At 40.1% G+C, this 72,089-nt stretch overlaps 2 gene segments (V, D, J or C); both read right to left on the bottom strand.

The window, feature by feature from the left end:
- Positions 1 to 34,168: 34,168 nt before the first annotated feature.
- Positions 34,169 to 34,900, bottom strand: LOC123388328. The segment is given in 2 exon segments: positions 34,169 to 34,704; positions 34,829 to 34,900. Coding segments are annotated over 2 exon segments (525 nt in total).
- A 30,258-nt stretch (positions 34,901 to 65,158) lies between these two features.
- Positions 65,159 to 65,885, bottom strand: LOC123388334. The segment is given in 2 exon segments: positions 65,159 to 65,477; positions 65,710 to 65,885. Coding segments are annotated over 2 exon segments (363 nt in total).
- Positions 65,886 to 72,089: the final 6,204 nt, after the last annotated feature.

Here is a 72,089-nt window from a genome sequence, read left to right as displayed (position 1 = left end):
TTTCTTCTTAGCTTGTGATAAAACTTTAATTATAAATACTATGTTAAACTTGACCAAATCACTTTCTTGCATTTTATTTTATTTATTTTTTAAAATTTTATTTATTTATTTGACAGAGAGAGACACAGTGAGAAAGGGAACATAAGCAGGGGGAGTGGGAGAGGGAGAAGCAGGCTTCCCGCTGAGCAGGGAACTATATGTGGGGCTCAATCCCAGGACCCTGGGATCATGACCTGAGCTGAAGGCAGATGCTTACTGACTGAGCTACCCAGGCACTCCACTTTCTTGCATTTTAGTGAGAGAATTTTATAGTTAATATTTTTCTGTGCAGTACTTTGCACTGATATTAAACCCTCCTCATAATCCTGAAATAAATCTTAATCCATCATGGTGCACTGATAATACTTTTTAATACGCAATGTTGGTTTGGTAATATTTTTAGGAGTAGTCATTGCTTTTCATACGTAATATTGGTCTATAATTTTCATGTATCATCCATCTGTTTATTTTTGTCATGGTGATTCTCTTAGTCTCATAAAATGTGTTGAATAGTAGTCTTTTATTTTCATTTTTCTCAGTGTTCAGGTATGGAAATTATTGGTCTTGGGTTTGCTGTAACTTGCCTATGAAACCATATGCATGTACAGAGTTTTTAATTTCTTTAATTTACATTTAATTTCAAGTTTTCAATTTTTTCTTGTTAGTTTTGCTAGACTATAATTTTTAGAAAATTTTACATTTTGTTCAAATTTTCAAATTTATTTGTATGAATTTATCTCTTGCATTGTCTTATAATTATTTAAGTTTTTACTACATAGTTATAATCATCCTTCACACATTTTTCTGTTTTATTTATTTCCTTGACAAATCTTATCAGAGAATTATCCATTTTCTGATTCTTTTCAAAGAACCATTTTAAATCGATTCTTTCCTTTGCTTCTTTGTCTTTATTTCTTTAATTTCATCTCTTATTATTACTGTTTTCTTCCTACTACTTTTGTTGTATACTCATATTCTCTTTTAAAACTTTCTGATTGAATGTTTAGCTCTTACGTTCTGTCTTTCTGTTTTGATCTAGTTTTAAGGCTATAAAATTTTCTCTGTGTAGTGCTTAAGTACATCACATAAGTTTTAAAATGTGGATCTTTCATGACTGTTCAGTTGTAAATATTTTAACAATTCAATTATAATTTCTTTTTGATTCATAAATTATTTAGGAGTGCAATTTTTTTATTTGAACTTGGCCATTTATTAATAGTATCTAACTTCATTCACTGTACTAAAAGAACCTGATCTGTATGATATTGATTATTTAATACTTGTTAAGATTTGCTTTTTTGTGGTCAATTATTCTATTTCTTAAAGATAAATTTCTCGATGTAGAATTGTTGAGCAAAATAATTTTATATGTATTAACAAATTACCCTTATAAGGAATGTGTACATTAATATTTCTATAGTGTTTTCTAAGAGTTTCATGACAAAATTCATGACATGGGCCCTCCCAACTTCACAACTCACCATTACCTTGATATATCTTTACATTTAAACCACAAAACCTCTGTGGCCTTTATCCAGGTCATTTCTGAGAAATATTTCAGAGGACCTTGAGATCCTGGCTGCTGCAATTGTCATTACAGAAGAGTCAAGGATGACATGAGTACCAATGGGTACATGTAAAGTTTAGGTGACCTCCTCAAGACAAGGAACAACTTCTTCTGACTAAGTTACTCTTCTGAGAGCGGTTGTAATAAAGGATGAACTTGTTATTAAGTGAACAGTATCCAAAGAAATGATCATGAAATGGGGAAGGTTCTCACAATGAAGAGATTTACAAACCTGGGATAAGGTATAAGATAGGCCTTGGGAAAATTGCACTTGTAGGAGAAGGAAAGTGTTGCTCACAGAGTTTCCCAAAGTTATGGAGAATTCTAAAGAAATCCTCAATGACCTCAATATTATTCAGGCTTCTAATTTTCAGCCCTAGCCTTTTTTTGCCCTTCATTTGGCCTTGGGACTCTCAAGAGTCCCCAGAGAGTGTCTGCCTGTTCCATAGTTCGGGGAGTTGCGTTAGTGGACAGGACTGCCCCCTAGAGGCCAGACAGAGGAGCAGCCTCTTTAAAATGATCGAGGCCAGTGCTGCTCAAGGCAGGCTGCACATTATAATAAATTGAAGAGTTTTAACAAAAAGTGCTCAGTCCTGAGCTCTAGACCCCTGGGACTGTGAGGATGCATTCCAGTATCACCGTATTAAAGTTTGCACTTGAGTGAAAAAATAAGACGACAATGAAAGCGACTGCTCTGAAATAAATCTAAACATATACCGGAGCAGATGAAAGATGCTGGTAGGTGAAAAAAGGAGATATTTTACCTGTAGGCTTACCTTACCTCCAGTCGGGGGAGGTAATTCATTTTATAAAATCTAACACTGAGACCTGGAATTGGAGTGTGACAGATTTTTCGGTGTGTATTTGTGATGTTCAAACAAAGGTGCTCATTTTCACATATAAGCTGACTGCTGATTACCAAAGTTGGTCTCCTAATTCTTAGAACTTACTTTTCACTCAGCTTTCTCTGAGTTCTGGGTGGCTGGAATAGGGGCCAACAACTCCGAGCTATCAGCTAAACCTTCACCAAGGGCTTGGCCTCAGTGCCAGGACTAGCATTTTGAGAGTTACACTTCAACACCAGCACTAATTTAAATTGTATCTTTTTAAATCATAGATTCACACACACAAAAATTAGGGTTAAAGGGACTTTTGAGGCTACCCAGCCTAACTTCCTTATTTTAACAATATGGAAAAAGCCATTAGAACATTTTAGTTTGGGCAAACAAAGGTAAAGTATGACTACCAGACTTAAATATCTTCTTCTCAATGATTTCCTGATCCTCTCATACTCTGAACTAATGGGATACAAAAGCTCCGAAAATCCTCAGCTCACACTACCTGGGAATTCTTTCTATTTCTAGTCATAGCCATAGAATTTTTCTCCCACTGTCTCTCCCTAAAAGAAGCAAAGCACTGCTAGCCGTCTTATGGACTTTCCCTAAGTTGTTTCTGGGAGTTTCTATTTCTGGATGTAGAAACATGGTGGATGCTGAACAGTTGGAAATAGAGAGAGAGAAAAGAGAAATAGTCCTTGAAATACCTCTCAGGTATTCAGACTCTCAGGTCTGATGCTTCATGGGCTTTAAGTTATGAATTGACTTTCTGCAGGGTCCTGGCTTCCTGGTGTGCATCAGAAAGGGAAATGAGGCCATGTTTTTCTAGATACAGCTCTATCTGCCTTATATTAAGGGTTAGAAGAAATCTGGGCTTCCAGGATAAGGCTAGTGAAGTCTTAGAAGGAAGTGAAGACTATGTTATTGGGAACTGGAGGGGTGGAATCCTGTTAGGTGGTAGAAAGCTTTTTGAAATCACCTATAGTTTTGGGGGAGGCTGAATGTGGTTGTAGAGCTGGGGAGATTTCGACGCCAATGATGGAGGTACCACTGGATTTCTTCTTGCTGCTTATAATGAAATGAAGAGATGAGAGATCCATTGAGGAAAGAATTGTTAAACAAATAGGAACCAGGGCTGGATGAATATGAAAGTTCTCAGTCTTTTCAAATGGAAAAAGAGGCTACAATTAAGAGTGTGGCAAGAAGAAAACAGAACGTGACTGTATAAGTTTTCATTCAAACCTAGGAAAGACTGAAAGGTGAGAGTATTCAGTCACACGAGGAGCTCTTTCAAGAGGTTTGGATATGTCTTTCGACCAAACCATGGGACTTCTAGGAAGCTTAAGAGGATGGTCCCTCAGCTGTCTGAGCAGGAGCCACAGGTATAGGTTATCTGGAAAGGATCTGTGGGTGTGTATTTTTTTTCCTAAAGGCGTAAACATCATTGAAATTCACGGGAGACCCGTGAAGTTTTTGAGAAAATTATTTCAGCAGAAACACTACCAGCTTGGATAGAGAGGGACAAAGGACAAAAATAAAAGAAGGCTGTCAGACCCCTAAGACTCTACTGGCAGGAAGCAGGTTGATAAAACTGCTTAACTGCAAACATGCGTTACCTTTCGTCAAAGAGGGATGACTCAGGGTGGAACTTAAAAGCAGGAAGGCACAGTTGAGAGTTATTTCCAGGCCTCAAATCTAATCAAGGAGCTCTTAACATTTGCCCAGGTGGATTTCAGTCAGTCCTTTTTACCTTTCATTTTGCCCACTTTTGGACCCGAATGTCTATAGCTGTTATCCTATGCCTTCCTGGTTATGTCTGTTCTAACTTTGTTTTCTGAGTGTTGGGAGCAGACCACTTGTTTCACAGTTTGACAGATGGAGAGGAATTGTGCCCCACGAGCTGTTCTTAACAGATCACACCCAGGAGCTGCATTTGAACTCGTACGTAATTTAGATGATGAGATTTTTGTCTATGAGCTGATGTGGTATTGGATGGGACTCTTGAGATGTTTGGGGTGTGTGTGAATGTATTTTGCAAGTAGGAGGGATATAAACTTTGGGGGGTCAGATGGTGAACTGTGGTAGAGAGATAAATCCCCATCTCCTAGTGTCCACGCCCTTGGACATCCCCTCTCTTGAGTGTAGGAGGGACCTGTAACTAGCTTCTAACCGACACAATATGCAAAGATGATAGGCCATCCCTCTGTTTTTATGCTATATTAGAAGAGATTCTGTCTCAGCAGATTAGAATGAGAGACTCTCCTTACTGGTTTGATGACATAAGCAGCCATGTTGAAAACGCCCCGAGGAACTGCAGGAGACTGCTAGAAACTCTCGGCAGCCTCTAGGGAATAAGATGGGGGTGGCGGGTACCTTCAGGTGACAGCTGGCAGAAAAACTGGCTCCTCAGTCATGTAACTGCAAGGAAATCAATTGTGACCCCATCCTGAATGAGCATGCAGTGAATTCTTCCTTAGTCAAGCCTTTAGATGAAAAATGCATCCCAGCCAACACCTTGACTGCAGCCTTGTGATACCCCGTGCAGAGGCCCAGCGAGGCTGTGCCCAGACTCTTGACTCATGGGATTGTGAGATAATAAATGTGTGCTATTTTGGTTTGGATGTGGTATCACACATTTCCAAAAAGGTTGCATAAGAAAAGCAAGGTTGCCTAACTTCAGATCATGTCACACCACATTCGTTGCTGTCTTCCAATTGACTTCCATCAACCCTCCTAGAAAATTTAAAGAAAATACCCTGGGATTTTCAGATTTGCACCCTTAAGGTCCGTATAGATTTTGCTTTAAAAAAAAAAATTGGCAATTGCAGATGCAGATGATATCTTTTATGTTGGGGTTCTAACTCCAAGAACACAATAATGAGCTGCTGAGCTGAACAGGAACTTAGAACCTGGCTGGACATGAGAAGTTCAGTGTCTTAACTAGATATCCACCCATATGCATTCTGATCTCTGGCCAATTAGCACAGCTATCTAGAGTACCGTTATAAAGAGAACCCTGGTGGCCATGAAAATCAACGAAATTTTGCTCTGTTCTTCTGAGAATACAATTTTCCTGGATAGATACAGGGAAAACACATGCCATCTTATCTTAAGGAGCGTGACTTGGAAGTGTTGTGGATTGGCATCGATCTGAGTTACATTCCCTGTGGAGTAGTGTCATTCGCTAGACCGTGTGATCGATGTGCTCATACCTCTCTGTTGGGTGGAAACTCCTTTCCCCTTGTTCTGTGTTTGCCAGCAGTAGAATGTTCATTAGTGTAAAAATTCTAACTTTTCTCCACCCTTTCACTCACTGCTTCCCGAGGAGGGAAAAGCATTTCCTGATTACCCTATGTGAATTGCACTCTAATCTCCTCTCAGCCTCCTGTTTATTGCTTTCATAACACTCATCCCAATTTGCATATATATTTGTTTATGTATCTGTTTATCCTTTCTTTCCTGTTAGACAATATGGGGCCCGTTGTCGGGTATTGTCGGGCATTGTATCTTTGCCATCTAACACAGTGCCCGCAACCTGTCCCCTAACAAATGCAATCTAAAGCAACATGATTGTTCTGAAGTTTTAGAGCGGGCGAGGATGAGGGAAATGGTCTTCAGACAGGCATGCATCAGGGGTTCAGTATTAGAAAATAGGGGATTGAGAGTCCTTGAGACAAATGGAATGGCCTGAGTGTGGAAGTGGGAATGCACACTGTATTTTCAGGGAAAGCCTGCTACTCTTAGGAGGAATCTTGGGACAGTTCTGAGGAGAGAGACGGTCAAGAAGACTGGTCTGGCTGCACTGGGCAGAACCTTAGAGTTCTGGGCGTGCGTCAGGGGCCTGGGGGACTGCAGTAAAGCCAGCAGAGGGGAACAGCTGTCTTAATTGCTTGTCCCAGGCCCCTCTCCTTCCTGCATGATAGGGGAGAGGTAGAGATGAAGTCAGAAATATTCCATTTGAGATATGCAACCAGTGTGTCAGCTAGAGGCCTTGGCTTGGTTTCTGAGTTCCACAGGGAGACAAATCTCAGACAGCTGGCCATTTTAAAAAAAATGACTTGCTTTGTTTTGAGCAAATACTATTTTCATCTGCTGCCCAGTTATCTCAGGTACTGGATTCAGGGAGAAGAATGCTACCTAGAAGGAGGTCTGGGCACCATGACTGTCTCTTTTTTCTGGGCCCTGCTGTGGGAATGTTTTTCAAATATAATCAGCAGTTTCCTCCCCAGATACCAGAGGACCAAGTACTCACAATTCCTCTTTTCCAGGTGTGTGTGTGTGTGTGTGTGTGTGTGCGCGCGCGCGCATCTCCAGGCTCCTGCAGCCTGGAACTTTTTTTTTTTTTGCCACAACTCTGCTTTCTATGCACTCTCTGGAAGCACAGTAATATGGGTCCCTGGCCAGGCCTGTGAGCTGATGACGTTGACGAATTTAGCCTCTTCTTGGAAGTTCACTGAATAGCATCCATTTGTCGAACAATCATTCTAATTACACAGAAGAATAAGATAAATCTTCCACCTCTGGGAAGCTGTTTGTAACATTAGAATCTTAATCAATAACACAGATAGTGTTCTTCCAGACTAGAATCGAAGCTCCTCACCTGCACAGACATTGCTGTTGGAGTTGATGGCCCCTGGGGGCTCTCTGGGACCTATGGGTCAAAGAAGAGAACTGAGGACTCTCCTGGTGGGCTTCCTCGGGACTCTAGGGACTCCTAGGAACCAATGGTAGCATTGGTTCAATTTCCCATGCTTCCCTCAGAATAGCCCTCCAATAAATTCTGGTAACAACTACTTGGAGGTAGGGTATATTTCCCAGGGTAAGGGCATAGGCCTCTGTAAGACTGCATTCACCTCAGATACCAATTGCTAATTCTGGGTCCTCAGGCCGTCCTTGTTTCTAACCAGCTGGCTACAAATTCAGAGAGTCCCATAGCCCTTCAAGTTTGATAGTCCTAGAGAATCATTCACAGAATTCAGGAAAAGTGCTAAAGCTCCAATTGGGCTTATTATGGCAAAAGGATAAGAATCAGAATCAGCCAATGGGAGAGATGCATAGGGTGACATCTGGGAGGGCTCTGAACATGAAACTTCTGGTCATCTTCCCCCTGTGCAGACCTGGATTGTGTTATTTCTTCCTGACCACGATATGTGACATGCACAGGGAAGCTTCCGTGAGCCGTTAGTATCCAGAGGTTCAGAGTTTTTATTAGGACTTGATCATACATATTGCTCCTGTGGCTGACCTTTAGCCTTAGGACACATTTCCTGGAGGTTCTGGGTAATACCTTTAGTCTTTGGTTCCTGTGGAGGTCAAGAAACTCAAAAGATGTTGTTCCAAAGCCCTTATCATAAATCACTTTGTTAGACAGATGGTGGCCAAAGCCCTCAGGCAAACAAGGATACTCCCTATGAGGCAGAACATTCCACGGCCTTGAGATCACCTCCCAGGGGCTGAGGATAAAGACCAGACTTCTCTTTGGGCAAGTTAATTCTTCATTATAGAGGTCCCAAACCACTGGCAAATATAATCTCCCTGCATTCCCAAGGCTGCTGAGCCTGAGGTGTGACCCCGCCCCAGGCCTGGGCCCTCCTGGACTGGGAAGAGGAACAGCATCGGGTCTAGCTAGAGCAACTGGGTGTGTCTTCCACCCCTGACAGTATCCCTTCTGCTGGGGATACTGACCTGTCATATTCAGAGTCCCTGGAGCTATTTGGCGCTACTGTCCCAGAAGAGGAAGTGGGGTTTCTGGAAGGACAGGCTAACAGCGCATCTAGTCAAACCCTTGCCTGTTGATCTTGTTTCCTTGTTTCTGCTTTTACACCTCCAGACCCATCTCTAAAGTGACAGTCGCATATTCTCCAGGCCAAGGCTTGACTGTGCTGCACGGTGAGTGAGAACTGAGGTTCACTGATTCCACAAGTATGGGGTTCCCACCATGTTCAGATATTTGTACTAAGTGCTGGAGGTACTGTAAATAAGAGACACGTGATTGCTGATCTCACACAGCTTAGATCTGGTCTGGTAGGTGGATCCCCATCAGAAGTGATGTGTATGTTAGGATCTAATGATGGTTTTGAGTGCGTGGTGTGTGTGCGTTTGGTGGGAGGCAGGGAGTGGCAGGTGCTGGTTAGAGAGAGAAGGTACCAGGCAGAGGAAATAGATGCGAGAAGGGGCAGGGATCGTCTGTGGGCTTCTGGACTTACTTGTGTTTTGAGCTGCCCAAGCATGGGCTCTGCCAACACCCTGAAGGTCTGTTCCTTTCCAGTAGGGGTCTTGCTACAGAAGGCGCTTGAGGTGTGACCTGGCTCTTTTCTCACAGGCTGACTTAAGGCTACTCTCTGTTTTTAGATATGGACATCACTCCAGCTCTGAGCCCACAGCCACTCTGACTTAATTCCTTACCTACACAACCCCCTTTTAGAGGCTATCCCACACTGGCTTTCAGAAGGCTAATTATAGACAATAAAAATATGTCTACTATGTGAAGGTACTATCATTGGTACTATAAATGGTGCACCATTTTTATTTAGTAAATGTCTTGATTGAAAAGCCTCTTTTTGTTGGCTGAATTATTTTCTTATTATCTCATAGGTGTTGTATTTCATCCACAAACATGAGAGCTCAGCACGGTCCAGAACCTTGTTTTACCACCCAATTTCTTCTCTTCTTTTAGAAACAGATAAAAAGTAAGAGTGCTTAGAAAGTATTTCTTGAACATGGGGTTTTCTGCTACATTATAAATGGAGGTTAGAAAGAGGAAAAACAGGCAGGACATAGACTCTTCTCACACTTTCCCTCCCATTCTTCACATTCAACTAATAAATGCACTTCCCAGAAAGTTCTTAGGGAATAAACTATTCCCTAAGAGAATAGAAGCGACAAGAGCGCAACTTCTTCACCTGCTTGCTTTAAGTCGGTGAACCCGTGGTCTCTGCCTTGCCTTCTGTTTAATGGATGAATACTCCTTGCTCATCTTAAGGCTGACTCCTCCATTTATGCCTTGGACCCTGTCACCTTTGCCAACTCGAGGACTTTATAAGGTTAGGCTCTCCCTCTGCATTATCAATTTCTCCCTGATGGATCATTTCAGTCAGTGTATATCAATTCTGCCATCAATGTTTTCTCATACTCCCTCACCCCATAAAATATCTCCTGTTTGGCAGTTTTTAATTCAGTATCATGGTAGTTAAAAAAAAGGGGGGGTCCTTATATTTTCTCACCTATTTCTCTGTTGGGTCCCTCTTCTCCCTTTCCCAGGATTCTTTAAAAATATTTATAGTATGTTTTTTTAATTCTGACTTCAGAGGAATGCATATTCATTCAATATATTGGGAAAACACAGGAAAAAATATGAAGAAAATAAAAATCCCTTTCTAAATCAAACATGCAGAGATAAGCTTTGTTGACTTGTGTATTAGCTTTATATATGTGCATTTACAGAATTGTAACAATGTGGCATATTCAGTTGTATTTATTGTATTTTTTTCTTAATGGCTAGAGTATTTTCAGATTATTAATACGGCTTTAATGGCTGCATTTGGAGAGAAATTGGCATGATTTATTTAATCATTCCACAACTGGTAGATATTTATATTTTTCCAATTTTTGACATAGTAAAAAGTGTATGATGAAATACTTCTGTATAATTATTTATGCACATTTAGATTAATTCCTATGAATTAAATTTGCAGGAGTAGAATTAATGAGACAAGCACATAAACTCTCTCGCTTTCTCTCTCTCTGTCCCTTGCAGCAAAGCTCAGACTCCAAAGTACGTGTTTTTTCTACCACTGGACCTCTGTGTCTTCGATTAGAAGGCTTCAGGTTTTCCAAAGCTCTCCTTAGCCCTTCACTTCAACATTGGCCACCGTAACTTTTCTTAAAAATCTAAATCCTTAAATTGCAAAAACGATTTCATGCTGGCTGTTACCATCATATAACAGATGGGTGGGGAAAAAAAAAGAGCCTCTCCCAGTCCTCTTTCCTTCCCCATGCTCCTCCTCTCTTGCCAAGCATCCCTGAGGCAACCAGGAGTGCATGGCCACAGCGCCTTACTATATAGGTTCTACTGTATATAGGTTTTCTTTTGTTTTGCTCTTGCAGAAAACTGAATCTTACTATAAGCAATATTTGTCAGCTTTTCTTCTCCATTAAGCATATCATAAACATCTTCCCAGGCCAATGCATATCATTACAACATATTTTTTCTCATGGTGACTTAATAATCATGATATTCTAGATTAGTTGCTATTTCTGAGTCAGCAATGTAAGCGGAACTCAGCTGGGTACTTCTTTTAGTTTTAGTTGATCTCCTTCATACATCTGAAGTCCACTGTGATCAGCTGCAGGTCAGCTTTGCTGATCTTGGCTGGGCTCTCTCACATGTCCAGGGCCTCCGGGGTGTCTGGGCTGATGTGGCTGGGGTCCACATGGTCTCTCATCCTGCAGGAGGTTAGCTTGGGCTTATTCACACAGCAGTAACGGAAGACTCAAAAGATTGGGCAGGAGAGTCTCATGCAGGCAAGGTCTCATGAGGTGTAGGCTCAAAACTTGGACACTGTCACTTCTGCCACATTCTGTTGGCCAAAGCGAGTCATAAGTTTAGCCCAGACTCAAGGGATGAAGAAATAGCATCTACCTCTTCAAGGAAGAGCAGCCAGGTTGCAAAGACCGTGGGAGACACATGCAATTGTGCCCCTTTCTGCTATTTACCACATGTACACATTCCATCATTCAGCTTGCCAACCTAGTATTGATGAGTAGTCAGGTCACCAGTATTAATCTTCTTAAGGATTTTGATAAAAATTAGTGCCTAAGAAGCTTGCACTAGTTTACACATTAATCAGTAGTGTATGGGAATGTGTCTTACCACAACTTCACTATTCTAGGAAGGACCCATCTTCAAATTTGTAGTAAAAATATGCTACATCTCATTATTTGATTTTGTATTTTGTTCATTATCTTGGGGTTGAATTTATTTTCAAAATCTTATTAACCATTTTTATTGCTTCTTTTGTGAATTGCCTTTTCATGGCTTTTGTCCATGTTTCTACTGAGGTGTGAAATTTTATTTGTTCATAATTTTTTTTGTTTTGTTTTAGTACATAAGCCAATCTGTTATGAAAGGATGGGAACTCAGATTATGCAAGAAACCAGCAGGCCAGTTTTGTTTGTTACCCATTTTAAGGTACCAGAAGTTGAGTCCTTCTTAGACAGTGCCCTGGCTCTTTGAGTAGAATTTGCTCAAGTTATGCTGAGAACAAATTCCAGCAGAACTCTGCCATACCTGTCCTTCTCCAAAAAGACTTTCCTTTAGTTTACACGAATAACATTCAGATCGATTTTCTTCTTCATCTTGTTCTCTTTTAGGAAGTAGAAACCTATAAATTTTTTTTTAAAACAATGGAGTAGTTTAAAAATGCCAAGAAGCAGAGCCAAGATAGTTCATCTCTTCATGACATTTGAGGGAAGTAGATTCAATTCAATTAATTTATCAAGAATCGTCTATAAGCAAGACACAGTGCTCGATACTGCTGGTGTCGAAATATGAATTAGATAAAGTTACTGTTACGGAAAATTTGGATGCTAGTGTATAACTCCTATGTTAATGAGGAACTGTAAAGACTCAGAATCCGCATGTACACCAGGTATTACTGATGGACTGAGTATACTTTGAACACAGCACTGTCGTTCATTAGCAGCATCTTTAGTAGCTACCCTTTATTGAGTCCTTTCACTGTGCCACGGTCTGTGAAAAGTTTGTTTTATTTTCATTTTATTTTTAAAAACATTATTTGAGAGCAACAGAGCACAAGTGGGGTGAGGGGAAGAGGGAGAAGCAGGCTCTCCACTGAGCAGGGAGCCTGATGTGGGGCTTCATTCCAGGACTCTGGGATTGCCCTGTGTGGAAAGGCAGACACTTAACCGACTAAGCGACCCAGGTACCCCCCCCTTTTTTTTTTAAGATTTATTTATTTGTTTAGGGGATGTGGGGGGCAGAGGGAGAGAACTTCAAGCAGGCTCCATGCTTGGTGTGGAGCCCAACATGGGGCTTGATTCCACAACCTATAAGATCATGACCTAAGCTGAAATCACAAGTTGGATGCTTAACCGACTGAGCCATCCAGGTGCTACGACAATTTTGTTTTATACATACTTGTCCTTCTAGGTTAAACATTCACATGGATGTATTGTGATTAGTAAAAAACAAGCACATGGATTTAAAAGTATTAATGTATTCATAATATTATTTTTCAGTCAGTAGATATTGAAGATCTATTACTACCTGCAAAATTTTGGGATATAAAAAGGAGGTCTCCATGTTTAAAAAGGTGGAGACGTCCCCAACAATAAATGGGGCTTGGGACAGAACCTCTCTTACTGAGGATTGACATAAGAATAAAAGTGTGATTCACTGGGGGTAAGTTTCAGGAATTCAGACAGTGAAATGTTAAGTTTATTCTCTGTTTCTAGGCCCAGAACGTGAGGCTATCACATAGTCCTTGTTTTTTGCACCCGGTTTTAGTTCTCAGGCCTGGTAGGAAGAGCAGGCTTCCCACTGAGAGACCATGGGTCTTTTCTGGAGGCTGCTTTGGGGTATCTGGTGCCTCACTCAGTTCGTGTGGGCTCTTCTGGACATTAATTATCAGAGTTTAGCGAGGGTTGGGTAGGAGTTAAGAGCCAAGCCAAAACTGAGTGTGAGAGGCAGGAGCACATCTGGCTGTCTGCTAATTGCCTAGTTTCAATGGGAAAAAAAGCCCTGGTCATTAGCATTGGCTCTCCCTCTTTTCCTCCCTCCCCTTTGCTCTCCCAAGCCTTAGACTCCAGGCCATAGGAAACCAGTCAAACCGTCCTGGGCCTAGCAGTTCTTGATCCCTTAGTCCTCAGCCACATCTTCCATATTTCCTCATCCTGGTGGAGTCAGAGAGTTTAGGAAAAGGACACATTACATTATTTCACACAGTGAAAGACAAGAAAGGAACAGTGTTGACTTTTCTTCCTCATCACTTTCACACTCTCAGAGTACCTAAGGGTTCCTTGTGGAAGCCACGATAAATATGACTTTTGGAAAACATGCTTCATGTAACTATTGAAAATGAACAAGGATATTTTTTCCCTTCGTTATGGGTTTTCAAGTGTGTTTGAAGTTGAGAAAACACTGAATAAATCTGAAAGCGAGTTGAATGCTGTCAGACAGAAGATAATTGTCATCTCAAAAAAAGAAATTGCAATGTGATTTTAAAGTAAATCTGTTAGAATCATCTTATTTTTTAAAATTTATTTTTACAGTGAGAAATGCCTTTAGCTATGTTACAAAATTTAGGTGAATCTGCTCAGTCCTTCTATATTGATTGAATAAATTAGACCTAAATCAGCAATGCTACATTTAGTGCTTACTAATCACCAGCCATGAATCAGAACAGCCTCCCATGGTAAACATAGTTTACAATTACAATAGTCAGTGTTTTCTAACATCTCACAAGTGAGGTTTCTGTAACATTCCTAGTAACAGCTCTTAGAAACATTAGGATAGTGTTTTCAATATTATAGGAAAAGCTCTTAATTCTTTATAGGAAAGTTTTTTGCTCTTTTCGATGAACAGATAAGCAAAGCCCTTATAAAGTACAAAGCATGAATCTTACATTCTACAGTCACTGGCATATAACTATACATTAACTGTTTCTCTTATCTACCTACATGCAAATAATAATTAGCATTGATTGAACACTTACGACGTGCCAGGCTCTAGCAACCCTATGAGGTACCTATTATTTACTATCCCAATTTTTCCAAAAGACTGAAGCAAGAAGTGGAGTAATTTGTTCAAGGTCAGAACTGAAAAATGAAAGATCTGAATGCAGATTGTCTGTACCTGGAGCCTGTGCTTTTTATCTCTCTCCTATACTATAAATTTCTTTCACAAAACAAAGGTTTATTGTTAACCCAGAGTTTTTCAGTCTCAAAAGTCTTGGTGTCAATAACTTCTTGACATTTCTGTCAAATTAATATTTCTTTCTTTCTTCTTTCAAGAATATAATTTTTAAAAAAAGTATTGAGTTTTAACTTGGCTTTTAATAGGGGTCGAATCAAGGATGATTTGGGCTCATAAAAATTCATTTCCACAAAGAGCTGCTGGGAGAAAGTATACATCTGTTCACTGAGACATTATTTCAAAACTTCCAGAATATGTGCAGGCTGGGTCTTTTCAGCACTTTACTAAAACATAACTCAGTGTGATGAGATCAACAAGGAACTTACATTTTAGTAGGTGACAACAGGGAATAAAAAAAGACACCATTTTCCTATTAAGCCATTCTGTACTTGAGCTTGGTGACACCTGCTGATTGATGATCTCCTGCTGGCGTGGCCTAGTCAACAAAAGGACAAACACAGATGTGTACAAACAACGTGGGGAATGGAGACGTCCATTCTCCTTATGAAATAATGCAATTTTGGGGTTAGATTTATGATGTTTTTAATTGGCAATGGTGGCTCCTATGAGGTTTCTACGAAGGTGGAGAATGAGTGTTTACTAGGCCTTGAAAGTCAATTGTTCAGAAATTCCAAAACATATGCCGGTCAATGGGTTTGCTGTCAGAACAGAGAAGATGGATAGAGAGGAGGACATTTCTTTAGAGAGCATTGTGCAGTCCTAGGCTTTGAGTGCCCTTAAGGGAGCCCAATTTGCAAGGCTGGTATTTACTCTTTCATTTGGCTTATTTGTGGCATTTACATAGTAATGTTTTCAGTTTAACTTGGGAATGTTATTTTAAATCCTATACATGCTGCATATAAAAGTGTCCAAATGAATTATCTTATGTGTTTACTGTTTTTCAATGTTTGTTTATGTGCCTTTTTGAAAAGACTGCTTGCCAATCACCACCTTCATTCTTTTCATTGTCAGCAGGATCCCCTAACAGGGAATATGTCTTTCCCTGGTGCCTCTAGTAACAAATTCTCATATTTCACGGTGATACCAAATTCCATACTAACCCAAACTATTTCTTTTAGTAAGTATTCAAGATACTGGTTTTTCAGCTGTAGTGTTTTGGTTTCTTGGCCTTAGAAAGAGTATATGAACTTTGGTGGGCCCAAGGGGGGAAGTAATACACTTGAAAGCCATTTGTCATTTGTGTAGGAACAGAGAAGACATTGAATATGGCTGATCTGATGAATAGATATGCTGTGACTAAACATTTTGCCATCCACTCAGATGTACAAAACAGGACAGCTTTATTTTCTCTAACAACTGAATTTCTAATTCCAGCAACCACTTGCCTGGTATCAAAAAACCCGAGTTAAGCAAATAGAAGGTTTTCACAATTAAATCATAATTTTTGAAATCCGTTGGGGATTTTCTCCATCAGTTCGAGTCGCCCCCTAGCTCTCACCTTCTGGGAATGACAGAAGTTCTAGAGGGCTTAAATGTCCCTGGCATTGCTTGGGGGCACCGGGCCCCCATTGGCACGTTCTAGGGTGCAGTACGTTGGGTCATCTGTCCAGATGTTTGAGTAAGTTTCTGGTTGTTGATCCACATGGTGTGTGTCCTTTTTATCATAAAATTGAGGCCACTCCAGATTCAACTGAGAGGCTCTCTCAGTTAATTCCCATGCATTTTGTGTGCATGTGAAAATTTATCTGCAGTGACATCAGCCTAGCAGAAGCAGGCTGTCTTGGGCTCTCTGACCCCATCAGCACTGATGAAGTTTAGAATACAAGTGAGGTTCAGTGGGGTGGGTTCACGAGCAGATGACAAGAAAGAATTCTTGAGCCATCTTTAGTGCAAAATGGTGGTTTATTAAAGCACGGGGACTGAACCTATGGGCTGAAAGAGCTGCTGCCTCTGGGTTGTGAGGGGTGGGAGATTATGTACGGTGGGTTTGGGGGAGGTAAGGAAAAGGGGAGGTTTCAATAGAACTTTCATATGCTGAAGAGGACCTACAAGATACTGGATACCAGAGGCCTTCCATTGTGAATGTCATCTTTCCCTTCTTAGCAAGGTATTAACATTTAGATAGTTGGGAAATTCCTGGGGTGCCTGGGTGGCTCAGTGGGTTAAAGCCTCTGCTTTCAGCTCAGGTCATGATCCCAGGGTTCTGGGATTGAGCCCCATATCGGGCTCTCTTCTCTGCAGGGAGCTTGCTTCCCTTCCTCTCTGCCTGCCTCTCTGCCTACTTGTGATCTCTGTCTGTCAAATAAATAATAATAATAAAAAGAAAGTTGGGAGATTCCTAAAGAATGTCACACATATCCCACCCAGGAGTGGGGGTGGGGGAAGGTTGCAAGGGTGTCAGCTTTTGTTTGTCCTCAGCCAGTCTTCTGTTCCCTTATCAGGCACTATTACCCAGTCGTCTCTGGAAACTTGCAAGGATATGTCACCGAGGCTTTCTGACAGGAAATAGTTATAAATCTTTTACTCTCACATTTTACAAACTACTTTGGGACTTCATGATTGATCCTTCTACCCCATAAGGGTAGGCCACAAAGATTGTCACCAAAGTCTTACTTTCTTGCTTTTGTGTCCATCACCCCTAGTAATTGCCACAGAGCAAAAAAATGCATTAAATCTAGGGCTGCATTAATTGGTCTTTGTATCAACCTAGATTCTTAGAGATCTTTCTAAGTCACAGGTTTTTTTTTTTAAACTCCAAATACATAACCATAACTCAACCCCCTTTCTTTCATTGTACTGTTTCTAGAGAAAGTTTCCAAATTTTATTTTGAAGTTTGAAAGCAAAGATTTTTATTCTTTTTTCTTTTGTGTTCATTGTGTTCTCCCTCCTCCAGTACGGGATGTCAGGATTTCCTGCCTAACACAAAAGGGATCACGGGCAAAAGGGGATTATCAGAAATAAAATACACATCTGCTCATATAAAAATCTTACTTTGTCACAAAAATGATTAAGATTGGGAATTAAGATAACCAGTTTACTGACACCTTTCTACAAAATCAGAGAAAATATAAGTTACTACCTACTAAGAAACCATATGGGGGCCCTGGTGAGAACATGAGTTAAGGAGTCAGATGGTTTGGATTCAAATCCTGGGAGTATTTAAACCAGGGCAAATTATTAAGCCTCCTTGTGCCACCCTATCTATAAACAGGGCTGATAACTTGGGTTGTTCTAAGAATTAAATTAGTTAATATATGTAGAACATTCAGAACAGAAACTTTCAATAGTAAGCACTTAACAAATACTAATTATTATTATTAGATGTTGCCAGCTCCTGTGTTGAGAACATTTAAAATAATTATCTCATATACATTTCTGTTCCAAATAACACGCATGGACCTTTACTTCCCTTTCCAGTTGCTTTGCGCATATTGTCAACTTTCAACTTTTTTTCCCCACTCTCTTGATTTAATTGATAAGTTGCTAGGAATCACCCAGATACACCTTATTTTATCCACATGGAATTTCTTCATGCAAAACATAGCCACTCAGATTTGGTCACATTGTGAGGTTGAGGGCATAAACCTCTGGGACTGACAGTTCTACGCAGAACTTGTGACCCCAACTGCAAGGAATTAAGGATCAACTATATAGCTAAAGGAAAGCGTCTACAAAATGTCCTTCCTTCTGACAACTACAAACTTAGGAGTTTCCAAAAACCACTTTAGGTTCCAGAATTCACTAGAAAGACTCACAGAACTCTTTGAAATGTATTATACTCATGGTTACTTTTATTACCAAAAAAGAATATTTGAAACATCCAAGGTAAAATGTGCATAAGAAAGTCTGGGAGAATGGGAGAATTCCAAATTCAAAGTTTCCATTCTCCTTAGAGGCAGGTTACACTCTCAGCATTGATATGTGACAAATATTCACTGAGTATGCCAACTCAGGAGGCTTCCTTGAGCTTTGGTATCCCAAATTTTTATTGGGACCTCATTATGTAGGTGTGATTGATTGATTGCCTATGTGATTGAACTCAGTCAAGGTTAATTAACACCATATAACCCAAAGCCTCCACCATAAGTGATATGGTCAGTCTTTCTGGTGCATGGTCAACCCCCTAACCTGAGACTGCTGGGTGCAGCCAATCCCATGCAGAATTGTCCTGTTAGCAGCAATTATCAGGTGGGATCCGAGAGGCCCACCATCTACAACAAAGATACTCCTATTGATGAGGGAGCAGAAGGCTGGCTGAGGACAAAGCAAAAGGCTGACATCTTGCAATCTTCCCCCACCCTCCATTCCTGGGTGGGACATATGTGACATTCTTTAGGAATCTCCCAACTATCTTAATGTTAGTAGATTGCTAAGATTATTGGAAAACCAACCTTGACAGCTGACAAGGCCTCAGGTATCCAGTACTTTGTAGGTCCTCTTTAGCATATGAAAGTTCTATTGAAGCCTCTGTTTCCCTTCCTCCCCCCAACTCCATGGTACATAACCTGCCATCCCTCACAACCCCGGGACAGCATCTCTGCCCGCAGGTTCTGTCCCTGTGCTTTAATAAATCACCTTTTTGCACCAGAGATGTCTTAAGAAGACTTTCTTAGCCATCAGCTGGGGACCTCACCCCACTGAACCTCACCTATATTCTAGAACTTCATCACTATGATTCAGGAAAATCCAAGGTTTTATGAGTTACATCCCAGGAGCTGGGACAAAGTCCAGTCTTCAGGCAAAGTTAAATCCCTTAACTGCACTTAGTGGAAAAGTAAAATCTCGCTGTCAGTAATCCAAGTTTTCTCTCTCAGGGCCTGGCCCACTGAGGGGGTCTCACCTCAACCTGGTTCAAGTTTGGAAATGGGTAGTCTAACTTTGTTACTGTGTCCTCTCTCCATACAAACATACTCTCTGTGGTTTTCCACGTCGACATTTATTTGTGAACGAATTCTCCTTAAAGTCTTTATTTTTTGTCTTCACTCATAGTGAACTATTGCTTCACTCTCAGAAACACTGTTCTGTGTGCTTCCAATCCTCTTTGGGCATTTGAGTATTTGAGTTAATGGATGTGTCACTGGGAGCATCCACACTTACACAGCAGTCCAGGGCAGAGTAAGACAGATGCCTGATGGATCAGATTCATTCCTTCATCAACCACCCCATTCCTCTGTGGCAGGCACTATTCTGAACACGGAGCATTCAGCAGAACTGAGAGGTTAATGGGAAAGACAGATATTTGTTACACAGATAATCACAGAAATACACAGAAATTATGATAAGACCTATAAAGTCAAACCTGGGTTACTATTTCATAGAAATTACAGGGTTCTTTGAAAGAATAAGATGGAAGTAACAAATTTAGATTGGGGGCAGGAAAGTGCTCATTGAGGAAGTGACATTTAATTCCAGATTTAAAGAATGGGTACAGATTAGCTAAATGACTGGAAACTGATTTGATAGGAGCTGGTAAGAAAGGCATGAGGTAAGATTTAAATTTAGTCTCGGAACCGCCTCCCCACTCCCACCAAATGAGGAAAATATTCCTTAATTAAACTTGAAATTCAAAGATCCTTTGTATCCGAGGTCCTGACTGACTCTGGGGGGTCAGAAAGAAATCGAGTGACGCTATTTAGTGAAGTCATGAAGAAACACTACAAGAAGAGAAGGCTTTGGGAAGTTTTCCGTTCATGTCATTTCCACGTCTGTAGCATTGAAGTCTCTTTGTAATGTTCAGGAGGTTAGTTCTTGTGGAATCTAGCTCCTGAGATCTACTGTGCATTCATTCCATGACATGTCCTGGGCCAGCCATCAAAATCGACTTTGTTCTCACGCATAGCCACAGTTCTGCCTGCGAAAGGAACCGGAAATCCTTATTCCTTGTTGGGATAAGCCAAATGTGCCCCAGTGAAAGGGTGAAGCATCTCTCATACTCAGCTTGAAGTATATTAGAATGAAAGCCATGATGGGCCACTGTGAGAGGTCTATGTGATAAATGACAAGAAAGAAAGAGTAATTTGCTTTACTTTGTCTAAGCAGCTAGGAATTTGGGGAGGGATATTAGATGACTCACAGAATCATCATGCAAGCTGGAGAAACACTCTGGGCCTGACTTCTAGGAGCAGTGGCCAAAGCCATTCATCCAACTAGCCCGGTAAGGAGGTCACTGCTACCCACCCCCCTCCTCACCACCAGCAAGAAAAGGGATATCCCTGCTTAGACTATCCTTCATATGGCTCATCTCTCAATTAAAGGCTTAGGTCCAAACCCCAGTTGCAAGGGATCCTGGGAAATCTAGTTATTAAAAACATTTCTACCTTGGGCAGAATTCACAGTATGTGGAACTGTCAATGTGGGGATCATGTTTGAGTCTTTTTGGAAGCCATTACTGGTGGTCATTCTTCAAAGTAAAAAAGAATACCCAAAGAGATAAAACAACAAAGAGGATTAAAGGAATAAAAGGAAGATTCTAAAGAATTAGAAATTCTCAATCTCACTAGATAAAGAATGAGAGAAATTATAGAAAGTATTTAGTCATTTAATAATGTCACAATAGATAGTGTAATGAACTTGATCATAAAAAACTGAGTAAAGCTGAGGTTTTAAGGTGATTTGAGTATAAGGACTTTACATCATACAAAGCCACATTGTTATAAATATCAGCATGGTTCGAATTTATCCTTACCAGAAACCATGTGTAAATGAACTTAGGGGTTAGAAATAAAAAGTGGTTTTTAAAGACAAGTGTACTATTGATATCAGAAAAAAACAGGCTTACTAATGACTGTTTTTGTTAATGCCATCCTTGGGTATCATTTATTTTTTATTTTTTTAATATTTTATTTATTTACTTGAGATAGACAGCATGAGCAGAGAGAGGGAGATGTGCCCTCTTCCTGCTGAGCAAAGAGCCTGATGTGGGGCTCAATCCCAGGACCCTGGGATCATGACCTGAGCCAAAGGGAGACGCTTAACAACTGAGCCACCCTCCTTCTCTTCTGAGCCCCTCTCCTTCTCTTTTAAATGAAGTTCTCGTAATCATTTTAGAAACATAAATCTTTGTACATGATCTAGCTTATTAATGCTAATATCTTTTGATAAAAGAAGAGTGTTCATTATTATTCTAGTTTTCCAGGTGATGAAAGAACAGGAACTGAAGATGTGGTTTCTCTAAAGTTATGCTCCCAGGTTACTGGGACCAGGATTTCAGTGCTTTGCCTCCTAAACCTTGCAAAGAGGTTTTTTCAATAGGAGCCTAGAAATAACTATTCTATTTACTTATTCCTAAAACGACTAATTGTGCTCCTTCTAGATATCAAACAGCTAGTTACAGGAGAAACATCTGTGAGCTAGAAACTCAAGGCTCTGTCCTTACTTAAATTCTCCCTGGGGCAAAAAGACAATCAGCAAGTCAGCAAACAAAGAGGCAACACAGGGTGGTGTAAAAGAAAAATCAGAAGGAACAAGTCAGTCACTGGAAAGCAATGTAATGTGATTCCACACAATTGCTTTTTTTTTTTTTTTTCCCTTTGGCAAAGTAAAGTGCTAATCACTCTGTGGATATGTAAGTGAACAAAACATAACCCTGCCACAAGAAACTTTCATTACCAAAACAGATGACAAAGCCGGGTGGGTCAATGAGAACCTTCCTCCTCTGGGCACTCTGTTAAGCACTTGGGACAGAGTAATGACAATGACATGTGATTCCTGCCCTCATGGAATTTGTAATTTTTCAATTCCAGGAACAGCCTGATTCATGAAAATGAGGCTTAAGGTAAGACACACTGGGCTAGACTGAGTTCCCTCAAAGAGTGTTCTGGTGTTCCCTTGCAGTTCCCACACCTACAAGTATCTACTGATTTACTGACTGAGGACCAGATACAGGAGAGAAAAAGTTAACCAAGACAGCTTTTTGATGGACCAGTTTCCACCAGCTCATTCATCTGCCTACAAGAGGATATTGATTTCTATCAGAAATTATTGGATACAACTGTTAGTTTCTACATCTTTACACCTGAGACTCTGTGCTTGTATCTTCCATACAGTCATCACTGAAGATGCTGAGGAAATTGAGACCCAGAAGTCTGTCTCTGTGGATGATCTTGTCAATTCTGTGAGGCAACTTTCATCTGTGTTTGTGTTTTCTCTTTATTGTTACTTGTAGGTTTATTAGATGGAAAGAATCTTTTGGTTCTAGAGAAGGACCAATGGGCTGTCAAACAGATAAGAATAGGTTTTTCACTTTATCTCTCCATCTTCCCTCTTCCATCTCTTCCATCCTCTTCCATCTTCCCTCTGTCTCACTGTGTAATTCCACATAGACCTTCTGACTTCATCACTCTACTTTCTTTCACAAAGTGATTTAGGTGTATCCAGTCCTTAAAGCTGGGAACAAGTATCATGACATGGAGGCTGCTGAGATAGCACACAGGCCAGCATCTACGGCTTTTGAAGGGGAAGAGGCACTCCTGAGAGCAGATGGGAAGGGGCTCATGTCTTCCTGCTTTGTGTCCCTTCCATGGGAGAAAAAGCAGTATCTTAGTCTTTGTTTCCTTAAGAGTAGAGCTGGAGACCAAGGTTTATGTGCAGGGCATCTATTTGGGAAGTGATCTCTGGGAGCAGGAGTGAAGGATAAAGGAAGTGGAACTGGACAGTGGGGAAAGACCACACCTTCAGTGGAGCTGGCTACCATTGTTACACCAGTGTTTGATCCTGTCGGGACCTTCTAAAGAGCCTTACAGAATGTGCCACAGACTTTTCCATCTGTGGAGGTGGGGGTTGGGGTGAAAGCAAAACCATGTATTTGTTGGTTTTTCCTCATTGTTCAAAAGCAGTCTCGAAAGCATTCATTCCCCTGTGCTTCTAGGTTGTGTGATAAGGGTGTCCAGCAGGTTCCTAAGATATCCTACACCTTGATGTCAGAGAAGTCGCCGGTCAGGAAATAAGAGAAATATCTCTCTGGCCAGCTGAGGTGAGGCACTGACATGCTGTGCATACATCCAGCCAGAAGAAGCTTGCAGAAACCTGGTTGTCACATAAGTGACAACAGAAAAGATGGGGCTGATGGGCTATGAAGTTATATACAGGAGGATATGATTTAAGCCACTTTTTCTTTTTCCCAAAGTATTTGCTCCTATATGGTCCCAAACCATGGGCCCTAGCTGTTAGTTATTTTCCTGCAGTCTAGGTCTAGGAACCATTTTTGGTTCTTCAACTTCAGCTTTAATTATCCACTCCCCAAGACATCATTGACAAAATCTCACTGCTTCTGCTTTCTACCACTTCAACTTCAATAAAACCTAAGGTGTTCTCAAAGTTTGTTCACACCTCATGGAATTTCAACATTGGTTCCTCACCAGGAAATGGGGACTTGAAATTAGAATTGACTTGGTATGGCTATATAATAAGGCTTTGGAAATGGAGCCGGGCCTGAGGCCAGTAGAGATTGTTGTGCTTTTGGAGAGCTCTGTTGGGTCTCACGGAGAAATAGAAGAGAAGGAAAGAGGGAAGAAAAAAAGATAAAGAAGAAAGAAAGCATTGTTAGAGTCTGGTGGTACGTGGTAAAAGGACGTTGATGGATTCCTCTAGGTTGCCATTGATACTCTTGCTCCTACTGGGGTCCTATTTTGGAAGTTGTCTGCTTGTTTAAAGTTGATTCTCTTGTGTCTTTTCCCCCAGTTGGCTTCCCCAGAGCATGGTATCAGGGCAATCTTTGTGACTTACTGCCTTTGTCTGAACAACTTGCTATAAAACTCCCTCTTCCCCAGCAGAAATATGTGTAAGATTCATTACCTTAAGACCTCACTGAAGAGATTTAAACATTTTATTGGTAGTTGAAATAGTGGAAGATTTAAACAAATGAAATGAAAATATGTCTGATGGATGACAGTTGACTATCTGTCCTTGACATGGAAACGGGTTTTAGAAGATGAGTCTGCATCTTTCTTTAACAGGAAAAGGGAGCAATGTTTCACAACTCAAGAAGACCTGCCAAGTTTGAAAAGGAAGTGGAGTCAATGAATGTCAATTAATGTACCAGGGCAGAACAAGAGTGATAGCTAAAACCATTCCTGGAAACAAAAAAATAATATTGCACCTGGAAACCAAATGACCTCTGTAAGCGGTATGTAAGGCAGGATTAAAAAAAACCTTTAGAGCTGAAGATCTGGGCTTGTTCCCATTGACTAGCCTGTGCCCATGGATGGAGTTGTACTTCAGTCAGTAGACTTTAACCTCTAATTCTTCCAGTGTCTAATCTTTTGAAATACAAATGTTTCATGCTCTTGTGATTGAGTTCAGAGCAGCCAGGGAAGAATTAGGGACACCTGGAATCATGTAATTCATGGGATTGCTGGATGGGAAAGTCTTTTTTCTGATCTTTCTGACCTTGTTCAGTTGTCCCTTTTCTCCTTCACTGATCTATACGTTCCTTCAGGGATAGATCAGCTTTGTTAATAAGATCTCCACAAAGAAAGGACCATAAAACTAAGAAAATGTATATTGTCTTTCACAGGAACAGAAAATGTCCATGATCTCCAGAACGCTAGTATGGAATAGTGCCCTGTGACTTTTTTTTTTCTCCAATACTATAAATCTCTTTGGAAGATGCTTTTATTTATTGCCTGACAGGACCCATTTATCTCAGGTATAGTCTGAATAAATGGAGTTGCAACATTTGTGCATTCTTTTTCCTTGTCTCCTGAGTTTAGATCTTCAGCAAATAACTCCTTTGTCTTTCCTTTCCTTTAAGGGGATAATGCTATCTATATGCTTTCACAAACTCTACAACCATCCTGCCTAAATGAAAAACATTGCTCGTTCATTTGTGCTTTGAGTTTTATTCCAAGTTCTAGGGATCACAGAATCTTTGGTCTCATCCTTAGTTGATGTATTTTTAAGTGCTTCACACTTGAGGACAAATGTAGCATTTCAGGCTGGGAGAAGTTGTTAGGCATCATCTAGAATTTCCCATCATATCATAGACTGTGGTGTTGGGGTGTGTGTGTAATGTATGAAGTCTCTGACTCATGACTAAAAGACAAATTTAAGGGTCATTCTGTACATTCTGCAGCTTCCAAGCAGTGATGTTCCTAAACTTTATAATGACAAGACAATCTTATAAATGAGTTTTTATATTCTCTGATAGCCCAATTTTTCTGTGTGAGAGTACATTGTGACTTCTAGGAGAGGGACAAAATAAAGATACTTCATTCATAAAACTTATTTTTTGATCAGAACCTTTAAAAAAATCAGAACAGAGAGGGAATTTAATTCTCATATCATTGAATCTCACATATACATGTACACAAACACGTTGTAAGTCATCACAAGTGTCTGTTTTGAAAGAATACTTGTTTTTTTTTTTTTTTAAAGATTTTATTTTATTTGTGAGAGAGAGAGAGCATGAAAGGAGAGAGGTCAGTGGGAGAAGCAGACTCCCTGCTGAGCAGGGAGCCCAATGTGGGACTCGATCCCGGGATTCCAGGATCATGACCTGAGCTGAAGGCAGTTGTCTAACCAACTGAGCCACCCAGGCGCCCCTGAAAGAATACTTTTTTTAAAAAAGCATCTAATTTAACAGTAATCAAATCCAAGCCTGGACAGACAGAAGTCAGTGGGAAGGACACGAACTGAAATTCGTGGGTACACACCCATGCTAAAGATTTTAAGGGGCTTGTTCGGGCTTGTGGGCTATGCTCTTAGGGTGAACAATGGCTGGTTGATTTAGTCTTTGTATCGAAAAATTCTTGAAGGTGCCATCACATAGAATAAAGCATGAGTGCTACCCTCCAAGCAGTGCAATGGGGAGGTCTTGAGGGTAGAGTCTTGGGACTCTGGGGTTCTTGTGTCACCTGTGTGACAGACAGCGAGGTGGCTATTATTGCTTAAATCATGATTTCTTTACAGATCTTTCCTTTCAACTGCAGGGATTTCAAATACGGTAAATATAATTCTGAAGTGCTACCTTGAATTCAGTTAGACAAAGAGAGGAATGTCATGAGATTTTTGGAAAATGATTGAAAATTCTCCTTTCCCCTCAGTACTTCACTTTGGCTGACACAATGTTAGACTTTCCACAGTCATCGTTTAGTTTTTCATACATTTGTTACCCTATCAGAGATTCAGGTACTGCCTTAATAAGGAATGTAACCAGGCCAGATGCTAATTCAACTCAAAAGTCTCAAACCTGAGTTGCTCAAACCTCAGGGCTGATGCAGAAAAATACATTTAAATTGGAAGGAAAAATGTTAGGCAATCCCCCAGAGGTCACTTTTCTGCAAGTGAATCATTTGTATTTATTTAGTGATTTAATCCTGAATATCCACAGTTTTATAAATTTGAGATGAGTTTCTATCACTAGCAACAATAAAGTAGCACCTTAAAATAGCTCTACCTTCTGAAAGCAAACTCTGTTGTCTACTGTTTTAGAAACGAAACAACCAACAGAACAACAAATTGCTCCCTCACCTCTGGTTCCTCCTCAGCTAGTGTTCCACTTCTCTGTTCCTTTCCCAATAAAATTTCTGAAATGAACTATTTTTTTTCCTGCTTTTATTTCTTTGTCTCTCATTAACTCCTCAACCAATTTCAGTTCATCTGCATTTCCACCACCCACTGAAACTCTTCTTAAATGCACTAGAAACTTCCTGCAGCAAAGCTAATGGTCACCTTTCCACAGTTGCCGTACTCAACCTCTTGGTAGACCAGTACCCCTTCACAGGCCCTTTTCTTGACTCTTCTGGCCTTTTGGCTTTCCCCTGCCTCCTTCTAGGCCCCTGTGCTGCTTTCTTTCTTCTCTGCTCACCTTCTTCTGGAGTGTCCAAGTCTGAGCCAAGCTCTCATCCCTTCACTATATTTTCTCCCTAGCAAAACTATCTTCCCATGCCCTTTGGCCTTAAATGCCACCCACGTGTCAATGACAAGCTTTATTTCTATCCCTTTATTAGTCTCCAGACTAATTTATCTAACTTCTCTAGGACATCTTTACTTGGGTTTCTAATGGGCATCATAAACCCAGTATGGCTAAAACACAAATTTTGATTTCTCTTGGAAACTTTCCTATTCCAGGCTGTATCAAGATGTACTCAGTTTCTTAGGCCATGTAGCAAGAAGTCATCTTGGTCTGGTCCTTTTCCTCTGCCCTACTCCTCATTTAATTCATGAGCAAATTCTGTTAATTTCACTGTCAATTATATCTTATATTTGAATGTTTTTTTCATATCCATTGTTCCATTCTAGTCTAAACACCATCACTTTTGCATGGATTACTTCAGCAATCTACTCAATGTTCTTGTTTTTTGTTTGTTTGTTTTCCTTTTTTTTTTTTTTTCCCTCCTCACCTCTCTCCTCATCTACTTTCCAAACTGGAGCCAAATAATGTTGTCTAAAAAAATAAATCAAAAGTAAATATCACTGGCTTATTTGTAATTCCCCAGTGGCTCCTCAGTATACCTGGTATAAATCCCAAATCCAAATTACCATGGTTTTTGTAAGGCCCCACAATACCTCTAGGAATCATTTTGTACTTGTCTCATTCACTGTGCTTTGGCTTCTCCCTTATTATTCCTCTTTCTGGAATATACTGACCCTTTCCACATTTTAAGGCTTTATATTTTCTTGCCCTGTGCCTAAAATGCTTTCTTTCTATATCTTAGCATAACCTGGTCTTTATTTTCCTTTGAGTTTCAGCCCAAATATCAGCTCAGAGTATTTTTTCCCTTGTCCCCTTGATGCAAGTGTCCCCCACTCTCAGTCCATTATTTCAGCTTCTTTTATCTTCCTCTGAATATTTATAGTATCTGATTTACCTTGTTTATTTCTTCACTAGAATATTGATTCCATGTGAGTAGATTTTTTTCATTTATTATGTTCACTGCTATACCCTCAGGACTTAGAACACACTTGGTAAATAGTAGGTGCTCAACAAATATAAGTGGAATAATTGAACTTATTTGTTTATTTCTGTATTTTTATGTCTCTGTGTACCATATATTGATATAGGCTTCATGATAAGAAGGACTTTGCTTGTTTTGTTCATTGGTGTGTACCCAGTGTCTTGAATAATGTCTGGCCCTTCAGGGTCCCACAATAAATATTTATTAAGTTAACAAATGAATAAAACAGCATGATTAATGTACCCAGCATCTCTGAGAAAACAGCACGTTCCCACTCCCATTTGGGAAAGATGGTACAACATCACTTTTCTTGGCTTTTTAATGAAGAGAACTCTCCTTTAATGTTGAGGAAATATTTTATTCTTATCAATTTTTTATTGATGTGATAGACTCAGAAAAGCAAGCTGTGCCTGTCTATTGCCCTCGGTGATAGTCTCATCCAGGGCAAATATGGACATATATGAAGTGAACATAACTCGGGATGAACAGTAAGTAGTACCAGTTACAAATTCCTCTGCGGCAACCACAGTGTCTTAGGCATATTATACGCATGGAGCTTAGAAATGCTTTCTACCCAGTTACTCATATATATTTGCTAAATTGGAATTTTGGAATATCAGGGAGAAAATACAGAATCCTAAACTTGTACAGAGAGAATAAAAAGGTCATAAAAGAATGATTCAAAATGGTACTACCCTTCTAAACAGCAATCCTGGATATTAGGAAGTTGGGGAATTACACCTTCAAAATACTGAGGGAGAAATGAGTGCTCTCCACATTTTTTTCTCAAAAAAAAAAAAAAAGAAAGAAAGAAAAAAAACCAATAAAAATACTTTGCTGCCCCAATACTGGAAATGTTGAGGGCATTTCAACTTTTAATTTTATATTCAGTGAAAATAGCAATCAAGCATGAAGGTAGAATAAAGGTATTTTCAAATATGCAAAGACTGACTGAAAAAAAAATCTTATGTATGCTTTATTACAGAAGTTTTGGAGAATATGTTTTAGTAAAACAAAGACTAAACCAAGAAATAAAGATGTTTGAAATTCAAGATGCAAGATAGCAAAAACTGTAAAATGTCCTAGAATAACATTTGTGCACCAGGACTTAAGAACAATCAATTTGCACAGGCCAAAGGATAGAGGTCCTGGAGCAGGGAATCTCTAGGGTAAAAAGGAAAAAAATGGATAATCACCTTGATGTGCTTAGGGGAAATGATTAACAAGTTTTTAGAACTCTGCTATAGAACTCAGGAAAACAAAAACAAAAGTGAGGATATGGATATAGAATAAATGAAAAAACGAGGCAATTATTAACTAAAAACAAATGGTACCAGAAAGGAAATGTAATCATAATACTCACTTTGGCTGGAGAGTGACAATATTTACATGGTCATAATCATATACGTCTGACTATTGATTTAATTCCATACTGTGATATAACTATGTTCAGAAGGTGAGAGTGTGGTGTGTGACCATAGAAAGAGTAAATAGATAAAGTTTAATATTGATAAATCAAGGGTAAACATATAATTTAGAACTTGCTAAAACAGCATTGGTTTGGAAACGGGGAGCAGAGCATGGCATTGCTGTTTTGGGGGAGCCTGAGGGAACAGACATTTTTAACACTAATGACTTTTTAGATATGTGCAGATAGTTCTTGAACAACAACCACAAAAGAACCCTTTTGATTTTAAAAGAAAAAGACCTCGTTATAAGTTAATATGTGCAATTCATTTTGCTGACTAACAAGAACCAAGTGAACAGTAATACTTCTGTTTCAACATAAGAACTCCCACGGGGTGGGGAATAATAATGGAAGAAATCTTTGGTGAATGAAAAGTAGAGACCCAGTGATTGAGACCCACTGGGTTTGATATTTTGTTTCACGAATTGCTGGAAAGGCAAATCTCTATGAGGGACCCCAGGTGTGAGAATTAGAACTGCATTTTCTCCAAAGGAAGTCCCTGAGCTTTGCTAAAAGCATTCTTACCCATCTAACTCAACACTCAAACCAGATCCTAGTGCCATCCTCTACCGGGTTTTCTAAAGGCCCTCTCTGTTTTTCCTAATACAATTTTAAAAGGTTGATGACTGTTGGGCATTGTGAGGAAATAATTTGGAAACTAAAATTACTATTAGTGCTTGTTGTTTATATCCTATTTATTTATTTCTCCAAAGACATAAGGTATTAACCCATCAGTGAGTACTAGCCAACTCATGGTACATCTAAACCAAATATTAGTGATAGTTACCATTTGTGTAATGCTAACTCTATTCTGGGACTCTCTTAAGCACTTTGCATGTATTTATTAATTCATGTAATTTCCACATAGGAGTTAGGTACATGGTTTTCTCTTTTTTATAGTTTTTTTTTTTTTTTTAAGTTTTCTCTTTTCTCTTTTTTATAGTTGAGGAAAAACCAAGGCACAGAGAAAGAGTAACTCGGCTAGGATCATCCAGATAGTTAAGTGGTAGAATCAGGGTTTTTGTACCTTGGCAATTTAGCTCCAGAGGCTGTATATGCTACTCCCAGTATAATAAGTCATGCGTTATTCTGGTTAAAGTACTTGGATATGTGGCTTTGTGGGTTAGGGATGGTCAAGAGGGGAAAAATATTACATTTTCACAACTTAAAATGACATCATCTGTCCAATGAGAGAGACAGGTAAGTTTAGAAACACGAGAATGAGGGGGAAATGGTGTCTTTGAGCTGCAGAGTTTGTGTACGGGCTCCAGATGACTGTGGAACACTGTGTCCCACAGCACAGAGGTAGGTGGCAGAGTCTCTGGGCTGGGAGGCTGTGATGTACAGAGAGCTGTGGAGTTCCTCTGTGTTTATCGTGGCCCTCACTCTCCCCTTCTTCTTCATCTCTAGGCTCAGTATAAACAAGGAGACAATGTGTCCTCCAGGATTCTGCTGCAACCAGTGTAAAGCGGTCATTCCTATGGAGTAACTGCAGGTGATCGTGACAGAGTCTCCTTCCTGGGCGGTCAGGTACTGGGGACTGTGCTCCACTCCAGGTTTGCCACTTACCCCTATTCTCAAAGACACCGTCAAGCACAGAATATCAGTATTATTACAACATTTCTACAAATTTCTTTCCTTTCTGGATTTCCCAGAGGGTACTCCAGGTTAGCTACTTGGAGGTCCATACCTCCCCTCCTCAGAATTTGGAAAGATAGGGGTGCCTGGGTGGCTCAGTCAGTTTAGTGTCTACCTTTGGCTCAGGTCATGATCCCAGAGGGCTGGGATCGAACCCTGCCTTGGGCTCCCTGCCCAGTGGGAAGTCTGCTTCTCCCTCTGCCCCTCTCCCTGCTTGTGCATGTGTGCTCTGTCGAAATAAATCCTTAAAAAAATAAAAAGACTTTTGAAAGAATATCCACTTAGTCTTCCTGTTCCCATATTCCCCAAACCCCCCAACTTACAGCTTAACTGAAGCCACAGAGTAGCCAACAAAACTTGCTGGGTCTTCACCATTATTACTGCAGTTAAGTCTCACACGGTATCTCTCTTACAGGGTTTGGAATATATGTTAGTTGGTCAAAGGAGTGTTTTATTATTATATCTTCTGTACATTTACTTTAGAAATCAAATGGGATTCCCAGCCCATCAGAGACCGCACAAATGCACATTTGCTCTATTTATAGAGCTAGCTGCCCAATGTACATTTCCTGATTTTTTAAATAAAATGCCCACATTGCCACCTAGTGGCAAGATGCACAGCAATTTGTTAGGTAAGTCCAGCACCAGGGAAAAGCCAAGACAAATCTAAGAACCAAGGTTAGCGTCACCCAGCTAGGAGTCCCTGGGGTGGGGTTGGGGTGGGGGGAGGGGTGCAGGGGTAGGGTGGGGAAGAGATGTCTGATGATTCTTTGGCTTCAGCTGGCGGTTCCAGTCTGTCTATGTTCTAAAAACCCAAGGACAGTTCTGTTCTGTTTTTTAAAGGTATTTCTTATAAATATCTCAGGTTTCTTTGCACAACATCCCTGTTTCCTCATATCATATGACTGCAGACTTCTTTCCTAGTCTTCTTGTTCTTTTTTGTCCACACCTATCCAAAGATGTTTCAGATGTTGTTGCCTTGAGGGAGTATTGCTTTATTCAACCGGGTTCCACTCATCTGTGAGGGTTCCCTATGATCATTTCAGTGGTTTTACCACCCTGCTGAATTATTTTGAGTTTACAGTCATTTTCTAATTTGGGGCCTCCTTTCCAGCCCCTCCATTGGAGGTACCCCTTAAGGAACACATCTAGAGGTCATGTTTGTAACAAGTGCTTTCCTTTCCCTGGTTATAGCTTATCGGATCTGGGTATATACTGGGCTTATTAATTTGGACTAGGAATACAAACAGTTGTTAGATATCATTAGTCATTAGAGCTATAAAACCCTATGGGGTTTGAACCAGAGTCAACCCTTGGCAAAGCTGGTTATGTTCTAACTCGGGTTATTGTGGAGTAGAATTTAACAGGCTTACCATGGAATCTGGTCTCCTAAAAGGAGAAGTGATTATATATTCAGAAAGAAGTGGTTCAGAAAGAATAGCCAATTGGCGGTGCTCTTCTTGGGAAGCTCAGGTGTGGTATTTTTCACAAATAGATTTTATGAGACTCCTCTGTGTCCTTTCAGCAAATCTTATCCTTGAGCTAGGTTCTTGTGAGTTACATGCCCACATTATTTTCACAAAAAACACTGTAAACTCATAGTCCCTTGGAGGATCTATTGGAATTTATTTTTATAAAACTACATGCAGAAATATATAGTTATCCCCAATGAATTCCATTTTGGTTGTTTCAGTTCGTTTAATATGACCCGATATAGTAACTACCTACCTCAATATTGTACTATTTGCACATTTGATGAACATACCTTATGTGAATTCAGGTAAGATGAATACGAACAGGTCAAGATGAAAGATAAAATCATGTGATACAACAATAGAGATGGTTCTTTCCATTGAATATTTACCTCTAGGCCCTTTTTTCCGCCAAGGGCCATGGATAGTAGCGTTATGCAGAGGAGCAGTACGAAAGGTGAATAGGATTCGGAGAGTCAGATAGACCTCAGTTTGTCTCAGCCCTGCCACTTACTAGATATTGGGTCTTGAGAAGTTATCCCAATGCTCCAGTCTTCAGTTTTCTGTAAAATGGGGATACCAACACACAGGCTTGTGGTTTGTGGTGAGGGTCGCAGATGACGCTGGCAGTTAACAAAGTCCAGCAGTTAAGAGTGCAGGCTTTGGGCTGATCTCCCTGTATGGGTACAATAGCTCTCCTCTCACTAACTTCATGGGCGAGTTAGGTCATTTCTCTGTACCTCAGTTTCCTTGGAACTAATAACTGTACCTGCTTCACGGGGTTGTAGTGAAGATAAAATGAGTAAATGTATGTGATGCATTTAAAACAAAACTTCAGATCTATTAGGCACTTGATAATGCTAGCTATTATTGTTTTTAATAGGACAATAGGGTCTGTGATAAATACATCACTCAACAAGAGATATATGATAATACTTATTTTCCTAACGATATAATGAGAAGCAAACTAATCAAGTGACTTGCAAATATTTGAGACTATTTTAGTCTAAAGAAGTACCTTGGATTTAGCAAGTTTGTTTAAAAAATATCTCTAGTGAACTCATTCTAGCTCATACTGATTACTGCATTATTTTCTAAGAACACACACATTATCTGTTAATAATATGCTTGAAAGCATTGCTGGATATCAATGCATTTCTTCCACATTTATGCACTTGGGATTTCCTTCATTCCCCTTAGGCTTTCAAAGATATGGCCCAATATCTCTCAAATTGCGCCAGAAAATTCTTTTTGTGTTTTGGAAATTAATTTAAATGATCCAGGAGGCTTGATTATATTGAAAGCATCTATGTCTTAGTAGCTTTTCACTTATACTTTCTGATTTGTTCTTTCCAGTTCAAAAATTATTCTGCTTGATGGAATAATTTCCCTTCCCCCTCACCTCCTTTTTCAGTAAAAGAACCACTGTGCCTCTGGAATTAGAGGGAGTTGCAGCTGATTTTGCCTTTCTTTACCTTCTAACAATGTTCCAACAGGACTGTCTATGAGTGAGAGAACAAGGCTCCTCAGCTTGGGGTTCCCAGCCCAACTACCTCCCTCAGCCAGGTCTCTGAGGTTTTTGTACAGTTCCCCCTCCGTGCCCTTGTCACTGTGCGTATCTCTCAGAAGACAGTAGTACACGGCTGAGTCTGACATCTGGACTGCGGATTTCGTAATAGGGGAGTTTTTGTCTTTAATATTTCTGGCTCCAAAGTTCTTGCTGTTTTCCATTGTCTCTCTCTGAAGAAACTGGAGAGCTTGGTTGGGGTATTGGACATACCAGAAAAGAGTAGGGTACTGTGTGGATGTGTATACACAATTCATAGTCACAGATTCTCCTTCCAAGACAGTAATTTGGTCTGTCTGTTGGACTGAATTGCCACTGGTTCCTCCTGCAAGGAAAAGGGAAAAAAAAAAAAAAGCGTTTGTTTCATGAATATGACCAGAGTTACATCTTTTCAAAAAAGTTTTCACTATTTTGAAATAATAAAAAACATTTCAGTAAGATGTACTTACCAAACATTAAGATCAGAATCAGAGAGCCCAGAGAAGAGTTCATGTTCCTGTGTCTGGTCTATTGGAGGGAAGGATCATTATTGAAATGAAGAAACAAAGAGATCACAGCTCTGCTCAGAATTCACGCAGAAATGATGACTGTCTTAGCGAACAGCGCCCCCATGTGACAAGTCCGTGAACAGGTTATAAAATAATCTTTGATTCAAAAATCTGCTTTTTGTCCTCACTACTTTTTTTTTTTTTTTAAGATTTTACTCATTTATTTAAGAGAGAGGGAGAGAGGAAAAGCAGGGGGAGGGGCAGAGAGAGAGAGAGAGAGAGGCCGACTCACCGCTGAGAAGGGATCTGTACTGGGGCTGCAGAACCATCTGAGCCACCCAGGCACCCCACTGTCCTCATTCTTAATGAACCTGTTGGGTATAAATTTGTTCTTAAGTGCAAAGGGGAGTTACTGCATCCCTAATAAGTCTGTTGTTTCTAGGACACATATTCTATGGGAGAATAACTTCCATTAGAACTTAGCCCAACTTCAGGGCACCTGTGTGGCTCAGTGGGTTAAGCTGCTGCCTTTGGCTCAGGTCATGATCTCGGGGTCGGGGATCGAGTCCTGCATCAGGCTCTCTGCTCAGCAGGGAGCCTGCTTTCTCCTCTCTCTCTGCCTCTCTGCCTACTTGTCATCTCTGTCTGTCAAATAAATAAATAAATAATCTTAAAAAAAAAAAAGAATTTAGCCCAACTTCAGTATTTTAGATAAAGTGGTTTCCATCTTTCCCCCCAGTTTTAAATAAACAATGCTGTGATAAATATGTGCTTACATAAACTTCATTCATCCACCCTATTATTCCCTTAAGATATGGTGTAACTGGAAACACATTTTGACCAGATGCTCAAAGTCAATATTTGGCCAAAGCTAAAGGTGAACTTGAATATCAACAAAGTAGAATTAACTTAAGTAAAACAAGAATCAATGCAAAATTTTATTCAAAATTTAATTATTATTGTAATTATATTATTAAAAGTTTTGGCATTCACATTTTAAAAATTTAGTGCTACAGTACAGGAAGAATAGCTTTTCAGGACTGTCTATTATTTGCCCCTGTTATCACTCTATTTCACATTTGCAAAACTTTGTATTGAAAATGTAGTAATGCAAGATATTTTTTGGGTCGCTCTTTTAAGAGAGGGTCATGCCAGTGGTACATTCATTCCCTTTGCACCTGGACTTTAAAATTGGTGCAAGTTCATTGAAGTTGTCTTTCCTGCAATGTGGTTTTTACACTTAACATTGTTCTGTTTTTCTTGCTTGTTTTCTCCCTGTTTTTTCTTCCTCAGCCCTGGCATCATTTAATCTAGTTTCTTAGAACTAGAAAAATTGTTCTTTGTGTATACAATCCTGCACTGAGACTAGATGTAATTGGGCTTAAGAATTGAGTATTTGTCGTCTTTATCTCTGGTTATAGAGTCGGTAGCTCAACGCGAATGGTGCGCGTTTGAGGAGAGTTTGGGGAGGTTCTTGGAGTAACAAATAAGGAATGGGAAGAAATTCCATGATTGTGTGTGTGTGTTTGTGTGTAATCTTCACCATTTTGAAGGTGGAAAAATGGATCACCCTGTAATTATTTTGTTTCTTTGATGGCTAAAGAATTTGTATACCTTTTATAAATTGACTGGCCATTTGTACTTCTTTTTGTAAAGTACATTTCTACACCCCCAGAGATATTAATTGTTTTTTTTTTTAATGATTGAAATAGAGTTGACATACAATGTTATATTAGTTTCAGGTGTACAACGTAGGCATATCATCATAAAACGTTATTACGATATTATTGATTATATTCCCTAAGCTGTAGTTTTCATCTTAATGTTTTATTATTGATTTATAAGGACATTTTAATTACAATGATATTATCAGAAAATCACATGGTGCATATTTTAAAATAACTGATGGCAAAGAAACTTCCTTCACTGTATTGTTAGGCTTATAGTTTTGATCAATGAACTAACATTAAACAGAGCTTTGCTTCCTGCCTGGTCTGGGCAGGATTTTGAGAATCTTTCCCTTCTCCATTCTCAAAAAGCAGTCTCACAACGGTTCTTACCCAGGATAGTCAAACATGAGATTTGTCCACCTTCCTGGAAATGCCCCCACACTACTGAGCTCTGTCCCAAGGGAAAAGGAAACTGCACACCCACGACGGTACACACTCAGCTCCCACTATACCCCCTTGGGATTTACTGTTGGCTGCTCCTTTGGTCCCCTTCAGTGTGTCTTTAGGAACACACAGTACAACAGTTTTGTCTGTTGCTTGGATATAGGATTTCTGTAGCTAGAAAGTTTTGTGTCTAACCTGATGGACCTGAAAACCTTTGTGATCTTTCTCTACATTTTTCCTGATGCGTCAGAGAGGCACTCTAAAGTCTCTTTGGGATACTGGACATGCCAAAAGAGGAATGGGGAACCACTGGTTTTGTATGCATGTTTCAATGTCAGGTGTCCCCCTTTAGAGAGGTCACATGGCCCCTTGTCTTGGTCACAGAGTCTCCAATGGTCTTTCCTGAAAGAACCAAGTTTTTATTTTGTTTTGTTTGAGTAGAAACAGCACTGAATTCAATTAATAGAATAAGAGGTAAGAGAAATGACAGAACCAACCAGAGTTTCGAACTGTCATTTTGCTCGCCAGAGGGTAATAAGCTCTCAGGCATCCTGGCAGAAGCACAGATCCGGCTGCTGTAAGTGAGCCTGCAGTTTCTCCTTGGACAAAGGATCATGGATTCCTTGGATCTCAAGACCTGCCTTGTCTTGGATGAGCCACACAGCACAGGTGAGGGTTTAGGCTGCTAACCTGTAGCAGGGATGCTGCACATCCTTCCTTTTGACCTTGGGGACTGGTTCTTTGAGCAGTGATTTCTCTTACATGTATCTAAGAACCTACTGTATCTCCTGGTCCTTAGAGGTATGAGTATAGAAGTACCTGTGAAACCAGGGAGGAATCTTCCTTATCTTAGACATGCCAAGGCATGCCAGTGTTTCAGCACTAAGGAAGAAACAAAACAAAGTAAAACAGAATGGCACCCTACCATGGGTAGTAGGGAAGTGAACATTCCTCATAATTCTTACTGAATTAGTGACAAGAAGAGGGAAGTTCTGGTTTGTGAGACGCATGCTGCCCTCTCTGTGTCTAGTTAAATCAATAGAAATGAATAGTAATGACGATAGCTAGAGCTTCCTGAGACATACTAAGGGCTGGGCATTGAACCAGAGGCTTTGCATACATTAATCAATATGGCTACAAAAGTGGATGTTGGTACAGTTGTCATTCCCACTTTACAGATGAGAGAACTGGTGATCAGAGAGGCTAAATAAATTGTCCAAGGTCACACACTACTCAACACTAGGTCTGCCTCTCCTAGGTCTGAGCCCATGGGCTTTGTGTATCTGCTCTTAGTTCATTCCATGGATATTCATTAGACTTCAGACATTATACAAGACTGTCAAATAGAAGTTCAATATTGGTCAAATAAATGAATGATTCAATCAATGAAGAATGAATAAATATTTGCTCTCAAAGCCTGGCCGTTTAACTAGAATATAGACCCTTTCTAAGGGTTACTTATTTACATTTTTGCTCCTTGCCCTAGAAGAGAAGACAACCAAGGCTTTCAGTAAAAAACTGCAGGTTGGCTATGTTAAATGCTTTTTAATGATGATGTAGTTAAATCAATACAAATGAATAGTAACGAATAGTAATGAATAGTAATTTCCATCTGTAAAGTGGGAATGACAACTGTACCAACATCCACTTTTGTAGCCATATTGATTAATGTATGCAAAGCCTCTGGTTCAATGCCCAGCCCTTAGTATGTCTCAGGAAGCTCTAGCTATCTACTCCTGTTAGAGTAGAACTCTGAAATAATATCAGGAGGGACAAAGTGGGGGAGTCTGCTCTTGGTTCAAAAACTGGCCCCCATATGCAGACGGCAGGTAAGATGGAAGAAAGAGGCAGACCACTCCAGGGTGGTGGGTGGCAGGTAATGAACCAGGGAATTTACATATGAGGCTGGTCTTGGGTGGCCACAGGGTGACTTGTGATGCCATGTAGAAATCTTCCTTATCTTAGACATCTCCATTCCTACCTGCCAAAATCTTAACATTTATAAAAGCTTTACTGGGGTCCAGTCAAGTATACCATCCAGATGGTCTCAACAACCCATTGCTCTCTCAAGGCTGTGTCCTTGAAAATGGCTCCTACTGTGGGAACAACAGGCAGAACGCATATTCCAAAGACAAAGGAGGGGGTGAGGAGCCTCCAGTTGCCCAGGTCCACCAGTCATATTCTCTCAATGACTTTCTCCAATACCGGCCTAGACAGCACCTAGGAGTAAGGGCAGCGGATGCTTCTTACTTTGAAGTTGTAAAAAAGCTCATAGTAAAGGTAAGCCCCTTGTTTGTTTGGACTAATAATCCCTTTATTATACTATTTCCCTTTGCAGATGGATTTTTCCAACTACCTAGGTCTCTGTGTCTGTGTCTAGTTAAACAGATTGTATTCAGTCTTCAGATGCCAGGAGAACTGGGCGCCTCACCAACTCAGAAGTTTCTGAAAGAGGCAATGTGCCACGCAAAATGGCACAGTTAATTTGCCTTTAGTGTGCCTTCCATGAGACTTAACTTTTATTAAATTAACGCAAGGTCTTCCCCATGCTCCTGTCTGTATCATCCATTTCTGGACAATTTTTTTTGGCTAATAGAAATTCAAACTAAAGGACTGTCTTCCTGGGTGTGAAAAATGTGTATCCTTGTGAGACCCAGCGCTCTGCAGGCCCATGTTTACTTAGTCTAACATTTTGTTGCTGCCGTCTTGAAATTCTTCATAAGTTTGAACAAGGGGTCCTGCATTTTCACTTGGCCCTGGGTCATACCAATTTTTCAGAGAGTCCTGCTAGAGGCCTTCCTCTCCTGGGAGCTTGGGACTGAGCATTCCTCTCCACTGTGGGTCACTGGCCCCTGCTCAGAGTAACAAGACAGCAGAGACACTTACTCCCAGGCATTTTGACTCTTCTTCTGCTTCATAACACCTTCAGTTTCATATCACCCTCATCATCACAGGACAATTTTCTTTTCTTTTTTTTTTTTTTTTTAAAGATTTTATTTATTTATTTGATAGACAGAGATCACAAGTAGGCAGAGAGGCAGGCAGAGAGAGAGGAGGAAGCAGGATCCCTGCTGAACAGAGAGCCCAAGGCGGGGTTCGATCCCAGGATCCCGGGATCATGACCTGAGCCAAAGGCAGAGGCTTTAATCCAATGAGCAACCCAGGGGCCCCAGTACAATTTTCTAAGGTCCTTAATGTGCCCGACTTTGAGGACGGGGTCTGACACAACAGAACAAGACTCAAATATGTGTCTTCAGGGAAATGTCTTGGCAACAAGCCTTCTGGTATCTGCAATCACGTCTCCTTCTTACCCTTTTCTCCCAAGCGCACAGTTGTCCACTGCTGAGGACTCCTAGTAAGGCTATCAAGTGCATCTCCACCTCTCCATCAGCAGGAGCAGAGACCACAGCTGCTCCTGAACCAGCTGTTCTTATTGAAGAAGCCTCTGAGCTCAGGGGCGCAGCAGACACTATGGTTCTGATGTTTACGCAGCAAGCAATCCTCCCTGCTTTCATCTCATCTACCTGTAGTCTGCTTTCCATGCAGCAGCCGCTCTGAGACTGTTAAATGCAAGTCAGATCCTATTGTTCCTTTCTCAGAACTCTCCTGTGGCTCCTCATTTTGCCCAGTCCTTGAACACATTGGACACTTCTGACTTAAAACTGGACTCTTTCCTCTGCCTGGAAAGCTTACCCAGATATCCTTAAGGCCCGGTGCCTTATCTTCTCCACATTTTTGCTCAAATGGTATCCTCTCAGTGAGCCTACTCTGACCACCTTGCCTATAATTACAAAGGGAACGGTCCTCCCCAGCCCCCCCCCTCCCTGTAATCCCTCTACCCTTCACCCTGCTTGATGCTTATCTTTACATACTTATCTTTTAATACTTACTTTTTATGTTTAATGCATATTCAAATGAAATCTCCAGGAATGCCTGGGTGGCTCAGTCGGCTAAGCATTGGACTTTCGATTTTGGTTCAGGTCATGATCTCTGGGTCCCAAGATTGAGCCCTGCCTCAGGCTCTGTGCTCAGCGAGGAGTCTGCTTGTCCCTCTCCTTCTGCTCATCCCCGCCTTGCACATTCTCTCTCTCAAACAAATAAATAAATCTTTAAAAAGAAAGAATGAAATCTCCATAAATTTGGTATTGTTGAGCATTTCCTTAACAGGTATATCACAAGTGCCTAGAAGAAAGCTTGGTATAGAGTGGACATTTCATAAAGCGCTTGTGAACACGATATTTAACCTGAGAACAAACATACTTCCTATATTACAAAGGAACTGGACACATGTCCCCGTGGCCACACACATTCTTTCTACATTTATACCAGCTCTGTGCCAGGCACTGTGCTTGTGGATTTCACAGACGGAGAGGTAAAGATAACGGATTCCCTACAGGCTGGTCTTCCAGAGGGAAAGTTGGCTTGAAGAGCTCCAGCCCCGCGCTTAAGTCAGTCAATTTCGGAATAGTGTTGGGGTGATAGATCAGCACTGAAGGCCAGTTTCCATACTTTCTATTGCTGTAATTACAGAGTTTGGAGCCCAACCTTTATGCTGGGATAAGGTCTGGTGCTTCCCGATAAAGCAGCTTAAAATCTGCATGGCTCAAGACAGGGATCTTGTTCTTGGAGTCTGGCCCTGCTAGAGTGCCATGTGTTTCCTCAGGATGTGGGGGTATGTGCTGCCTCTGGGGAAACCAGACCTGCCCCTTCTCCTTTCTTTGTGACTTTCCTTCAATAAACACTGTTCTAGGAGATCTGGTATTTGTACTGTTTACTTGACATATATTCCATCTCATTTTAAATGTCATAAAAACTTTGGCAAGTGGTTATTATTTTTCCATATATTTTGATGAGAAGAATGAGGCTTAGGTATATTATGTAACCTGCCTAAGGGCACTGAGCTCATAGTAAGTCTGAATATCAACAAATTCCTTCTGACATCAAATCTGGTGTTCATGCTATTATATTATTAGAGTTTCCAATTCTATATGCAGTGGGATAAGAGTTTCAAATATCATCTGACATATTTTCTTTTTTTAAAATTCATTCCCCCACCCCCGTAACCCTTTTGCCATAAATTCTGGGAATGAATTTTATTGATCCAGGAGAAGGAGATTGCAAAAGAATCCAATGAGACCAAAGATTCAAATTCTTGACCTTGATTTTCAAAATAGACTTTAAAAGTCTTAAGAGGAGAAGACATCCTAAAAATGAAAGCATTTTTGAGTTGCAAGAGCTAGGCACCTGACCATTTTTTGTTTTGAAAATTTATATGTCAAGGGCAAAGCCTGATGTTTCAGGGCATTTTTTTTTTTTTTAAGAGAGAGAGGGAGTGGAGGGGGTGGAGGGGTAGAGGGAGAGAGAATCTTAAGCGGGCTCCCCACCTAGCTCTGAGCCCTATATGGGATTTGCTCTCAACCCTGAGATTATGACCTGGGCTGAAATCAAGAGTGAGGTGTTTAACCAATGGAGCACCCAGGTGCCCTGGGGGCAATTTTGATCCTGAATTCTGAGTCTAAAACCCTGAGCTAGTAATGCTGGTGATAAAACAAACAAATAAACAAACCACACAGGACAATGGCTATCCAATGCAAAGGGAACATTTTCTGCTTTCTGTCTGGAATTCTGAGGTGACCCAGCTCTGTAAAATGATGCACCCCAACACATTTCAGTCATATAAGAGTAGAAATAATACTATGGTCTATTTAAATACTGGTTTTCAAAAATATCTGAAAATATTATGCTTGCCTGAAGGAGTTCATGGAAGGTAGCTGGAAATTGAGAATTGCTGTGCTCATCCGAGGGAACCTAATTAAGGAAGGTACATGATGCACAGACCAAGTGAAGGACATGGGTGTATCTTTGAGGATCAACAACTCTAATAAGAAAGCAGTTGGGAGTCAGGATGGCTGGGAGAGACTGAAGAGCTTGTACACAGAGTCTTAGAGAAATTCCATATGATACTTATATTGACTAGAACTTTGTTTATGGTCATATCTAGCTTCAAGGAAGTCTGGGCAACACAGATTTTATTCTAAGGGAGAGTAAAGGAGGGAAAGAGAGCAGAATGGATATTGAGGGGAAGTAGCAGGCTGTATTTATGACACAGGATGAAGAAGAAATAGATGATTTTCTGGACATTATGCTAAACAGAGAGACTTTATGGATATAAGTCATAAACCATATTCACCAAAAAACACACAAGCTCAATAAATGAAACAAAAGCAATTTTCAAGAAGTTGATAAAATAAGTAGAAGATTTCAACAGCCCTCTTTAGGAATGTGACAGATTCAGTAGAAAACAAAACAAGGGCATAAAAGAATTTAATGATACAATCAAAAAAGTGGAGTACGTAGTTATCCATGCATATATAAATTCATATCTTTCAAATAAAATTAATTATGGTTATGTACTTGGCCTCAAAGTAAACCTTAAAAATTTTTTTGAAAAGTAGAGCTTTTATAGGCATATTCTCTGATCATAATCCAATTAACATAAAAAATATAAAAAGGTAGAAAATACTAACTTTTGAAATGAAGAAATGAATTCTGGATAAACCTTGGAGCAGAGTCAAACTTAAAATTAACCTAGGATGCCAAAAACAAAGAAAAAGAATAGTTCACACCAAAACCTATGAGACAGAGTGGAAGAATATAAGGCATAAATAGCATAATTGAGAAAAATTTCTCCTTTCCTAATCCTTAGAATGAGCAAAGTTGGTAACTGGTGCATCTGATCATGAAGCTCTGAGTATATATGGATCTTGTTAGTAAAAGCTCTAGTTGTTGGCAGCAACTGCTGGAAGGTGGGATCAACATCACCAGAAGCATTTATGGGAAACCCCCCCAGGGCGAATGTACTCAGTTTTACATGGTCTGGTGTGTTGGTGATGTCTTCAGCTCTGATAATATTTTCTTATTATACCATCATACCCTTAAAATCAACTGGTTCAGTTTTGACCACCTGGATCTATATCTTTTAGGATAACATGTAATGATATATTTTTAGTAAAACTAGGTGATCTGAGGAAAAGAAAATAAAAATCTGTGTATTTATAAATTGTGAAGGGTCAGTAGGGGCAGTGAGAAGAACTTAGTACTTTATTTATTTTTTTTAAAGATTTTATTTATTTGACAGATAGAGATCACAAGTAGGCAGAGAGGTGGGCAGAGAAAGAGAGAGAGAGAGAGGAGGAAGCAGGCTCCCTGCTGAGCAGAGAGTCCGATGTGGGACTCGATCCCAGAACTCTGAGATCATGACCTGAGCTGAAGGCAGAGGCTTAACCAACTGAGCCACCCAGGCACCCCCTTAGTGTTTATGTTTTAAATGTCAAATGAATGGCTATCTTTAAAATGGCTGACTCATATTCATCTGTTTTGGGATTTGCTTATATTCTTTGCCCTAAAAAGATTCATAAGTTAATCTCAGAATCTGATTCCCCTATACTTAGGAGGAGATTTAGGGATTCAAGTTTACTGAAGGAACTCAAATAGATTAAGCAATGATTTTTTTTTTTTCTTTTTGTCACGAGTGGCTTCCTTGTGAAACTGTTGTCAACATCAAAATCAGCTTGTGGTGACGATGTTAATGTTACAGAAAGCTTATAGGAACTCTGAGAGAAAAACCATTGTCTGATTACATAATGATGCCAAGAGTGAGTTCATAAATGCTAAATCAGAGCTTCCCCACAAGAAGTCACCAATAAGGAAGCTCACTTTTGTAGCAGTTCAGGAAACTTGAAATTCAAGACACATTATGAATATTTATACACACAAGGTCAACATTCTTTCAGCCTAATTCGGAAGAGTGGAGCCTCTGCTTGACTCAGAAGATGGAACTAAGTTAGTTCTTCAAGTCAAATTTCATTTTGTTTAAATCTGGAAGTTGTTATAGTCAGTGCTGTAGGTTCTGGGCAGTGTAAGGAGCTTTGGGTCTATACTCTGCTGGAGCTGACCTTTCTTATCCTGCCAGCCAGTTGCTGTGGATGCTGATTAGCTTGTGAAGATCCTGGGGCTATTTGGAGAAATAAGATTTTTCTTTTCTTTTCTTTCTTAAAATGTGCTGTCGCTTAAGAGATTCCAAATATTGAAATGTTAAGGTCAGGTTTTACATTGTACTGTTATTTCTGGAATATTTTCACCTAAAAGCCTGACCGAATCAAGATTATTATTTTTTAGGGGTTTTGGAGGAAAATCTGAGGAAACCAGTATCTGAGGGTACTGATTAAGCCTTTTCCATCTCTGGGTAGATCAGGAAAACTTGTTCTCAATGATTTCTATACAAATCTATATAATTTTTTTTAAGGTTTAATTATTTTGGATAAAGAGAGAGAGAAAATCTGAGCTGACTACACAGTGAGTATGGAGTCTGATGTGGGCCTTGATTTCACAACCTTGAGACCATTACCTCAGCAGAAACCAAGGATTGGAGGCTTAACCCACTGAGCCATCAGGGCACCCCCAGAGCTCATTCTTATAGAATGATTTTCCTGACAGTGAAATTTATTCTCATCCAGAGAGAAAAGGGCAAAGTATAAGTAGATTTCACAATTTAACAAAAATAACAAACAAACAAAAATGGAAGGAGAAGGAAAGGGAACTGGCAGGTAATAAGAAAAAAGTAGGTTCTTCGGATTGGCAAGGATATACTTAGTCTCCAGGCAAATCCAGGTAAGATCCCCAAATTAGATTTTTCTGAGACTCTACCCTGCTACTTCTGTAGGAGGTGTTGTATGCACTGGGGAGCTTGGAACCATGGGGAAAGTGGGTCACAATTGCTCATGATTGAGTGGTAAGAAACAGCTACATTTAGATAGAATTTTAAAAAGTACAGTTTTGTTGACTGATGACTTCAGGGAACATTTTATTTTTTCAAAATCACTCCCAGGACTGAGAAAGCTGCTCAATTATTGACCCCATCTTATAGATGTGGGAACAGTGGAGGACGGAAAACAATAAAGTCCCCTTTCAGAGACAGTCACTGCTGGTGTTTACAGAAAACTCCGTTGTCTTCCTTGGCTTTGGTTGGTCTGAGGTGAAACACCACCATGCTCAGGGTTCTTATATTCCTTCTATTCTCCATCCCCTGTCACTTCCCCCATGAAAAAGGTGAAAAGTTATTAAAAATTCGATTTGCTTTAATAAAAAAGGCTTCATTATGGATGGCTCTCTTACTCAATCCCTTCTTTTAAAAAGTTACCAAAGTAGCTGGTAGGTTCTCTCCTGACTTTATTTCACAGAAGTCTATTTAAAATGCTTCTGGAGTACTTTTGGCAAATCATAACGTTCTTTCTGTTTCCCACTGCATGTTCACTTTTGCTCCTAGAGTCACAGTGATGCATGCAGGATAAGTCATTTGTGCATCAATCTCTGACTTTATTCCTTTTCTCACAGCCTCTATAAGATCTTTGAGCTGAATGGGACAGATCCCTGTATCTTTGTAACTCACAGCAGAATTGAAGCCACTGTGTCATTTCTGGGGTCTTCATATTTATGAATTCGGGATTATCAGGGAACTTTTTAGTCAAAAGTTCCTTCTTTTGTGTGGCATATTTTCTCTTATGTACCCAGTCAGTAAGCTGAGTCTCCTACTCAGAATTTACCAACAAGGTGGGGGTCTCTCATTCACATAAAAAAAAAAATCATGTTCTTTTGTTATAAAGCTCCAATGAGAAAATAGGAAAAAGAATAGAAAAAAGGACACATTGATGTCTTTGGACCAAGTAGTCCTGCTGTGTTGTCTTACAATTTTTATTCAAGGACTGAACTTCAAAGCCAATGTATGGTATAAATAAATCTGTATTTTATATGTGTGGCTGTACATTGCTCCTTATATATTCCTGAATGATGAAGAAAATGGATAACAGGTCACAGATACAAACACTATTGCATCTACAATGACCAAGAAGTAACATCTCTGACCTTTTATGCCTGTGAGGATTTTACTGATGTTCACCTAAGTGTCATGGGATCTATCTTTCTACATAGTGAAGGAATCTGATTTGAACTTGGGTTTTAGATAGTAACTAAACCAGCTCACTAACAAGCATTACTCAACAGAGAAGAGGGGACAGAATAAACCACCAGACTCAGGACATAGACTCTGCTGGCACAGGAGGGAGCAGAGCTAGGTAACAGTGCCATCATTCCTGGGTGGTAAGAAAGGCAGGCATGGACATTTTGCAAAATACTTAGAGGGAATCAAAGCCTCAAAAACAATAAAGAATTGATATTATGACTTTGAGAAGGTGAGTAAGTAAACACTAGAAATATCCTGAAATTTCATAAGGGTGACCTCTCATTGCAAACTATTTTGGGACAAGAGTATTATAAGACAAGTAGAGGTACAACAGGACCTAGAGAAAGATAAACCTAGGTTCTATCAAAGTAGATACCACTTACTTCGCCAAAAAAGTAATTTGTTTTCAACAATCTCTTAGCAGGGAGATTAGAGCTTAATGTGTAACTTCATGTCATTGTATTAAATTGTGCTCAGTTCATTTCACAAAAGCATCTTGTAGGGTACCTACCAGTGGCAAAGTTTGAGTTAGTTCTATTATTTGGTAAGAAGATCCCAGAAAACCATTGTATATTCACTGAGGCTAGCATCCCTTAGAAAAGAAAGTATTGATACTATGGAATCATTTTGGGTGGCCCTCTGAGAAAACTGGCATAGGTTACCTTGGAGAATCTCATTTGGGGGATAAATCACCCCTGAGTCACTGAAGGTACCCTTGTTTGGAGAGGGGCTGCAGAATCCTCAGGGGTTATTAAGAGTATCTTTCCTTAAGAGGGTCAGTGCCTAACCCTACAGTCATTCTAGATAAAGTGAGTGGAATCAGACTGATAAGGGCTGAGACATGCAAAACAAAAGATACTTATCACTTAGCTAAGGTTCTCCATGGAAGACGGAAGAAAGGATGTTTGAACCCATCATATGAATGCCAGGATTACTCTGAACCAAGCATTCTTTGGTTTTCCAGGATTTGGATGATGGTTGTGTGTCTATGAAGATGAGTGCAGGGCTCTGTAATCAAGGCATGAGGCTTCTCTTGGCCAAGCTGACATTGAAGGAGTGGGGTCACTCTTCTTGCTGGGTGCAAGTAAGAAACAAAGCATGAGTCCATGAAGAGGGGCCTACTGCCTGGAGGTGGGAGTGGGACTAGTCCTTTCTTTCTTTTCTTTCTTTCTATTTTTTTTTTAAAGATTTTATTTATTTATTTGACAGACAGCGATCATGAGTAGGCAGAGAGGCAGGCAGAGAGAGAAGAGGAAGCAGGCTCCCTGCTGAGCAGAGAGCCCAATGTGGGACTTGATCCTAGGACGCTGGGGGATGATGACCTAGCTGAAGGCAGACGCTTTAACCCACTGAGCCACCCAGTCGCCCCGGGACTAGTCCTTTCTGCACTGCCTAAGTCTCTCCATTCTGAGAGGTCAGGGACAGGTGTGGGGAAAGCCTCAAGAGGGAGATGACAAACTTGCTGCTTATTTGACAGGTTGTTCCTCTAATAATTAGCTGGGAAAATAAGAGACCTGAGGGTATTTGTACCCTGGGTTTATAGGCTATATAAATGCATCATGTTTCCATTAAATAGCATGAGGTCTGCTTTTTCTAATTAGCCTTTTTCTTTTCTTTAAGGTCCTCTAATAAGAATCTCTTCACACGTTGGGCTAAATAAATATCTGAATCACATGGCTATTACCTGACGACTGTAGTCAGTACTTTGGGAGGAAAAACTAGGGAAGGACCTTCTTATAGAAGATTCTTTTATTTAAAAAAAAAAAAGAAGATTCTTTTATAAAGCATTTATTTTCTCCATCTATTGGTAAATACTATATGTTAAGTTTATATCTAAAACAAATAATGGGTCCATGTTTCATAGGAATTATATGTGACAGTTGCATAATGTGAAATCATTCTGTGTGGAAGGCTGGCGCATTTTGACTATGAGGTGGTAAAAGATGAAACTTCATTTCTCAAAAAAGACAACTTTAGGATTTTTTCCTCCCCCTTTTCTTTTCAAGAAAATTTTCACAGTCAAGAAATAGAGAAAACCACCATTTCAGAATTCCCTTGCAGGAAGAGATAGAGAGACCATTAAATAAGCCTCATAACTGTGGTCCTTGCAGCAGGGATGACCAGAACTGCAGCTCAGGTTTGGGTATAGACTGAAAACATCAGGGACACCAAACATCCATGACACTGAAGTAGGTGGCAGAGAGGCCACTTGGGAGGCCAAGGCATGCTGGGTGCTGCCATGGGCTTTGCTATCAAGAGGAGATGGAAATCATCCTCCTGCTTCATTGATCTTTTTGATACCAATAAAAGCAGATTCCAGGCTCTTCTCCAGATCTTGTCTTCTCCAGATCTCCTGCAGTCTGTTTAAAGTAGTGCTCGAGTAACTGCACCCAAGTGGTACAGTCTTTTCCCTTCTGAATGTTCAGGGACAGAAGCTTTGCTTTGATTTCATCTCTGCATTTAACCCTATCCAAAAGAACATTTCAGGAAGAGGAGTGTAATTATCCCTATGATCCAGTTCTTCCCCAAGCAAACCTTGGATGAGTCACACCGAACCTTGTCTCCATCCGTGAACGTTGTAAGACAATTCGATTAACCCCATGGTTCCCTCTCCAGTAAACCCTCAGTTCACAGTCTAGATGAAGCCAAAGAGTCACTACTAATAGCTTTTTTTTCTTCCTGTCCAGTTCACTGAACACTCAGATGTAAGTGCCTTGAAAGTTAGCTAGGGACCTCCACATATGGCAGTTTTTTCTTTCTCCATGGAAGCACCATTTCAGCAGATGTTCTAACCACTTACAATCACCTCATGCAATTCATTCAGTTCTTCCTTTAAAAAAATACTTTGGGTGTTGGGGAGGGCACGTACTGCATGGAGCTCTGGCTGTGATGCATAAACAATGGATCTTGGAACACTGAAAAAAAATAAAATAAAATCAAGCTGTTAAAAAATAAAAATTAAAAAATACTTTGGACAGAAGTTGATGTGTGTATGTGTGTCTGTGTGTGTGTGTTGATACGTGCGCACTTGCATATGGAACAGTGTCCTTTTCAGGATGCTAAGAGAAATTACCGAAAAATTAACCCACAGAATTATTGTATACACAAGTAGAATTTGCCTTTTGTAAGCCAGAAAGGTGTTTCTCAAAATTTCTTAACAAATTAATCTTTAAAAATCTGGTTGATTTAGTCAAATGACAGAAATGTCATACCAGTAAGCTTAGGCTTGTGTAACCTTGGCATGTGCAGAGGTACATATGGACTTCATGGGTCCAAGGTGTCAGGGAACTGAATCCTGCAAGGATTCCTCTTTCTTTTCTTTTTTTTTTAATTTTTCATTTTTTATATACATATATTTTTATCCCCAGGGGTACAGGTCTGTGAATCACCAGGTTTACACACTTCACAGCACTCACCAAAGCACATACCCTCCCCAATGTCCATAATCCCACCCCCTTCTCCAAAACCCCCTCCCCACAGCAACCCTTAGTTTGTTTTGTGAGATTAAGAGTCACTTATGGTTTGTCTCCCTCCCAATCCCATATTGTTTCATTTATTCTTCTCCTACCCACTTAAGCCTCCATGTTGTATCACCACTTCTTCATATCAGGGAAGGATTCCTCTTTCATTCCACGGCTTTCTGTATTTTAGCTTTATTCACTAGGACCACACTGCAAACATTCTCTAGCTAGAGTTCATCTTCCAGCATAGCCACTAAGGAAGGACTGAGGATCCCACTTTCCCTTCCCAAATTAAAAAAATTTAGGGTGATGTTTTGCTTACAGTAGTTTGAGTCAGCTTTTCCTTCAGGGGTCAGTTTATGACTGCAGCAGAGTGTATGGCGACGTGTTTGTTTCAGCTAGATCATGTGGCCACCTCTGGGTCATTGGGAGGGTGTGTCTCTGGTGGCTATAAGTAGATGGCAGCCTCCATTCAAAACCACATGGTTAGAGTTTATCCTTTACTGGGAGTTACTTTTTTTTTTTTTCTTTGAGAGAATTGGACATTTTATTAAATATCACTTGAAGAAACATGAATGGGGGAAGCAGTGTTGTCAACAGCACAGCAATTTACCTCTCTGTTAGCTAGCCTGGGTCATCTGAGAAGCAGCCATTGGTGCAAGGTTAAATATGTAAGGATTGTATTAAATTCCTTTATGTAGGCTGGAGTTTTAGGAAGGGACATAGGGACATGTGCTTGCCTGACATCCTTCCTCCTTCGAGGTCATTTCTTATTTCTCCCCTATTTTCCATCCTCCAGGATTAGAATGGAGTTTGCTTTTCCCACTCTTCTTGATCATATCTTCTTTCTGAAATGTTAGTTATGGTGAACAGGGGACATTGTGCTATTGACCATCACAGGACTTCTCATAAATGAGTACTTTCAAGATCAGGAGATATAGCTGACTTTACCTCCTGTAATAATGTGAGATGGTAGAATGTCTGCCTGAAGAGATGAGGAAGTAAATTGGGAGTTACCATTCTAAATGAACAAAACAGTAGATGCCCACCACCACAGTGCTCTCTCAACTGTATGGATTATTGTAGGTGGGGGTGGAGATTGGGAAGGTGGGAAGGTTTCATTTCTTTAGGACTCCCCTAAATGTGATTGGCTACTTCTGATGAACTGGGATAGTTTCTGAATTATTTTGCCCTCCTAAGAGCAGTGTATATCTTTTGACTCATATTAACTTTTGGAGAACAACCATCACAGCCTCTTCAAGTCCTCAAATACCTCTTACACAAGTTGTGGAAAAAAGACAACATATGATAATAATAATAATTAATATGTATCAAGCTGCACTATACTCCAAGCACTGTGGTAAATGAATGAACAATCTTACTTGCTCCTCAGAACATATATTTTACAGAGAAGGAAAGTGGGATTTAGAGGGGATAAGTGTTAATATTGAGATCATGCAGCTGGTGTGGTGATGGAGTGGGATTCCAACCCAATTGTCTAACTACTGAGCTAAGACCTCATCTTGTGCTTTTCTGTGTAACAGGTTTCTGTTTAGGATTTGGGGGCAGTGATTTTTCATTCATTAACTTCATGGAAGTCTGAAGCCCCATGACAGCTTCATGCATATACTTTCTCTATCTTTAAAAATCCTAGGGGCGCCTGGGTGGCTCAGTGGGTTGGGCCGCTGCCTTTGGCTCGGGTCGTGATCTCAGGGTCCTGGGATCGAGCCCCGCATCGGGCTCTCTGCTCGGCAGGGAGCCTGCTTCCCTCTCTCTCTCTGCCTACCTCTCCATCTACTTGTGATTTCTCTCTGTCAAATAAATAAAAATAAAATCTAAAAAAAAAAAAAAAATCCTAAACTCAATCCTCTACTGTCTCAGTCAAGCTCCCACTGAAATTCCCTCCCCTGCATGAACTCTCCATAACTGATAGAAGCATTCAATCACATTATAGTCAAATGTGTATACCAAGCAACCACCAAGGGTCAGGTAATGTGATAAATGATGGGATGGGAGTATTATATAATTTCACAGGATCTAGTCTTGGTCTGAATAGAGTTGTAAGTGAGGAAGATTAAAACAACATGTATAGAACAAAAGTTAAAAGTGAAAGGGATGAATTTTTTGTGTGGGTGGGAGGTGAAGATGGGGGAATATAGGCTATATAAATTCAGAAAGAAGAGAAAGATTACAGAAGGCTGCAGGAACTTGGTGCAGTCATTTTGGAGGAGTTGAGAATTGAAGAATATATAATGTTTGACACAGAGAGAGAGGCATTGCATGGAATGTAGGGAGGTAGGGTGAGGAGGATGAGTTTGTGAAAAAGTGACAAGAATGGTCTGACTAACATAGGAAACAGAGGCTGGAAAGTAGCCTCTGGGAATGAGGTTGGGTTGGTACAATGAGGAACGGATGGTGGAGGCCACTGAAAACTAGTCAAAGGAGTTTACGTTTGTGTGAAAAATAGGAATTATTATGAGATTTTTGAATAGTGAAGTGATATAAAAAGAAGGGTGTGGCAGGGTGGTTGGGAGTTGGCAGGATGGGGCAAAGGACAAGGAAGACCAATAATGGGGAGCATTCCTTTCAGCTTGGCAGGTGGAATTATATGTGTAGCAATTGTGTGCTGAGTGTGTGGGGAATGTTGAAGAGACAGATTTCAGGATTTTTTTCCTAATGATTCAATGCAGACTCTGGAATTATAAAATAATATAAATTTTTATAAAGAAGGTCAAATGAAAAAGTTACATATTTCTAAAAATTATCCATTTCATTGATATCTATTTACAGAAGGTACTGATAATTTTAAAAATTCCTTCTTGAGATGGTAGTGTATCACCTTTATCATTCTTAATGTGTATTTGTGTTTTCTCTCTTTTTCTTAACAGATTTTCTTGAATTTTTGGCTTAATAAATTATAATTTTTGTTTTGCTTTTCAATTACTTCCTACTTTTATTATTAGACTTTTCCCTTCTTCATATTGGTTTATTTTGCTTATTATCTTTTAAAAATTTCTTGAATTGAAGACTTGGCTCCATTATTTGACTGTTTATTAATAAATGTATTCAAGGCTGCACATTTTCTTATGGGTTTAGCTTTGAACAAATCCACAGATTTTTATATGTAGTGTTATCATTAGTGTTAATTTTTAATGACCTGCAGCTTTAACTTTTAGTTCTTTGAACTGGAAATTATTTAGAATACCATAACTGGTTAATTCCCTTCCCAGTCATTTATTGACTATCTTTTAATTATTAATTTCTAGCTTTATTGCATTGTGTTCATAGGATGTAATTTTTATGAATCTTTCCTATTGCTTCTTTGAGTCATAATACATGCTCATATTTTGGTAAATTTTATATATATATAAAACACAAGGTTATTTTTCATCTCCCTCTTTCTCTCTCTGAGAAATTTATATTAAAATATCGCATACTTAGCATATTGTCAAATTATTCTTATATTTCCAACAAATTTTGTTTTATCGTTTTCTGATGCAGTCTTGTTTTTGAATGAAAGTGGACTCATTCATGAGTTCATCCATCCATTTATGAACTCAACAAATCGCTATTAAGAATCTTCTGGATCCCAAGTGGAGCTCTTAGGCTACGGTAATGAGCAAGACAGACTCCATCCCTGATCAGTGGAATGTGCAGCCTCCTAGAGAAGGTGACATGACCAAACTGGGTGATTGCCCCTAAGCCTGGAGGATGTGTGACAGGAGAAGTACAGCGAGCTGCAGGAGATTCAGTAGGTGATTATACCTGAATCAGGAGGCTAGGAAGGACCTCCTTGAAGAAGTAACATTTAAGTCAAAATAGGCATGTTTTAGGATCTGAAAGCAGAAGCATCAGTCAGGCCTCTAGCAGGAAACCCATATATGCAAAAATTGCAAAATGTAAGTAGAGTTTAATGAGGCACTAGTCATAAAAGCATAAGTAGGATATAGGAAACATTTAAGGGATAGTGCTGTAATCTGAGATGAGGATCAGCCAAGACCTTAAATGGAACCGAGAGAGTGATTCCTGGAATCTGAGCTAGAGCGGCTGTTTGGACAGATTGTCTTAAAGAGCTGATCTCATGATAGAGGGTTAACGCCAGCCCATGTCTATCTCACAGAGAAGAAGCTGGGGGCCTAGATATCCTGACCTTATGCTCCCCTTCTCCCTTCTCTCAGCAGGTGCTCCCCTTGAGCCCAAATCAACTAAAGAGCCCATTGATGCAGTCCCTACAGGTCAGCCAGCTGGGAAGCAGAGCAGGTTGCAGAAGGATGGAGAGAGGACGTGGAAGCATGAACAGGAGATATGAAACACACAATCCAGTGTGGGGGAAGCTGAGAGGGGGGAGAAGAGGCCAGAGAAGGAAGCCCAGAGCAAAGAAGATTTGTGAGCCTTGGTGATGATTTTAGATTTTGCCCTGCAGGAAATGGGCAGTTATTAGTTAATTTTTAGCAGGAGTGAAGTGATCACATTTGCATATTTACATGGCAACTGGCTATAGTGAAGAAAATTTGTTAGAGGGAGTGATGATTTTCTTTATTGTGATGGGGACTCTGGAGGATGACGACCTATACTGGTGAGATCATGAGCTCAATTTTGGGCCTGTTGAAACTGAAGCATCTAGGTGGGTCTGTACTGAGAAGGGTCTTGGCTACAGCCACCAATTTGTCAGTATAGACCAGTCAACAGGTGATTGGGGTTTAGGAGTTGATGAGATGGCTTAGAATCTGTGTATAGTGTAGGGCCTGAACATTCTCCCTTCTAGGTTCTTTGGCTGGTCTAACCATTAGACAGATTAACAGGAGAAAGGCAAATTTAATTCAGTGTGTATGGGAGCCTCAAAGACTGGAGACTCAAGGACAAGGTGAGAAGTTGAGGCTTACATACCATTCTCAGCTAAAGAGATAAGGGTACAGAACTTTAACAGGGAGAGGGGCAGGCATTCACAGGATGATACAAAAATCAGATATATGGAGATTGGGATGTTTGCCCTGCCAGAGAAATAGGTTCTTCAAATAAAAAGTTGTCTCTGGTAATTCCTCTCCTGTGCCAGGCCCCCATCTAAATTCTTTTAGGTAGTTTAAGGGAGAAGGTGAAAGTTTTTCTTAAGTCTGTTGCATCTTGATTGACTTCCACTCAAAATAATCCACATGCTAAAGTGGCACATTTTGAGGTGACATATTTTCTCCCTTTTAGAAGTGGGATTAGGAACCCCACAAGTCAAGTAGTTGCTAGAGACTGTAGAGCCTTCAAAGGAAGAAGAAAGTAGGGGTGGCTGGGAAGGTCAGAGAAAAACCTGGAGAATTTTGAGAAATCATACTTTGGAATTATTAAATGACCAATGTACTCCTAGCATGTCCTAGCTATCAGAGTGGGCTTTGTATTCAGGGTATCAAGATAACATTAGTGAAGTCATTTCAAGTATGAGAGGACTTCCTGCTGCCGTTTGATAGACTTTCTTCATCTCCAAGAGTAACTGTGGCCTAGAATTCTGAAACTTTTTGAGGAAGATATGAATTTGAGTTTTCTTCTCACAAAAGATCTCTATGTCTGCATTCTGCTTTTGTGAAGCTGGTGTTCAAAGCCAGAATGTGCCACATGGTTGTGGAGAAATGTATATGTAATATATGTACAGTCTATGGGATTTCACATTCTTACTATAAATGAATTATCTACTTTTGTTGAACTTCATTGCTAAATTCAGACTACTGAAAAATAATTAAGAATGTTTCAAGACACTTGGTCCATTAGACTCCCTCTGACAAAGAAATCTTTAAATGTCAGGATATCAAATTAAATCTAAAAAAGGCCAGCTACCTTCTCATCCAACCTAGATATATATGGAACCAAGACTTTATAGTTTAGGTATTAGGAAGTAATTATCTGATTCAGAACCAGAATGCCCTTAAATGTCCTAAAAAATAAAGAGTGAGCCTGTGTCTAAGTTTTATTAAAGTTTTTGGTGAAAGAACATTCATAATAAAAATAGCTGAATCCATGAGTGATTATAGGAGGAAAGAAAAAATGTACAGACAGCAAAATAAAGTATTGGTAGAGTTGATAGAACAATTTGAGGTTAGTTTTTCTTCCAGGCTATGAACTCAAAAACCTCCTCTATTTCTGTGGGTTAACCTCCAATACACAGGAGTATAAACCATATGAGCCTTTCTCAGTTATGGATTGCTAGGTAAATGCGCTGTGACAACAAAGTTCTGTTCCCTAGTAATATCAGGTGAGTTCTTACTGGAAAATCCTCTGCATGATAGAGAAAGAGAGCTCTAGCTATAATCATTTTTTCCATCCAAGAGGGAACAACTTCCTCTTCCACAATGTTATTAATGAATGACCATGGCATTTAAAACTGCTTTTCCCAGATAAAGATACATGTGTATTTTGTTTTGAGGAGACAAATTATGCTCAGAGACTGATTTGCCTTTGCCAGCAATGTATTTAATACAGATCTGCTGTGGAATTTCACAAGCCAATAGCAGGCAGGAAAATATTTCTTAATAAGCCAATAAATAAAATACTCCAAGACAATGATGGATTAATCACACTATTATACCAGACAAGGGGAGATGAAAGGAACAAACTCCCTCTTTAGTTAAATGTACCTTTATAGGAGTTGGTACTTGGGAGAGGTGGTCTTAGCCAGCCAAGAGCTGGTGCCCAGCTCCAAGCTCCAAAGTAAAAGTCCCCCGTTGCTACAGCATGTTGCTAGGGAATGACGGAGATGATGCTGAGGGTCAAGATGATCTTCTTCATGAATCCACTGTATGGCTTTCCTCACTGCTGGTGGAAGAGTCTTTATCTTGGCAGAAGCTAATTATCCCAAGCTTTTCAGAGACCTTTTTAGAACAGCAGAATCTCCTTGTCCAGACTGAAGACTCTCAGAGACTCCTCACAAGATCCTGGTAATTATATATATGTTTTTAAAGATTCTATTTGTCATTTATTAGAGAGAGAGAAAGAGAGAATGAGCAGGCAGAGGAAGAGGGAGAAGCAGACTCCCCACTGAGCAAGGAACCCAATGTGCAGCTGGATCCCAGGAACCTGAGATCACGACCAGTCATGACTGCATCATAAAAATAAACATCACTTCACTTAAGTCATGAACAAATGGATTTGAAATCATATCAAACAGTGTCAGTGTACAGAATGACCTGTGTCATGCAAGAGCTCAGTCCCCGTTGTTTTCCGACTAATCAGTAGCTATTCTTCCAATGCACAAATGTCAAACAGATTTTAGGAAATTTATCAGGTTTATTGAAGTTGAGGACACTTTCCTTCAAATTTCCTGTGGATTTTCCTCAAACCTCATTACTGAAAGAAGTCTTACCAAGGATGAGTCAGTAATATTGAGAGCAGTCTAATGCAGTGATCTTCAAACTAAAGAACAGAGATGTATTTTGAGGGAATCAACTTCTGGATCCTCAACTTCTCTATGTGTCCTTTCCTAAAAACGATGTGCCTGAGAACTTGACTGTGACTCTTATTTCACAAGTGTGCTTCTCCAACTCTACACAAGAAGGAATCTTTCTTTGCAATGTTATTGTTCAGTTTGAGACCTCAGGGTCATTAAAGAAGGAGCACTTCTTTTTGTGTGTAAAGGAAAACACCTGCAAATAATTACAGATCCCTGTCATTTTTTAAAGAAATGCATTTCCAAAGAAGCTTTGTCCTTTATCTTCAAAATCTTTTTAAAATTGTAGTATATCCAAATAGTTTTCATCAAATGTGCATTATTAACTGTTCTATTTACAATTCAACCCAGAAATAAAAGAACAATTAGAGAATTATGGTCTAATTCTATTGTCTATGCTTAGAGCATTAAATTAAAAAAATTCAATCTCATACATGTTTTTGTTGCAGAAATTTTAAGTCAACAAGACTTTTAATAAAAAATATGTTATATTCAATCTGTAGAAGTTGAATGGAAATATGATTTTGAGGAAAAAAAGGAGCAAAATAAAATCTTCAATAGTTAACAAAGAGTTTGTTCATAAATTTTAATTGGATGTTTATGGGTAGCAAATCACCTCATATTAAGATTTCATTGCATATATTTAAAAGCTATTATATAATTTTATTTGAAAATGTCAATATTTATAATATATTTATAATATTTATAATACAGGGAAATTCATGACCTCCATGGCTATTTAAAGTAATGATAAGATACTTTAGAAGTCATCTTAAAAATGTGTGGTCACATAGTTTGGCTGCCATTAGTCTAATGTGCTGGTTGGCCTACAAACAAGAACATGCTTTGATGGCATGCAGAATTATTATCAATGGATATTGATGTAAGAAAGATGTTATGAAGCCAATGGCCGAGAAAGAGTTCTTGAGACATTTTTGGTGCAAAAAGATGATTTTATTAAATCACAGGTCAGGACCTGTAGGCAGAAAGAGCTGCACCAGGGTCATGAGGAGTGGCCCATTATATACTTACAAGTTGCGAGGGGTAAGTCTCTAAGGAATTTGGAAGAAAGGTTTCTAAGACCTTGAGGGAGCCAGCTATTGTTAGAAAAAGGTGATTTATTACTGTCTAATAAAACCTTAGTCATGGGACCCTTCAGATATGTATCAGTGGGTCGTATGCTGGGGGCTGAGTGGTTATTGCCACTCAGGATCTTATAGGATCCCGGGGTAGGGGTTCAGGCTAGGAGAGTCTTTTGCCCTTAGCAAAGTGTTAACATCGAGGCAGTTGAGTCCCCAGAGGAATGTCACTCTGCCTTTTTCAAGGACTTGTCAGTGGGCTATAGTTAGTAAGGAAATTTAATAATTTCTTTTCTGCCTTTACTTCCCACATCAGATATGTATGTGCAATCCATTAGCCATTCCTTAAATTTGTATCTTCTACAGACTGGTGGAAAATATAACGGAAATTCATGCAACTTCTTGAATGTTTCTCCTTAAATGTGAATCTGAACAAAATAAGACAGAACAAGGGACTTTTAGATCTGACAGCATTCATCCTTCTAAATTTGCAGACATTCTGTGCAAGAAATGATCAAGCTGTCATCCTGAGATACTGTCTCTGCAGTATCTAAAGTTGTCTGCCTCAGCCTCCCCATGAACAGAAAGTGTTTCCTCCTGCCAAGAGATTGAAACTTCTGCTTACAATGACTGATTCTTGGTGTTGTAGGAATAAAGTGGCCAAAGAGAGGTGTCGACCTAAGAACAAGAACCCAAGTGCAGGGGAGAGTGCACTAAAGCTCCATGTTGCTGGCTTTTGTTTACCACCAATGCAGGCATCAAGAGGAAGCAAGCACATTAGTAAGGAGCAAAATATCCATCAGGATTAGCTACTGCAATCTCCACACCTAAAGGTTCTACTCTGGCCAAGTTCTTAAGCAAAGACTAAGATTAATATAGGCACCTATTATATTGTGACTTATAATAAGAAATACATATTTGGTCTGTGTTCACATTTTTTTGGTACAGATCACTTAAAACTCTTGGAATTTCATTTGGTGAAAGGGATAGAGGTGACTTTGGTTATTTTAATGAGGTGACTTTGGGAAAGCACCTAAGGATGGGGGCTGGTGGCAGAGGAGCCAACCAAAGGATGGACCTTTCAATTCAAATGCCTGACAGAGTAAGGGGTCCCCAACAGACTCTGTTCTAACACTATGACCATCTCCTCCCAACCTGTGTCTATTCTGATATTCATATCAAATCCAAACAGGTTACTAGATGTTAGGCTAGACATTTTTAATATCATTCCTTGCCTGGAAGGAAACACTGATGTGGGAAATGAAGGCAGAAGAAAAATTATTAAATTTTCTTATTACTTACAGCCCACTGATAAGTCCTTGAAACAAGCAGAGTGACATTCCTCTAGGAACTCAGCTACCTCAACGTTAATACTTTGCTCAGGGCAAAAGGGAATCTTAGTTTAATATTATCTCAGACCCCCAGGATCCTGCAAGTCTACTTTAACCTATAAAAATTCCTTTGGAAACTTCCTTTGCCTCTGCCCTCCGAAGATACATGTTGGCGTCATCCCCCAAACATATGACCCACTGATACACATCTGAAGGGTCTCAATGACTGAGTTTTTGCTAAACAGTAATAACTTGCCTTTCTTAACAATAGCTAGCCTGCTCAGGATCCTGGGAACCTTGTTTCCAAAATTCCTGGGAGGCTTACACTATCCTTGTGAGTATATCATGGGCCACTCCTGATGACCCCAGTGCAGCCCTTTCTGCCCATGGTCCTGACCCGTGCTTTAATAAAACCACCTTTTTGCACCAAAGATGTCTCGAGAATTCTTTCTTGACCATTGGCTTGGAGCCCTAACATCTTTCCTACATCAAACACAATATATACAATATCATTCTAGAACAGAGAGTCTACTAGGTGAGAGAAAGCCGTGCAGGCTAATGAAGACACACAAAGAGAGGAATCTTAAGGTTTGAATTAAGGGTATCAAGTTGGGAGACTATCCTGGAATACCTCGGTGAGGCCAATGAACTCACAATGGTCTTTGTAAATGGAAACATCAAGACAGAAAAGGAGATATGGTGGAAGCAGAGGTCAAAACGACATGACTGCTGGGTTTGAAGACAGAAAACAACCATGAGCCGGGAGTGTGGCAGCCTCTGGATGTCAGAATAGGCTCAAGGTTTCACCTCACCTCCTACACCCCATCCCAAGACTCCAGAAGGAATGCAGCCTTACCAACACCTTGATTTTAGCTCAGTGCAACTTCTGACTTTCAGGAGGTAAGATAATACATTTCTATTGTTTAAGCCACTAAATGTGTGGTTATTTGTTTCAGCAACAACAGGAAATGAACAAGTTATGAGTCTGAGGCTGCTGGTGGTCGTTTCTGCCATCAGTTGGCCAGATTACTTCTGAATAAAGCCAAAATAAAGAAGAGCCTTGTGAGAGGCAAGTTCTGGGTAATATCATTTGAGTACTTGGATCCAGACTTCTTGAAGCCTGGGTTTTTCAATTTTTTTAGTCAACAAATTTTTTGTTTTTTGCTTCCACTTCTTTGACTGGACTCTTTCTTACTTGTATACAGCTTTATGTACAAATATTTTTCTTTACTGTCTCAATTTTACGTAGAATAATCCTGGTTTGGTAACAATATATGAATGTTCACTGATTGAGTAAACTAAAGTATATCCCAAAGATGTAAAATTTTATAGCCACGGGAACTCGTGCAATGGAAGAACTGTTTATTTATGTGGGAAAGTATTTAGAATATAATAGTTTTTCACTAGAGGAAAAAATGTGGAACAGAACATTCATAGGAACACCCAACAGTTCAAAAAAGTTACAAAAAAGTTTTCCTATAATAATTTGGAAACGTTAAAAAAGTTTTTTAAACGACATTCTTCACTGAATGACACAACATGGCACTTGGAACACTTATTAACACCTGTGCTAAAAACTGTGTTTTAAACTTGAAAAGCTATTGAAAAATACCTTGAAGTTTAAAATATTGAAAATTTCCACGCAAAATAATTATAAACTAGTATTAAGGCACAAAGTCTGTATGTAGAAACACAATCATGATAATTATGATAATACTGTTAATTCTACTTTCAACTTCACTAACAAAGATAAATGAAATCAAGCAGTATTCAATTATAACCTGGAAAAAGTGAGAGCCAGTTATAAGTGTATGCACATTATAGCACTGTTATTGTGCATTTCTTTTTTTCTCATCATCTATCTATGTGTCTATCAAATTAGTAAGACTGAGAGGCTGTAGCATTTGCTATTCTCTGGGGAGGCAGAGGCTTCAGTGATTAATGAGCCATACATACAGTGTGTGTGATTCTAGGCCAGTTAGCCTCTTTGGAGTTTAATTTCTTCATACAAAATAGGGTTATCAGTATTACCTACAACATAGCTTTGTTGAAACTACTAAGTGAAACAATTCATATTCTGTACCTATGGGGTGCAGGCATGTGGGATAGGGCACATAGACATGTGCAGTAAGTATCAGCTACTACTACTACTACTATTATTAATACAATATTGTCAACTACTATTCAATATTGATCGTAATATTACTATTACTAATAATAGTAATTTTCTGTATACCATAGTCTCTGTTTCCTCTGAGTTAGCCCAGAATCAACTTTTATTTTATCCTGTTTAATGAGGAAAATGCATCAATTAATTAACCTCATTTAAAAAAAGTAAAAAGAATCATATCTGTGAATTAAGTAATGTTGTAGGTACTGTTGCTATTGGAATGAATAAAACAGTCTCTGAAAACTAAAGCTTGCACTTCAGTGGGGGTACAGTAAAAAACACATGTAAGTCCCATAAAGTATTAGGTTTGCCCCTCTGATGTGTATCCCTAGATGACAATTAATTAATTCAACCAAGAGGAGCTCTGTGAAGGCCCTGGCAGCAACGATGGAAAAAACTTTCAGCCACCTGAGTGGCTCAGTCAGTTAAGCACCTATCTTGGGCTCAGGTCATGATCCCAGGGTCCTGGGATCGAGCCCCATGTCAGGGTCCCTGCTCAGTGGAGAGTTTGCTTCTCCTTCGGCCCCTCATCCTGATTGTGCTCTCTTTTTCTATCTCTGTCACTGTATGTCTCTCTTTCTTGCAAATAAATTAAAACAAAAAAAAAAAGAAGAAGAAAGCAAGCTTTGATACGAAATTTAACAATTAGCCTGAATCTGTAAGTCTTGGTGCCTACTTGGACCTAAGAGGGATATAGGAGAGGGTAACCTTGAATGGCCCAGTGTTATCTGACTTGTGTGAGACATAATTCTTTCACTGAGTTTCCAGGTGTGTGAGCCGGTGCTGGGTTGTGGTGTTCTGGGAGCTGAGGCTGGAAGGAATGTGATTACAGTGAGTGATCAGAGGGGATGGAATTTGGGGGCATGGGAGACGTGACTTGCCCTCAGGCTCCAGCATGTGAAACTAAAGGGGGGTGTTCCAGACAACTCCAAGTTGTTCGATGGGACTATGAGTGGGGCCCTGAGCTATGGGGTCTTGGCCTAAAGCCAGTAGAGAAGATCTCAAAGAAGACTGTGGAGAAGGCACAAGGAATCCCAAAGTCCTCTGCATGTCACCAGCACTGGCTCTGGTTTTAGTCTCGGTACTGAGTTCTGCATGCTAGTACTGATAACTCACGGGTGACAAGGTATTCTTGTGAATACTTGCTGTTAGTTGTTATTTAGCAATCTGGCTTTGGTTCCCCTTGGCATCTCCTAGCTCTAGTAACTTCCACCATTCCTTCTAAACACTCCTCCATCCTCAGCTCCAGACCCACTCAGCAGACTAAGTGTTTCAGCCACAGAATATCTTATCCAAGTCTCTCCCACTCACTCAAGGTGGGCAGATGGAATTAAATACTCTGCAAGGGTCTTAACAATAAACACTATGTACTAAGGGAATTATGGACTTAAAAAGAAATGCTGGAATTACCGTTTTTATCCGACTGTTTTTTTTTTCTTTCTTTCTTTTTTTTTTTTTAAGATTTTATTTATTTATTTGACAGAGAAAGAGAAATCGCAAGTAGGCAAAGAGGAAGACAGAGAGGGGGGAAGCAGGCTCCCTGCTGAGCACAGAGCATGAGACAGGGCTCCATCCCAAGACCCTGAGACCATGGCCTGAGCTGAAGGCAGAGGCCTAACCCACGGAGCTACACAGGTGCCCTGTTTTTTGTTTTTGTTTTTCTTTTGCACAAGCAAGATGGACTTCTCTCAAGGTCCAGACACACCCCACATCTCAGGGCATTTGGGGTGGTGATTCTGGTGATTTGGGATTTGGTTCTTCTAAATGGTCCACTTCCTCCCAAGTTGCTCCATTAGAAGAAGAGATAGCATTACTACAATTTTGCCTTTTTTCCCCCTTTTTTAAGCATTTGCTGATGAGTGTTAACAGCATGTGAAATTCTATTTGACAATTGTTTGTTTTCTTCATTTTCTTAGGTTGGACCAGTGGTGCATTAAAGATGTTTAAGAAATACAGGGTAAAAAAAAAAAAGAAATACAGGGTAAAATTAGATTCAAGTCAGGGAGAATGGCTGATGGAGCAGTTGGGAAACAATGAGATAGACATGATGGTTTTTGTTTTTGTTTTTTTTTTCAGTTTTGTAATTAGAAAGGAATAATGTGTTACACATCAAAAAAATCAGATACCCTAGGATAGGAGGTGGAGGGTGGAGAAATTCTCCAGACTCAGTGGCGGCAGGTCTATTGTGTGCCTGAATCCTGAGAGAGGCAGAGGAGGAAAAATAATGGAAAAAAAAAAGATTCGTGGGGAAATTTAATTTTGGATATGCTGCCTTTGGTATGATCAGATGTTCAGATGAATAGCAAAATGAGTAACATACACTGTGAAAAGGTTAAGGCACGATTCTAGAATGTAGCTTTGGTTCTAGCTATGAGAATCACTGAATTGAATGTCTGACCTGGTCTGTATAACACATGGGGCCATCAGGGTTAAATGAAACAAATGCACGTGAAGGTACTCTGCGAACATGTAACACATTGTGTACATTCATTATTTCCATTACTATTTTGAGAACTAGGACTTACACACATCCTTTCTGTGTTTCCTTCAGTCCTATAGAACAGTATTTTTTTCTCCAGAGAAGTCAATGATTTCTTCTCTGTGTTCCTGGTACCCCACACACTCCCCCTATCCCCTGCCCCACCCCCACCTCCACACCTATGCTGAGGTCTGAGGTTTCTGTAAACCTCTTCCAACTGCTCATGTCACTGTGCCCCTAGTGATAGCACAGAAATACACTGCAGCATCCTCCAGCCGGGAGTCTGAGATCCTGAGACCAAAGGATTTTTTTGCTTTCTGAAAGTTCACAGAGAAGCGATCCTCTGTTGCATTCTTTTGATTATAATATTCTTGGCGAATAATGAAACTCATCTCCCCACTGGGAGGCTGTTTGTACCAGAATAAATAATAATTAGTGTCAGTAGTGTCATACGTGCAGTGCAGGGTCACAGTCTCTGTCTCCCGCACAGACGTGTCTGGTTGAGTCTGAGTGACCGTCTGGGCTGTGCTGGATCCTGTGGGAAAGAGGAGAGGGTATCTCACACCAGGCAGATAAGGCAGGCAGATGCACAGGCAGATTCCATCCCCCAGCCTTTTCTTGATCAAACTTCAGGCAATATCCATCAGCTTCTTTGCCCCCCAATAGCCAGAATCAACGAGAGGTAAAATGCCTGTGTTTGTAATCTTTCTCCCTAATTCTCAGTCATGTTGTGTAATAGTAAAAGCAAGAGGCTGTGTCTTCCTTACCAAGATAGGTGAAAATCACGAGTGCCCACAGCAAACCAGGGCAAGCCATGTCAGCAGCTCTCTCCTGCAGGGTGAAAAAGACTCCTGTTCTGATCTGAATCTTGAGTATCAGCTGTGCTCGGTGACCTCACTGTTCCATGACAGGAAACAGTATGTCAGGTGGGTGGTTGGTTATGTCTTGCTCAAAGTTTGTCAAGGCTTTTTGTCTTTGGCTTCAGAGAATAAAAGTTTGGTTATAGTGCCACATGAAAAGAGAGGACAGAACTGTAACTTATTCTGAGATAAAAATCAAGAAGAGAAGAAGCTGCAAAACTTTTTTTTGCCATGACCTAATCTAAGAGAGGTGGATGGGGTGGGTGGGGAAAAGACAGGCAAAGCTAATGGAATGACTTTGGCTTTCTCAGTCAGCTTGCTTTTTCTCTCTCTTTTCTTTTTTAAAGTCCTGAAGCCAATATCATAATGGTTTCTGGGATGCCATAACTCAGGTCTTGATTCCTCCAAACTTCCAAACAGTAATAAAGACAACAGCAATGCTCAGATGGTCTAGAGAAAACTGGAACCAGGATTTTGATAACTAACTGCTATTTGCTTGAAGACTTCTCCTCCTCCGCCTCTTTCTCTTCCTCATTTTCTTCCTCCTCCTCCTCCTCCTCTTCTCCTTTAAGAATACCTGGCTTAGGGGGCCGCTCAGGGGCTCAGTCGGTTGAACAGCTAACTCTTGGCTTCAGGTCATTATCTCAGAGTCCTGGGATGGAGCTCCACGTTGGGCCCCATGCTTAGTGGGAATCTGCTTGGGATTCTCGTTCTCCCTCTGCCCCTCCCGGCTGCATTCTTGCACATACTTTCTCTCTCCGTAAAATAAATAAATTATTAAAAAAAAAAAAAGAATACCTCACTTAGGGAGTGTCACGGAGCTCCACAACTCTCCAGTACTGGTGGCAAATGTTCCTGTAAGGATTTTTGTGTACATAGCTTGTGTGAACGAAGAATTAGTACAGTTGATATACAACTTACTTGGGAGCACTCCATGTTGCACACTTGACAGTGTTTCACTGCCATGTCATTTTTCCTCATGCATGCATTCTCCTATGAGGAGGCAGTTGAACAAAAATGAAAACTCACGATGCAAGGAGCCCTTCATTTGCATTAATTTTCACTTCCTACTGAGTTTCTGTCATCCAATCTTAGAAAAGGCCATCTCTGTGGTCCAACTTTATGCAAACTTTTCCTTAGCATTAAAGAAGGGAGAAAAAATGAGAAGGCAAAAGCTGTCTTGCTGTCTAGGGAATGGTAGCCTCAACTCCCCCAACCTGTTTATTATGATTTCCACTTGGGAAATGTGGTAAACAGAAGGCATTTCACCACAGACACCACTCTTGACCTCAGAAATCTTTTTTTTTTTTTAAAGGTTTTATTTATTTATTTGAGAGAGAGAGAGAACATGGGCGGGGAGTGGGCAGAGGAAGAATGAGCAGACTCCCCACTGAGTGGGCAACCTGAAGCAGGGCTCGATCCTAGGCCCCTGGAATCATGACCCAGGCTGCAGGCAGACATGTAACAGACTGAGTCACCCAGGTGCCCCCAGAAAACTTCTTATAGTACAGCCTGGTAAATTGCTGTAGATGGCCCCTTTCTTCTTCCTATTTGTTTAGTGATTAAATTTCTGCCATGCCTACCATTTTCTGGTCAGAGTCCCACAACATTGGTAAAACATGATATATTTTACAATTTCTCCCTTCTTCTCTTCAGCCTTTTTTAGAAAACTCTAGATGATGGACTGTCTTTTTTCTCCATGTCAGTCCCCTTGAAGCTATGAACTCACAAATGAGGATCTCAGGAGGGAATATTTTTACCTCTTACCCCCATTATTGTGCACATAATGATGTTTGGGGATCCCAAACCAGAGGGCCTCTCTTGCTGTATTTTAGATCTTTTTCTGCTCCTCTGAGCCCCACCAATAAGAATTTTAGTATTTTCTATCCTTATCCAGTCCGTCCCTAGCTGCCACAGCTGATCTGACTGTTGAACTCTGAGGATTGAACAAGATAATGCATAAGCAAAGGCTTTCAAGTGGGCAAATATGGGGCTGGGGAGAAAGCTGCCTTTTCCTTTCTCCTCCTCCTTTTTTTTTTTTTTTAATAGGTATTATGTCCAGATGATCCTTGTTTTTATTTTGGGGGGTTTTGTTTGTTTGAAATAAGAACAATGATTTGGTAGGGTCATTCAGGAAATCCATAGAAAGTGGTGAGCAAAGAGGAGTATAGAATATTAAACAGAAAGGAAGGGCGAAAAGAATGGGAGAAGAGGTTAAAAAACAAAAAGGAGTGCCCCACCTGGGCAGTCTGAGAAGGTCTACTGTGCTCCCTTGGGATATCAACAGGATCTGGCAACCGCTGTCATTTCTCCCAAGAGTTAGCTAGTGAGACTATATGAGAGTCAGCTAGTTAGACTATAAAGAGTAAGAACTAGAAGAAAATATGTGGACATCACATGACTACTCCCATGTTGTCACGGGGTAACTTTTACAGAGGCAGAAACTAAGGCACATCAACAATTAATGGCCCAAGTGGGAGAAGCTGCTCTAGACGTCAAGATACTCCCTCTTGCTTGGGTGGATCTTGACTGAAGAACAATGAGGGTCTCAACCCCAATCACCTTCAACACCTCGTGTTTAGTGTTCTCATGATATCATTTACTTATTTAAAAATACAGTGAACAAAAAGCTTGTAAAAAAAATTTTTTTTATACGTTGATGTGTACCATTGTATTCATTTACAATTTTCTTTTGTCAGAGATGGTGATGGGGATTGTTTACTAGCTCCCAAGAGGTGGCTCCAGTGCAGGGATAAGGCCCAGGTCACTCGAGTGTTCTCTGAGAACCATGGGCTTCCTTCAGCGCAGACAGAGATGGCTGAGTCTGTCGAGTGGGCAGTCTGGATGTGCAGGGAGTGGTGGAGCTGGAACTAATATGGGAGGAGGCTGCTAATCATCCCTTGTGCCCCAAAGCCCTGTTTAACCAGAACAAAAACCAAGGTGTCAGATTTATTATAGATGCTTTCCATACTATACCCCTGGATTTAAAATACTATGCAAGTAATTATAGTAAAGATTAAAATTCTTTCCTTCTTGAATGGTCCATTTTAGGAAGGACTTTTTTTTTTTTTTTTCATTTGAAGGTTAATTTTCTTAAAAAGGAAATGTTGAAGAGTGGATTGCAAAAATTCATTTGTTCCTTGAGTCCCTTCTATGAAAGACAGAGGCTAGTTCTTGAAAACTTCTGGGTCCTCTGGCTTCCTAATGACATAAGTTCTCCCAGCACACATCCCATCTGAAGCCACTAGATCATAAATATTGCTTCTAGAAGTTCATTTATGTTTTGGCCTTCGTAAGCCCAGAGAGGATTTGATTCCAGAATGTGGACATCTGACTTAGATTCTTCAGATAAAGATGTGTTTGTTCCAGTTTTTTGGTATGTGTGAGGAACTTAGGTGCTGGAACATGAGACAGGTTTTGTAAAAAACTGTTATCAACGAATGCAAGCAGTGCCCTCTTTAGGCCAAAGTAGTAATAATTGACACAATTAGTATAATTTATTTCTCTACACAGAAAAGAACTTGGTTTGTTCAGTCAAGAAATTTGTTCTTTATATAAATTTCAGAATTCTGTTTATACTCAACAAAGAGAACTTGAAAAGAAATTCCAAAAATGCAAGAAATTCAAGAGCGTAAAGTGTTTATGGATCAGTAAAGAGGCTAGATGGACTGGAATAGAGTGATGTTTGGGGATGAAGTAAGAATGAGGTTTAACTAGTAGAGGGTGAACAGACACAGGGAAAGGGATAATGACAGGAGAGTGCAGATTTGGTACATAAAGTTTTCCTGCACTGAAAAGACATGATCACACATCTGCAGAGACTGGAGTTTCATGAATGTGATCTGCTTCACCATCTTTTGAAAAAATAAGGTGACATCTTCTATGTTTCCAATTAATTGCTCGAGTACCCACCTGCTGTTATTAGCAATCAGCCCAGGAAAATTTGCTTTGAACTCTCTTCTGTTCTTTCTCTATTAAATTTTCAAAGAATATGTTAATTTTGTCTTCCCCAAAACAGAGCCTGAAGCAAGGACTTGGGTGATGGTAGTTTGTTTAGGAAGAGATCTGAGGAAGCAGGAGTGAGAAAATTGATAGCATGAGATTGGGGGCTTGATTCTGCCAGGTTCTCCCGGCAAGCACATAGGATGCCTCTCAGAGACTGTCTGCTGGAGGGCAGGAAGCTAGGGCATGCAGGTCCTCTCTCCCCACTGGTTGAGCCTTGCCAGCACAGGTGGTAATTCTCCTCTACTTCTGGGCTATGTTTCCCTGTGGCCCGAGCGAACTCCTGAGGAGTCAGAAGAGGCTCTGGGGTAGGAAATAAAAAAAGTACATAGTGCAGGTGTCATGTTGGATGTTATTAACCAGAGAAGGAGCCCGAGTGTCCATAGAATGATCTACATACCTACTGATAAAATCAGAGCTGGGCATTTGCATGTGAGCACAAAACACATGACATCTTTGTTACAATATTCTCTTTGCTCTACTCAGATGGGGGCCTGCCCTGTATTATTTTCACTGTGTCACTGAGTCTTCAAGGTCATGGCTGGCTGAAATCCATCTGAAACACTCAATAGAGGGGGGTTGCACCACAGGACGTCCAGGCCCCACTTCTTTAACTGGTACCAAGGTTATCTTCCTTGATGGTCTCTTCCCTCCACCACCACATTCTCTAGATATACTGCCATTGGATAGCACTTTAGTGGACCTAGATTGCTGGCCTGACAGGGTGACTGATAAAGTGTACCTAGATTGCTGGTTGGATAGGGTGACCCAGACCTTCGTTGCAGAGGCGTCTCAGTTCTTCATCATTTTGTCCTTTTCAGGCCACAAATGCCACCTGCTGTTTTTATTGAGCATGAAATACCCACAGTGAAACTCTTAGAGTCCCTCCTTGCCCTCATTGTATAGTAACAACCTGATGCTTCATGATAATCAGAGTCAACTACCCCTCCTTTCTTTGCCTTTTGGACCATTGGCATGAGGAGTTCAAAGTGGCCTTGGTAGCAGCCACAGCTGCACGTTCAGTGGAACCCTCATTGAAGCCTCTGGGGGAAGCCTTCTTCCCCTGGGTCCTGGGAACCTTAACCCAGCAGAGCCTAGGGCTGTGGAAAAGCAAAACACCAATTCTGGAAATGAGTACAGGGTGTGAGAGTAGAAGAGTCTGTTATATTTCCATTCCTTCGTTTCTAAGTTTGTGTATTTTAACCAACGTGCCAGTCACCTTATCAGCCACCAGTTAAAGAATATTATTGCTTCTGGGACTATAGCATTCCAACCACTAAGGATGATGCGGTTGAGCTGGCTTCTTAACTGAGCCTTTAACAGGCCATTCTATCATCCTCTAAGTTGTCTGACCTGGGTACCATGGGTCTAGGTCTTCTTTTAGGTTCATGATAGGACCAGTGGACTCCTTCCCTGGTTATGCTTTCAACTGTTACACTCTTTGTGTTCTTCTTTTTTTTTTTTTTTCTTTTTTAAGATTTTATTTATTTACTTGAAACAGAGAAAGTGAGCACAAGCAGAATACAGGGCAGAGGGCAGACTCCATGCTGAGCAGGGAACTGGATGCAGGGCTTGATCCCAGCACTCCAGGATCATGACTGGAGCCAAAGGCAGATGCTTAACTGACTGAGCCACCCAGGCACCCCTACCCTTCATGTTCTAGAATAGGTATCTTGTTCAGAGAGATTCAGTTTTGGACATAAATGGCAATTAAAAAAAAAACACTCACCAACTAGCAAAATGGAAAAACTTAAGAATTTTGGAGGTACGAGCTCCCAGGCAAATAACAAAGATTTGCTGGACAGAAAACATGCTTAGGAAGTCTGATCTGTTACATATACCATACAAAGTGATGAGGGTTACATGTGACGGAATGTATGACGAAAACTGGAAAGCAGTACCCATATTGTTATTTCTACCGTTGTTTTAAGGATTATAGCTTGCAGACATCCATCTCTTTGTGTTTCTTCTATTCAGAAAGAAAGAGCTTTTATTTCAAAAGGAGTCAATGATTTTCTATGTTCCTAGTACCCTAGCCACCACCCACCACTCCCCCAACCTCCACACCTACACTGAGGTCTGAGGTTTCTGTAAGCCTCTCCCCGTGGCTCATGTCACTGTGCCACCAGTGAAAGCACAGAAATATGTCGCAGCATCCTCCAGCCGGGAGTCTGAGATCCTGAGACCGAAGGATTTTTGTGCTTTCTGGAAGTTCACAGAGAAGCGATCCTCTGTTGCATTCTTTTGATTATAAGATTCTTGGCGAATAATGAAACTCATCTCCC

Source organism: Mustela putorius, unplaced genomic scaffold, assembly GCF_011764305.1.
Source record: "Mustela putorius furo isolate JIRA1106 unplaced genomic scaffold, ASM1176430v1.1 tig00003898_pilon_pilon_pilon, whole genome shotgun sequence".
NCBI lineage: Eukaryota > Metazoa > Chordata > Mammalia > Carnivora > Mustelidae > Mustela > Mustela putorius.
Note: the sequence above shows the minus strand (reverse complement) of the source record. Positions and strands in the feature narration are given on the sequence as shown.